This window comes from Chenopodium quinoa, unplaced genomic scaffold (assembly GCF_001683475.1).
Source record: "Chenopodium quinoa cultivar QQ74 unplaced genomic scaffold, ASM168347v1, whole genome shotgun sequence".
Lineage (NCBI taxonomy): Eukaryota > Viridiplantae > Streptophyta > Magnoliopsida > Caryophyllales > Amaranthaceae > Chenopodium > Chenopodium quinoa.
In genome coordinates, this window is record NW_018744616.1 from 1,273,789 (window position 1) to 1,345,877 (window position 72,089).

The 72,089-nt window shown below is 38.0% G+C and overlaps 1 protein-coding gene across 1 annotated transcript; it reads right to left on the minus strand.

Annotated features, from left to right (window-relative positions):
• Positions 1–17,877: 17,877 nt before the first annotated feature.
• Positions 17,878–38,873, minus strand: LOC110700030 (probable ADP-ribosylation factor GTPase-activating protein AGD14). Its single transcript, XM_021877523.1, has 14 exons — positions 38,736–38,873; positions 38,502–38,609; positions 34,857–34,918; positions 34,161–34,248; positions 33,974–34,035; positions 33,765–33,861; positions 33,158–33,613; positions 28,644–29,309; positions 28,211–28,342; positions 27,940–28,056; positions 27,757–27,837; positions 25,838–25,949; positions 25,714–25,759; positions 17,878–18,515 (listed from the first exon to the last, which is right to left on the minus strand). The coding sequence occupies exons 2-14, from the start codon at positions 38,595–38,597 to the stop codon at positions 18,461–18,463; spliced, it is 2,070 nt and encodes a 689-aa protein (XP_021733215.1). The 5' UTR covers positions 38,598–38,609; positions 38,736–38,873; the 3' UTR covers positions 17,878–18,460.
• Between the last annotated feature and the right edge of the window lie 33,216 nt (positions 38,874–72,089).

The following is a 72,089-nucleotide window of genomic DNA, read 5'->3' on the forward strand; positions in this document are numbered from 1 at the left end:
TTTTGCAAAGGATGCATCATGCATGTCATGGACTATAATCGTCTATTTAATTCACGTGTTTTAAGAAAAAATGATGATAGATTTCAATCGAAATCCAATGTAACGTTGGAATACAAATTAGAAATTTCTAAGTTCATTCCTTGCGAAAAAAACGAAGGAAGACTCTAGTGTATGGAGATGAATATTATTATAAAATTTAGAAGTTGCAAAATTCATGTTCATGAGAATGTATCATGAATTTTACTTATTAAATCCCTTCTATGATCAAGATATGAGAGTCATACTAAGTTCTTGGATTGAAGCATGTTATGTAATTTAAGTTGTATATGTTTTGAGAAAACATATCACATAAGTAATACATTAACTTGAAGAATTATGTTTATCAATCAATCTTATTTAATTATGGTTTTTGATATTAAATAATATGTCCAAAATAATTATGGATTTATAGGCTCATCAGGTTGATGACCTGGTGAATGAAACCCCACAGGTGAACTAAATCCATATATTATTTAAGTTCCTAGTTCAAAATCATTAAAGTGGACATAAATGATTTCAATTAATGGACTAGCTTGTAAGATTGATTGGATAGTGCAGTTTCATGGGCTATAGGAGCGTAGTGAAGCTCGATTAATCACATGGATATGCATGAATGATGCATGATCGAACTATAGACCTACTTTGAAGTTCAAGTATAGAGATTCCGGATATATTAGTGGATTCCTTTCACATGAGTGGAATATTGATACCATTCAATGATTGATTTAATTGTGTACACTCAAACGTCGACTCGTAACCGGAGATTATAAAGGGTGTTTCCTGGTTAATTCATGAGTTGAGTGGGAGCTATTGTTTCCACAAGATTGAATTGAGTCTGCTTATTTAGTTAGGAATGTGTCTTGGCCCTTAAAAGGGAGAATTCAGAAAATGCATGGACGTGCTCAAATGGATTACATAGTAATCATTTGTTTTGTGATTCTAACTCAGATTTCAAGAAAAGATTTGTAGATTAATATGAGTACGACATGAGATGCAATCATATTATCAAATCGACATACATTGACAACGAATTTGAATATTGCGCACTTGTCTCAGTCAAGTAGGAGATTGAAGGAATTATGTCTTCAATAAGTGAAATTACTAGATATATCAAGGATCACTATTATGGAGATAATAAGTTCATTCTTTTGGGTCGTCATTGTCTATTTCTAGATTATGATAAATGATCTTTGGGCTAGTCAAATAGTCCAAAGCCCACTAGAATGGATCCTATAAGGTCACACAACAAGGGTATTAGGTTAAACAAGTTAAGGGGCCCATTATTGGGCCTCATGAGGACATGACATACCAAATAGAGTTGGGTTAGAGTAGTAGGATTAGAGTTAGGTATTTGGGCTTGACATGTACTCTTATTTAGAGATATGATCTTTAAATAAGATCCATTCCTAGGGTTGCATAAAGTCACAATTCACGAGTCAGTAAGTTGTGAAACAAGCAACCAATTCCCAAAAACCCTAAGTTCTCTCTTTCCTCTCTCATTTACGGCCCTCCCCTCTCACCCCTCCGTACGGCCGGCCACCTCTAGGTGGCCCGTGGTGTTCGTGGTGGTGGTTCTTGGTTGGTTCGTTCCTCTCCTCTCTGTAGAAGGTTGATTGAAAGGTTCAATTACGACTAACTAGCATTAGTGGAGGTTTAATCTGTGCCCGTGGACCAAGTAGAGGAATCATGCTTGAGGTTCTTTATCTCTCATTGTTCTTGCTCTATCGCATGTGGAATCACGCTTCAAAGGTAAAATTACTTGTTCATTATGTGTTATGCAATGATCTTGGTTATTAAATGCTTATGAATATGATTCATGAAATTCCGCTTAGAGTATCTAAATCCCTACAGTGTGTACTTGGTGCTGAGTCTAGGAAGTTTCTCAGCTTTTTTAATTGATTAAAAAGGGGTAGAGGCCAACCTAGAGAAGATACATATGGTAATTGACAAGAAGTCACCCTGCACTGTCAAAGAAGTTCAAAAGCTAACAGGTTGTCTGGCGAAATTAGGGAGATTCCTCAGCTAGTCAAATGACAAGTGCCTCAATTTCTTCCAAGTGATCAGAAAGAATACTAGGTTCTAATGGGGGGATGATGTTGAGGCGGCCTTTCAGAAATTGAAAGAACATCTACACTCTTTGCAAAGGCTTGTAAGCCCTCTGCCTAAAGAGGCGCTCTACATGTACTTTGGTATTTCAAATCATGCCCTTAGTGTTGTTCTTCTTGCTGAGAGAGACGACATTCAGCTCCCAGTCTATTTCATTAGCCATGTTCTTTGAAATGCGAAACTACGGTACCCAATGGTTGAAAATTTTGGCCTAACTATTTTCAAGGAAGTCAAGAAGTTGAAACCTTACTTCCTAGCACATCCGGTTGTGGTCTACACAGACCAACCACTCAAGCAGCCAATGACAACTTTGGAGTCATCCGGTAGAATTCTTAAATGGGCTATTGAAAATGCAAAGTCTTGAAATCATTTTTGAACCAAGGAAGGCAGTAAAAGGCTAGGCGTTTGCTGACTTCATTGTCGAAATGATAAGTCTGACTGCCCTGGATAATATTGATCAGGTTTAGAAAGTGTATGTAGACGAGAACTTTATTATGATTGGCAATTGTGCAGGAATTATATATCAATCTTCTAAGGGGGACAAGTATGAATATGCACTACGGTTCAAGTTTCAGGCCTAAAATAATCAAGAAGAGTACGAAGCCCTACTAGCCGGCATCCGCATGTGCAAGGCGACAGGGGCAACTAAAATTGATGCCTGCTCTGATTCACATTTGGTCGTTAGCCAATACCATGGTGACTATGATGCCACCCATCCGGTTATGATTAAATATATGCAGGCGGTCAAAGCTGAAGCAGGACATTTCATGAATTTCATCTAAGTCAAGTGCCCATGTCTGAGAACAATCAGGCTGATGCTCTGTCAAAACTAGCATCATGCACCTCCTACGATACGCCTCGATTAGTCTTTTGGGAATTGATGGGAAAATGAAGTATTAAATAATATCCTATTGGAGTAATAGATCAAAGCTCAACCTGGATGGATGGCATTAAGGCCTATTTGCTAGACGGCACCCTGCCGGATATGTATCCATAAATGGTCGTAATGAAAAAACGTGAGGCCAACTTTGAAAGTAGAAATGGAGAACTCTTCAAGAAGGGCTTTGTGAAGCCTACATTGAAGTGCATCACCCCTTAAAAGGGGAAAGAGATTCTAGAGGACTTACATTTGGGATACTACGCCTCCCATATAGGCGGCAGGGCTCTAGCAGTTAGGGCCAAGGAGCAGGGCTACGTTTTCCTCACGCTTAAAGTAGACACCATAGAAATGGTAAGGAAGTGAGATAAGTGTCAAACATTTGGCAAGCTAATCCAACATCCGGCCACAGATTTGACGGCAATTCATATCTGATTCCATTCACCAAATGGGGCATGGATATCCTGGGCCCGTATACTCCTGCACCAGGCGGATGATAATACATTCCAGTTTCTATTGACAACTTTAGCAAATGTGTAGAGGCAGAGGCGGTCAAGAACTCAAGACAAAGGATGTCATCTCTTTCATATGGAAGAACATCATCACCCGTTTTTGGGTACCTATGTCTATGGTCATTGACATCGGCCCTCAGTTTCAGACGCCTATCCTCAAGAATTGGCTAGGAGATTAAGGGATCTTACATTGTTTTGCATTTGTCGGCCGACCCCAAGCAAACGGCCATGTTGAAGCTTTCAACAAGCTAATCTCAGACGGTATCAAAAAGTAAATTGAAAGAACTAGAGGCTTATGGGAAGAAGAGTTAACTCATTTCCTATAGGCCATCAGAACAACAGAAAAAGGGGCAACCGGTGAAACCCCATTTCTGGTGGTATATGGTGCGGAGGCCATCTTTCCTATTGAGCATTATTAATCAACCCTTCTAGTTATGTTATATGACGAATAATTAAAATGGGAGGCCATGCGGCTAGCACTGGACTCACTCCCATAACACAAGAGCAATGTCGCCTTACCTCATAAGATTACCGTCTGAGAATGACGAGAGCCTACAGCAGAAGAGTAAACAAGCGGCCCTTAAAAGTATGGGACTTTATGTTACGAAAAATGGAGGCTACCGGTAAGGCGAATAAGCAAGACAAGTTGACGCCCAACTGAGAAGGTCCCTACCGGATCCGAGAAGAAGTAAGAGGCGGAACCTACCAGCTGGAAACTCCAGACGGCAAGCAGTTTGCCCGAACTTGGAATGTAGACAACTTAAAAACGTACTACTTCCGAGACTTTGTAAATTTTTTGTAAATGAAAAGTCTATCAATGAAAAAGTTGCTATTTGTTTTCAATTTTATTTATTTATTGTAGACGTCTCCTAATGGGAACACCACCTGTACAAAGCTTAGGCGGCCAAATCTCACATAATAATATTAGGCCTGGCAAAAACTGGCCTAACCCGATAACACAACCCGAACCTGACCTGAAAAATAGCAGGTTAGGGTTGATTTTTTTGACTCGATTAATTAAATGGGCCGACACGAACTCGATCCGAAATTAAATGGGTTAGGTTCGAGTTGAGAATTCCAACCCGAAAAGGACCTGTGTAATCCGAAAAAATATTAATGGGTCAAAATACATGGTACATGTAACATTTTTGCATGAAACTAATGTACAAGCCAACTAGATTAGCCCAAAATTAAACCCTTTCCCAATAAAACCCTAACTATATAAACCATTTTCAATCTCAATTCCTGAAATTCTACTAGGCAGCCGTTTCATACTCACTATCTTTCTCTCTCTCTCTTATTACTCTTTCTAACCTTTATAGATCTCTTTTCTGCATACTCCTCAAGAGTCTAGAGTAGATCTCCATATCTCTTCAAATAGATCGAGCTCCATAGCTCCGAGTATCACAATCCGAAAAATAGATCGAGCACCATAACTCCTCAAATAAATCAAGCACCATAGATATGAGCGGAGTATCTCCTTAACTTCTCAAATAGATCGAGCACCATCGCCATTAGTTTTGATATTTTACTATTATTTATGCTTGTAATTTCAATTAAGTTCTAATTATTGTTGATTTTTAATCCGATTGTTATTTTCATGAAACGAGTATACAATTATAAACTATTGTTTTGTTTAATTGTTTTTTTTTTTTTGTATGTTTAACTCATTTTACATTAATACTTAGATAGTGGTTTATTGTACTATAGTTGAATGTTGTGTGTTTGAATCATATTTGGCTATTTGGAAAAAAAGGTTGTTCAAGTTGTTTTTCAGGTAACTTTTAGGTTAAAGAACTTGATTTAGACCACAAAAAAAAAGGTCATATCTGGTCATTTTCGAGTTGAACCGAATCTGAAAATATCAGGTTCGGGTTGGGATTTTCAACTCAAAAAGTTAAATGGATCAGGTTTGGGTTGGGAGGTTGTTGACCCGAAATTAGGTGACCCGATCACGAACCCGACCCCACCTGATCCGTTTGCCAGCTCTAAATTATATAATCTAAGTTCAAAATTTCATCGGCTAACTTCGTTTTTAACGACATAACGAGGCCAATGGACGAATAATGTTAAAATACCCAATAGTCTGCTCTAACACGAGTACGAAATTCAGCGACACCCTTTCGAGTAAATTTGTCGCAGAGAGCATCTCCTATCTGGGTGGTACATTGCTTTATGAACATATAACAAACAGCCCTACCGACAATCTGGATTAAGATAAGCTCACAGTTGTTTGACTTAATCTAATATGAAACCAAAAAAGCTAAATTATCGTATGTTATAAAACAAACGGTAAAAGGCTACTATTTCATTTAGAGGCTCCAACATATATATTAAAAACTGCCTGTTATTTCTCGAGGGCAGCAAAGGTTTCCAAATTCTATATAATGAGTATACGAAAAGTTAAAAAACTTAGCAGTTAAGAGTTCTTTTTAAACGACTTAAGGAGGCCAGTGGCCTGGTCAGATAATATTAGTACTTACCCGTCTACTCGATGGCAGACAATCCGCTTTGTTTGGGGCAATCACCATAGTGATTGATTGACTTAGAAACTAATCATACTCTTTTCAAGTATCAATAATTTCTAAGTCAATCAATTCACCCTTTAAGCCAAGCGGGCAACCGGCCAGGGGTAAAGGCATTTGGTATAGTAACAATCGCATAATATGCAGGCAAGTTAAATAACTTAGCTAAAATCTATGCATATCAAAAATCAAAAAACATTGAAGTCTACCAAATTGTTGAGTTACCAGACCCTTTGGTCGGTAAACATACATAATTACTCGACTTGCAGGCCGGAAAAGCATGATAAATGGCCATTCGGCCGCAAAAAATTAACAGAAAGCTCAAGTATCAGGAGAGGGCACATCAATAATAGTAGCCACATCATCCTTGTTTGCCTTGGGAGGCCGACTCTCTAGTGGAATCGGATGAATCATCCTCGGCCTCCGCCTCCTCTTGGGCTTGCTTTAAAGTCTTTCCATTGAATTCATCAAAGGCCAACTTAAACTTGTCCTTCCAGATACTATAGTTGGAACCTGGGTTGGGGGACTCCTAGGTCATCCTCATGATGGCATCATAATCGTCTACCATATACTTAACCAAGGCTGTCTCCTCCTCCTCGGCCTTTGAGTTAAACTTCTTCCCGAGTTGGACCTCCTAGTTTTCAACCGCCTCTTAAGTCTACTAACCTTCTCCCGAATCCCTTCAGCCATCTGATTTGCCTCCTTAAAGGGCTCGAGCTTGGCGTTGAGGCCCTTAACTTCACTCTCCAGCTCGGATATCCGCCTTTTTTCCGCATCCACATCGGTCTTGACCTGTAGATTGTCCGACGCTTGAGAGTACATCATTTCAATTGTTAGAAGTTCGTTTTGAGCAATCTCAAAATTGGTCGTATCTAAAGAAGAGGCGGCCCGAGCTTACTCAGGATTTACCTCTTTAGTCTTCTCGTTAAACGTCTTTTTAAGGTTGTTTACCCGCAGCATGTCCTACATGCGGCAAAATGGCATAGTGTTAGGAAAAAAAACTTTAAAAAATTAAAAATAAAAATAAAAATAAAAATAAAGAAGAAGAAGAAGAAGAAGAAGAAGAAGAAGAAGAAGAAGAAGAAGAAGAAGAAGAAGAAGAAGAAGAAGAAGAAGAAGAAGAAGAAGAAGAAGAAAAATTTACAAGTTATGGTACCTCTGCAAGAAGGACCAAGATAGCATCGAGGTTGAGGGTGCCGACTCCTCTGACTGAAGCCTTGTCCTCGGGGGCGATAGTTCTCAGCATCCTCTTTGCTAAATCTGGATATCCGACCTTTGGGGAACATCTGCACATTCAACACCTTGTAAGTAGTATACGTAAATCCGACCGAAGGACCAGATGTCTTCTGAAGTGCTGGACGACTGTTGATTGAACTTAACAGTACAAGGGTAGGGTAAGGGATTAAAGGCGATTATACCTGGAGCATCCATGTCCTCCCTAGGATTTCGCTCTTTCAATCTGTTGAGCCACCAGTAGCGCCAAGTGGACCTTTGACACTCTTTGACACCCCATGGGCATCGGGGGTGGGATCCATCTCTGACCTTGGTCTTCCATGGCTTGTATGTAATGTGTTTCTTGGCCTTTCCAGAAGTACTCACATCACCTCCTAACTGCTTCCTAAGCTTTGGGTTTGGCTGGGAAGAAGGAGAGGGTTTGGATGAACCGCCCTGCATTAACTTAAAGAGTTACACAGCATGCGAAAAATGAAATCTACCTTATCTAACCAAGATCAAAGTGCAGCTCACCTTGGGCGTTTTTCGTGCTTCGGGGTTATCATTCTTCCGTTCGCCTAAATTGGACGAACGATAGTATGCGGTGGAATGAGAAGCCAGCTTCTTGAAGGCCGCGAATTTTTCCATTGCTTTGTCTACACAACAAGTCAAGTGGTTATATATGAACAAATAAAGATCAAGTCTCAACAATTATTGAAAAGAATTTGGTTAACTACCTCTCGAACTCTTAGAATTAAGGCCGAAGCGGCCAAGAAATTCCCATTATACAGCCACTCATGGCGGGGAATATAACTTTGGGGGTTCACTTCTTTTTCCCCAGTCTCTTCATTTGACCGAACAGCCACTTTAAAGAGATCTCTATCTAGGATATTCTTATTGGCCCTCCTTGGGACATGCGGCATTACTACACCTCCAAAGAACAAAGGAGGGTTCTGGTTCTATCGATTGTATTTTTTGTTTCTCATCTGGTCGAGGGATATGAAAATGTAAAACTTTTTCCTCCAATCCTTCCACTTGGACTCTTTCTTAATAGCCATCATGTAACCCATGTGGCTTGTCAAGGTAAACCATGATCAAGCTTGCTTGTGGGGTCCGGCTGAGATAGTGCATTTGGGTAAAGGTGTCAAAGCTCGTCTCTACCTCAAGAATTTTGCAGGCGGCAACATACCCTAAGATATTAATCTAAGAATTGGGGGCAAGTTGCCAAATACCCAGCTGGTATGCACCCAAGATTCTCTCTATAGTCGGATGGAGAGGGAAGCAAATACTAGCTTGAGTGGTCGCCTTATAGTAGCAGAAACATTCATCCCTATAGCTGGACCCTGCTGGCCAGACTACAGTATCCTCAGAATCTGGGACACTGAGAATGATGCCTTGGCCCATGACATGATTAGCCTTGAAATCTCCTACCTTATCAATCATGTTCTCGGGCCTACCTACAACAACATGCTAATATTAAGCGGCATATTATTTTTGGCAAGTGGTCGAGGGCTCGGCCCTACCCTCGCACCGATCAATGGAAAGAAACTCCCTAATTATCTCCAGCTGGGAACCTACCTCCTTAGAGTCCATAGTGGCTCTACTAGAAGTAAACGACTCAAATTCTCCATTAGAACTGTCGGACTCTGCATCCGAATGAGGGGCCCGATGAGCATGGCTAGAGAAATCTTCCCTTAATTCCCTTTTCGAGGCCTGATCAACAAGGCTAAAAGCATCATTTCTCAATTTGTCCCCTAATTCTTCTAAAATTGAAGAACTAGGGGTGCTAAGAGTGATAGGGAGATGATAAGAAATCTCACTCACATGAGCTTTAAAAGAACCGTATGAATTCTGAAGCATATTAGCTCTTTTTTTTTATGGCCATAGTGTCTTGCATAGATACATAGACAATCAGATTCAAGGAAGTTCTCAAAGGGGAATCAAAGAAGGAGCAGTCGACACTCCTAGTTCTAGATTCAGCCATCCTTGGTGATGATATGTCTATTTTATATAGTGATTTACCTCCATCCCTTGGTCATAATTAGGAATATTTTTTGCTCTTTAGAGCCACTTTTATTACTAATATGTGCTTCTAGTGTTTTCCTTGTTTTGGTAGTGTTTTGTAAGAAATTGCATATTTGGAGCATTTTCTCGGGATCATTTGGAACATTTTCTCGGGATCATTTGGAACAACTACAAGCATTGGAGGAGCACAACCATCATTCATAGACCAAGGCCGGTTAGAGTCATCAAACTGATGATTAAGGGATCGTCATATGACAAGCCAAGGCATTAGACCGAGTTATCAAGCCCAAAAAGGAAATCCAGATTAGGCTAAGTATTGAAACCCAATCGAAGTCCAAGTGGTGCCCAAGTAGTCTGCCCGATCGGGCAAAGCCCTCGCCCTAAGGCACGTCCGACCAGGCGAGGCGAAAGAACAAAGAAGTAGCCCTTCGCCCTGTCTCGCGCCCGACCGGGCGCAAGAGATATTACACATGAAGAAAAGGAAGGCCCGTTTAGGCGAGATGGCGCCCAATCAGGCGCGTGTTTTAGAGGAGGATGACAACATTTTTTACTTAGATTTTAGTTAGGATATTTATATTTTTGTATAAATACGTTTTAGTTGTTTTGATACAATTACCTCTCTTTCATTAGTTTAATTCTATCTTAAGCTTATACTTTTCTCTTGTTTCTCTTTCTATAACTCTTAGTTTTAATTCAATTCATTATTTCCGTTAACTTTGGTAACGATTTCTTCCCTTTTAATTTAAGTAATTTATTTACTTTTGCTCATCTGTTTTGCTTAAAAGTTTTGATTAGTTTATATTTAATTATGTGTGAGTAGATTATTTTCTAGGGTTGTGGGGATCCATAAATAATATGAAGGGGTAATTTATTACTGTTGATTGCCAATGCTTGATTGATTTCCTATTGATTGATTTAATGATATGAAATTAGATTTGAACAGGTTTAATTGTATAAGTTACACTATATTGATTCGAGATTCAAAAGACAAGAATTGATGTTTAGGCTTAGTTTTAATAGGCAAGTTAATTTATAAGTGGTTAAGTTTATATTCGACAGATGCGATTTAATACCGATAAATTAATTAATTATGTGATTATAATGCGTAGAGAAAGCTTTTTATCATCTGATTAATTGATGCATTGATGATTGATTGTTGTGTTTTACCCTAGAATATTATTTATTAGTGAACCTATACCCTAGGCTTTCATTATTTGATTTCTCCCTATACTTTGATCTCCTTAGTTTAATTATTTTCATAACAATAAATTGGTTGCTTAATAATTTAAATTATTTAAATTAATTAGGAATATATTGACTTGTTTCCCTATGGTTCGACCCTACTTCCCTATCTACTTAGTTAGAGGACTTAGGTAATTACTTTTGATAAGGTAATAGGACTTTATCCTGTAAGTTAACCGGTTGACCGATAACCTAGGTCGTGCCGTGCGCATTTGGGAAACCATTGTCAAAAGAAAAGAAAAATAAGACAAAGAGAGAAGAGAGTAGGCGGTTACTTTACAATCGAAGGTGCAGAGGATGCTTGTAAAACTTGTTCGTTGTTAAGAGAAGGCGCATAGGATGCAGGCGGTCTACTAACTCTTCTTATAAAATGACATATTCTCTCAAGTCAAATATTCTCTCTCAAAGACTTTTCGTAAACGTGCAAAATGAGGGGGGGACAAGGCTATTTATAGAGGGTGAATTTTAGGGTAAAAACCCTGATTTTTACTCTAGATAAACGGTAAAAAATTGCACCACTACATGTGTTACACTTGTCATAAGCGCCACGTGGTACACCACGTCACCCTTGTGAGGGTAAAATGTTTATTTTTACCCTACCATGTGGACCACTCAGAGTGTGACACGTATCACTTTAGGAATTACATTGCAACTGTCGTTATTCTTAATATTTGTGAAAATAATAATAAATAAACAAGATTCGCCTTGACTTAGGTGATCAATCAATAAATAATTATTTAATTTTATTCTTTATTTAACACAAGATACTATGTGGAATTAATTAATTAAAAGTTCATTTAGAGTGATCAAATAACACTAATTAATTAATTAAAAGTTATTTAAACAAGAAAACAATGGTGATTGATCTAAGTGCTCGGGAATTTACCACTTCTCCTTGCTAGATTTTTGTTTAGAACACTTATGGACTCCTTCTTGTTCAGGAACCTCCACCGTAGTAACAAGTATTGAGGGGGTGAGTATTTCGAAAAAGAGGGTTAAGAGTACACAAGTTCACAAAGTTCTGCCAGAGTTTTAGGTTAATTTTCGTGTGTTTAAGCCTCTATTTATAGGGAATGGATGCATTTAGGGTTTCTAGTATTCTACCGTAGCAGGTGTCGCACGCTTCTGAATAGGTTGTGCATGACTGCCCAACGCAAGTGATTTAGATGCGCTGCTAAGGGCAACACAACTAGATAATTATGGTAAGATTCGATTTTATATTTTTGTGAAATTCCGAATCTTTCGTAAGCGCATCTCTAGACGTTGCGCAAGGTGTCACGCGCAACCTTTTGAGTTGTGCGCACCTGACCAGCACGACTCATTGAGATGCGCACGTATTTTTCTGTGGTAGCATTGGTTTTTAACCTAGGCGCCTATAAATCTGTCATTATTAGGTTTTAACCTCGGGCTTAAGCCTAATTATGATCGGGCTTAGTTAGTTTGGACCTTAATTCATTTTGTTTTGGGTTAGGCTAGTCATTTTGCATTCTTGTGGCTTAATCAATTGTCATTCCTCACATTGATCCAACACAAAGATGGTTTTCTTTATCGTCATAGCACTTCTTGTCAGGACATAAAGCCAAAAGTATATGTCTACAGTTAGCCCCCACTTTGATCGAGTCTATAATAGACAAGGATCAAAGTAGCCAAGGAAATAAATTTGAGACTCGTTCTGCAAAGTTCCCTAAGAACAGAGAATCTTTCAGTAGTGTTAAGGATGTCGAAATGATCCTTGATTCGCTAAGTGTTTGAGACAAGTAGCTATTTAAGGCTAGAAAAAGTATTTTCTAGTCTTAACGCGCTAAATAATCTAGATTGATCCTTTGCAAATGTAGAACGCTTTTACAAGTAAGGTTGTCCTTGGTGATGTCATGTCATGAGAAGGTATTGGTTTTTAAAAAGAGTAAAGAGGATGATATCCTCTCAATTATGGCATCGTTGATATAAAGTCCCTCAATATGTATTTGAAACTTTAGTCTATGATTTTAACAAGTTAAAAGATGAAAAAATGAGAAGTGTTTCGGCATTCGTAACCTAACACATGAATAAAGTTCTTGACAATCGCTTTCCAAAACGCAGTATTTGGGGTCCACAAGATAGAAATACATGTCTCGGGACTGGAGGCATATATCCAAATCTAGTGAGAGAGAAGAAAATTAGCAACTCTCTAGCAGTTTTTTCCACAAGATGAGAACACGTGTCTCAAGACTTGGGGCACGTGTCTAAACAGATGCAACATTGCAGGTCGCTCTTTATACAGGGGGTTGACGGACACCCTAACTGCTCGGTAAGCCAGTAAGCTCACTAACTACCGTATTTTCTTCCAATCGAGAATGTACCTTGTCCTCGATGGTTTAGCTTGCCAGTCGACTAGTTTAGCTAATGCCTAAAGACAGAAACTCTACCATTTTAATTACGAGAGGTAGATCATGTTGGCTGGGAAGAGGTGAAATTTTGCGCAACACCTACGCCATACAATTTTACGCTATACGATACGCCATGCAATTTTATGATGCATGATACACCATTCTTTTTGTTGTGGACACCAAAAAACAAAAAGAATGGACATTTGTAAAGTCAGTACAGTAAAATGACAAACTTGTCTATGGGAGCTTTTACGTAAAGCACCACTACGGAACATTTTATGACACGCTTACGAAAAACGTCCAAAACGTATGCTTAGGGAAGGCACAAAGCACGGTGTGCATGCAGGATGATGCAAAAAATTATCAAAAAAGAAAATAAACTACAAGATGCAAAGCAAGTAAAAGATTTCAATAATTTTGCACGCCATTAAGTCTAACAACGAGCAAAAACCGTTAGAAATAAACCAAACGGATCAAAATCAAAGTAACGGTCTTTTAGTGACCAGTATCAGCGCGCAACTCAGTGGATAGTTCTGGCCAAGCGTGCACATCGTTCTGAGTTGCGCTGGGCTATCACGTGCAATTGATTGTGTAGCGCGTGACATTTAAATCAACAAAAAGAAAATTGTTGAGCGCGATTTTTCATTTCACTCTCTCTTTCTCTCTGTATATATATATATATATATATATATATATATATATATATATATATATATATATATATATATATATATATAAAGTAAATAAATTTTCGGTCCTCTTAGAATTAAAATAAGTTAAATTAACTCCCTTTTAAAATTACTTTAATAAATAAGCACTTGTCCAAGTTTAAAAGAAAACACTTTAAAACACGTCTTTGGCTTTAGTGGTGATAAAAATCTCAACAAAAGCTCCCAAACACCGCTTTGTAACACCCTAGAAATTTCTTTCCTTTAAAATACCTGTTTTACCATTTTTAAAACGCGAGATAGAAAATTCTAAGGCATTACCGCCACCGTGATAACGGCTAAGGCATTTATCAAGACACACAGTGGAAGACTCTTTTTAAAACCATTCAAAACAAGTCAACTTAAAAGTCAAACCAAACAAAAGTAAAGTCAAACCAAAGTCAAATAAAATCAATTTACAACTTGGAACCATTGTAGGCCCTTCTTAAAACTGAACGAATACCTAAAAACTTTTGCATTAGTCTCACAAGCATAATATAATATAATAATTTAAGCAATAAATCACATCATAATCTTATGAAAACTAAGCATGATTTGCTCTTCACTCATACACATCATGAATATGATTCATCACCTGAAAAGCTACTCTCTACTTGTCCCCACTACTCACCATTAGAAATGGGTCATCGTAGGGCCAAGATAAAGACAAGGGAAACAAAACATGCAAACGCACAATCATCAATGGTGAGTACATAAGCGTAAATAAAACACACTAACATGCTTTCATCCTATCATCACACAACTTACCTTGTTGCACCTGTTTACAAGCATACAACATTCAACATGACCCTCAATAAATAACTAACTCATTTATTTAGCTTGATTACGAATCGGACGGGTTTCCCCCCTATCCTGCCCCAATAAAGGGATACTAACTCGGGAGCTAACCGTGCCATTATAAAAGAACCAATCGTAAGTGGCGGAATTCCTGCGCATAATAATAAAAAGGAATATACAACGTCTTGTACTCCCTGTAGAAGTTATGGTTAAATATAAAACCCCATATATCCCCCCATGTGTTCATACTCAAGGTATATACGTTCCAAGAGTTTTGATGCGTAATCTCTTTCACTTTACGTTGTTTTTACATATTTTGAGACTTGGTGATGACTCTCAAATCATAACACAACCAATTTTTATAATTATTCAAACAATTAAACATACCAATTTAATTCTTGAATAATTAGTAACCACATAATATTTAATGTTGAACCCTTTTTAATCTACCTCGATGTCAAAGACACCTTAAACGCATAATGCTCCAAAATTCCTATCCCTCAGTGTTAAAAACATCTTAAATATAATTCATAAATAAAGTATAATTAGGAACCAATAACTACAAACAAATGAAGTGATTTGTCTTAATAATTTTGTTTGTTTTTCATAAATAGAGTACGATTACATGGATTACAACTAAATGATACAAGATGCTCATAAATGAATTCCAAGTCATGGAGGACGAATATCACGTAGGCAACATGGATTAATTAAACAAGTACCTAACCAACTTGTGGTAAATTGACAAATGAAGAAATGGCATTGTCTATTTTTGGAATACTTAAACTTAACCTTTTCCATTTTTTCCATTTTTGTACTTGGACATGTGGGAATGAAAACTCGACGTATGCCTAACAATTCAAAACCCAAATCATCTCTTCACATGGAATCAACCAATAACATATCTTAAGAACCTTTTCTTTTTCTTAATTGATCTTATCTAAATGTTTGATGTTACTTGATTTTAAATTCCTTTTCAAAAAAATTACTAAATTAAAACTTGGGTGTGCAATATTATAAATTAAATAATAAAAATAAACGATTGTAATTTTATTTATTTATTTAACACGATTACTATATTGCAATGTATATATAAATGAGAATGTCTTATTTAAGACCTGTTCACTTCACTTTTAAAAAAATAATATTAAGTAATAATAACTTCATTTCAGTAAAAATTATTTCAGTTAAGTAAAAATGAATTCAGTTTAGTAAAAATAAGTTATGTTCAGTAAAAATAAGTTTTGTTCGGTAAAACTTAGTAACTTTAAAGAAGAAATATAATAGAAAATCTATAAAAACAATTTCAGTTCAGCAAAAATAATTTCAGTTCAGTAAAATTAATTTCAATTCAGTAAAATGAAATACAATTCATTAAAAATATTTAAGTTCAGCAAAAATAATTTAACTTCAGTTAAATTAGTTTCTGTTCAACAAAAATAAGGTGAAGAGAACAGGAGCCTTAACTAGGTTACTCTAAATTATAAACTCTAATTTTATTTTATTTTTTAACATATGCTTAAACAACCACTGTTACAAACTAAGAGGGTTCAACAATGAAATATAATGAGCTAAACTGCTAAACTAGCTTTTACAATAACACAAAACAAACATAAACACTGTAATGGATATGATGCAATATTTGTGAAACCTCCTTAAAAGGCAAGTGGTGCAATATTAAAAAAACGGAGGAAGTATAAGGATAAGATAGAATTTATTTCATGTACACGTAGAGCTCATTTGAATGTGCTTTATTATGTGAAGTGACTATCAATATGTGTAAAGTTCAATAGGAAGAAAGACATTATTCATGCACCACACTTCATCTTATATCATTTTCAACTATGATTGAATGAATTTAAAGGTACAATGAAGAGTTACATCTAGGATATGTAATGCAATAAAAGGACTTAATTATAAGTATAGACAAATAAGATATGGCGTTATGTTGGGATGGTGATTGCCAATTTGCCACATGAGTTTAAGGCATGTGTGTGGATGCAATTTATGTGGATAAAAAAATAAAAAAAAAATAATAAAAAAATAATAAAAAAATTAATAAGATATGAATCATATGGGCAATAGAAATGAAAATGTGCCTATTTGAATTAAATTTTCTACTATAATCAAATTGCTTGTCACGACTGGGATGATTTTATGGTAATGAATAACATTATACAAATTGTTTATTAGTTGATTTTAATTCATTTTTTAATGTCAAAATTAATTATAACTTCAGGAAAAAATAAATAAAAAATTATCTCGCCTCTTCCTCTCTCCCTCTCTAAAAAAAGCATTCTTTGGCAACCACAAGGGGCTACCATTGTCATCTCTTTGATGATGGTAAGCCCCAATTCTTTTTTTATTTCCTTTATTTTTTGTTTTTTAGTCATTAATAATCCTCCTTGCTCTCTCTCCTTATGAGAGTTTAATTTTCTACCCAATTTTTGGGTTTCTTCTCTCCTTGTGTTAGAGTTTGATATTTGTCTTTCTTCTCTTTCCTTACGGAAAATTGAATTTGTTTTTTGGGTTTTATCTGAAAGATTGGATTCATGAGTTGTTAGTCATACAATTTTACAGTTGGCGTTGGAATTGAGGATGAGATACATGGTAAGTAATGAATTTTCTTCCCAAAATTATGTCAAGAAGATGGGCTCCCTCACAAAAGGCTGCATAATTCAGCAAACAATTGGGGACTGTGCTTCGCCGTCAGATCTAGTTTCTCATCATCATAGTTTTGTTAAAGAAGATTTTTACTTGATTAATTTAGATTCCATTTTATTTTTATATATTGCTTACTGTAGATGCATGAAAACTTTCAATTAATGAAATTTTATCTTTCCCTTCAAAAACAAAAATTAATTATAAACCATCTATCAACTTTGTAAAATTTATAAAATTTTGAAATAATATTTGAATAAATTTTATAATTGTTTTTAATTAATTTACAAAATTCAGTTTATATTATCACTAAAATTAAAAAGTTATTCATAAATTAACTATAGATATATACAAAATAAAAATAAATTAAAAAAAAACATTTATTATTTATTTTGACATAAAAAATTAATTAAAAAATCAGCCAATAAAAAATTCATATGATGGTAGTCATTTTAAGGACAACTACTATACGCCCAATGGAGGCACATTTTCTCTCCGTTGTTTTAACACATGTATTAATGTTGTAACTTGAAATGCATGGAATTATTTCTCTTTTAATTGTACATATTCTCTCCATTCTAAAAGTTCAACACACTTATGGGGCGCTTGGTTAGGGAAATGGAAATGTCATGGAAAGGAAACAAATACGAGGGGGAAAGGAATCATTTAGCTCTTACCTTTTCATTTGTTTGGTTTAATCATGAAAAGGGTAATTGCTACCCCAAATTTTTAAAGGTTAACAAAAGAGAGGTAACCATTAACCAAAAATAATGGTAATCATTATCATGTCTTGAAACAAACACGCGATAACAGTGTCATTTAATTGATTCCATTTCCAATCCAAAATATACACAATTACAGTAACACAGGATCTGCTGCAAAAACAACTGAGATTAATCAAGAAATGGTATCTACTACACGTTTACAGTAACAATTCTGAGTACATTACAAGAAAGAAACTTCTATACCTCTATTACAATACTTCTGTCAACCTATCTTAAAGATTAGACCATAACAAACCACCTCTCAAACTTTCAGAAGGGATAAATAAATTAATACTTTGTGCAGCTATATCTAGAGAAACAAAATTATCTCAGTGCTTTACAAATGACGATATATACAGTTTACAGGGTAACACTTTAACCCTATAATTACCCATCAATAAAAATATATCTATCTTTTGCATAAATCAAATCCGTGCATAGCATCCTTGCAGAGTCGCAGCTGAATGAGCAATATGTAAATTATTTTGGTTTTGCACGCTGAATCCCTGCAAGCTCAATGCACAAAATGTAGCACAACTGATAGAGGCACCCTTCCTCAAGTAAACCTTTAGAGGAGAATATGATTGATACAAAAAGATCAAAGAGTCCTGCTGATTTAGTATGAATTATGCAAATGGGTTTCCCCCAACAGAAGCAACAGGTCCATGAGATGGAACATTCCTGCAGGAATAGTCAACAAATTATTGCTATAGGCACCAGAAATAAATAAATAATAACAATAACAATAACAATAATAATAATAATAATAATAATAATAATAATAATAATAATAATAATAATAAATAAATAAATAAATAAATGAAAAGAAATTCTACACAGCACGGGATTTGATTATATCCTAGTCAAATACATAATATAGCAAAAAACCTACAGCCATTGCCTGAATTATTTAGAATAACTGAATAATACACAAAATTCATGTATCTTATTCAGACAGCTTGAGTAAGTCATGTCAATTGTAACTTTATGATAATAGAGCTCAAGAACCTCACAGCAGCTCTCTTCCTCCAGTTAAAAGTTTAAATTACCAAAATGGATCAAAAGCAAATCTGATGACATCTGTTAATCTGTTATAGTACTTCAGACTGGCTATAAAAATGATAAAATGCATATTTGGGGACCAAAGGAAGTGAAATCATGTAGTGTCGTTTATCCTGCCAACGGAAAAACGGGAACCTAATTGTTCTTGCCTTGCAATTTGCAACGTAATTCCTAAGTTCTATTGTTGAGGTAGTTTTTCTCCGCTACCGTTGAAGCTTGTAGATTACATACATCATATGTGATCTTGTGAGAGGATGGGGCAGAAATTCCAATGGCAATGAAGCTTTGGATATCTTCTAGAATGGCTCCTTTCCAAGTATCATTGTTAAATAGAGTAACTTTTTTCCTCTCTCTTTGAGTTCATGCCTCCAATAAATTACCAGGCATACCTTCGCCCAATGTCTATACCACAGCTTTGTTATGTTATCCCTATCTTATCAACAAGGTCATTTTCTCCTAGATCCCAAACTTCATAAACCGCAGGAACCAAAAATGAAAAGAAAAAGTACCAAGTAATTAAGCACAGCTGTTTATCCTTATAACCTATAAAATGGATCTACCTCAATAATTCCATTTATAAAAATATTTCCGCTTTTTATCCTAATAAGATATCTGGAGCTCAAACTAACCCCCTGACCAACAAATTTCTGACCCATAAAAACCCACCCACCCAATCACTCCACTCCTTCACCACCCTTTCACTAGCCCTCTTTATCGCCTTTCTTTTATCCTGCGCTGAAAATCTACCTCGCTCCCACCACCAAACCACCTCCATTATCAACTTCGTCACTCCCCAGAAAACTACTCTTCTCCCACTTTACACACCTTTTTTCAAACTCTTTCAATTGATTATCTTGTTATGTCCCTTATTCTATATCGGACGATTCCTCATGATGATTCATGTTAGTTGACCCCAAATCATTTTGGGACTAAGGCTTTGTTGTTGTATAATTATCACTATTTTTTTTTTTTTGGGAAATAAGGAAACTAATAATCCCACCTTTGACATTTCTACCCAAAACAATCCCACCTTTACGAAATCTAAAAACAGTCCCACCTTTGACCCCCATTTGCTCAAAATGATCCTTCTTACCTCCAACTTGTTCAACAGGTAAATTTTTTTTTTTTCCCTTTTTTCTTCAATCTCTCCATCTGCTAACTAGACCACCTGAAAAACTCCATAACTACCACTTCCTCCATAACCACAACATTCTATATAACCACCTCCTCACAAACACCACCACACCATGACACTACCACCTGACCCCACCCAGAACCTTAATCCTGTATTCCCGTATGTCTAACAGGACCCACCCACCCATCCAACCCCAAACCCCCCACGTGTGGTCAGGCAGCCTAGAATCCAGCTGACTCCTAACCCGAAATGCAGCCCCTCACCCAACACACGTGGCCCGGCTGCCCAGAATCCAGCTTACCCTAACTCGAGACGCCAGCCCCTACCCAACCCACGTGGTCCGACAGTGGATACTAACTCTGGCAGGGGGTAAAGATTGGGAAAATTAGGGATATTGAGATTTTTTAGGTTATAACAAAGAACATAATTAATTAAAAAAATAGAAGATTGTTACTTTAATTTAATACTATTAGAAAACAGTAGATTGATAAATGAAATTAAATTTCAGGATTCATCTTTAATTGTTCTGTCAATTAAAAATGATTTGTAGATGGTTTCGGACTTAAAATGCATGTATTATCCATATTGCTCATAGCCTCAGAGTCTTCAATACAGCTCGAAGGGTATGGTTTTACAAAAGTTGTGTACATGTAGGACGATAAGATTTGAAATGGTTAAACAGGACGAGTTTGTGCTTACTTCAGTATATTTGTTTGTTATCATACGATGGATTAAGTTTAAGTATATGTGTTTGAGACGGAGGTAGAGGCAGGGTAAGGAAAGGGAAGAGGCAAGTTGAGGAAGGGGAGTACTCTGGCAATGGGTGCTCCCGCAGGGGATGGTGGTGCTGGTTCAGACAGATCGGGAAGAGGGAAGGGCAACAGGAAAGGGAAAAGGGTAGGGCCTATTTTATTTTTTTTTTAAATTATTTTTGTTTATTTATTATTTTGTTTTATAATTATTACAAAAAATTAAAATAGGACCAATCAATAGGAGACACGTGGCATTTAACCTTCATCAACAGGTTACCAATTTGATAATCCGGTAAAAGGCTCGTTTTGAGAATATGGGGTTAAAGGTTGGATTGTTTCCAGATTTCGAAAAGGTGGGATAGTTTCAAGATTTCGAAAAGGTGGGATTATTTTAAGCAGAATTGACAAAGGTGGGATTATTAATTTCCATTTTTCCTTTTTTTATTTAACTTTTTTCTTAAAATAATTATCTAAATATTTTTCCGACACTCTTGACCATATCCCCATATCCTCTAGATTTTTGAAGTAGTGTATCAGATCCTTTGATCACTATTTGGATACGACACCCTCCGAGTTTGTGCAACATAGAAGAAGAGTATGTTCTTAAGATAGGTAACTATATAAATATCTTTAGATAAAAAAATGAACAGGAATAATAAAAATTCAATTAATTCTTCCCTTACTTGAGTGAATATTAGATAATCAAATTAAACCCCTCTAGAAATAAAGCATAGGAAATTGTAGAACCTAAGTATTACAATTGTATTGGAAGTTTGGAACCCTAACAATTTTCTTAGCTTAGTTTAGGTATTTGAAATTTTAAATTACCTGTGTTATATAATTATCACCAACAATCTGTTATACCCCTTGCAAAGTTCAAAAGACAAGGAAATAATACAAAGAAGGAAGAGAGTTTGTGAGGGAGAAAGAAACAGAGAGATTCTTCTAGGATGGATAATTCTTGGCACCCATGTGTTACGAAAACTTTGGTGTAAAAAAAAATTAATAATAAAAAAAATTAAAAAATAAAAAACATTGGACTAACATGATTGCAAGCAATACTTCAGCAGATCAAAGGCTTATAAACAAAGGAAACTGTGTTTGTTCTGTTGCCTACAATATCTAGAATGTCATTCTACCACCCTTTTACGAATTATTCAACAGCATTGCCAACAGCCACAGCCAACTCACTACATGGAATAGGAAACAAAATCTCTCTAAAATAGTAGGATGATATGCCATTGAAAATCAGTTCCACATAAGAGGAGGATTTACAGCTGCAACTCTGTCTTCAAATCTACTCCAGACAGAGGGACTAAAAAAAAAAAAAAAGCAAGACGCCTGGGGATCGGGATTACATATTAGGAACAAAAACTTAGAAATGGCTTAATATTTGCCATCGAGTTTCTTAAACTATATTGTTCTTTGTTCATTATATACATCTTATCCTTGGTTTTGTTTTTTCTTCATCTCTGTCTAACAAATATATCATTCCTTCTTTAGCAAGATAAGATAAGAATTTTACTAATAGATAAAGGAGCTACACCGAACATACTGCAACCACTCATTTTGCATCAGCTAGTCAATTTCATAGTTTGACTTAAGGCAAACACACTAAGCTCAGAGTCATTAAATATTGCAGCTAATCCCAAGGAAGCAGTTTGTCTTAAAAAATCCTTAGTATTTAATCCAAAGTTTGATTCCTAATAGACCGAAATCACGAGCCAATTCCAATTTTCAAGTAAATCTCAAAAAAGCCTAACCACTGCCCAATCCCAATAAGCGGGCAGAATTCACTCTTTTTATATCATTAGTAGGCCTTTCAGAAACATTAAATAGAATAACAATATTAATCTACTCATGAGTCCTAACCACCAAAATTGATTTGTAATCCCCCGTATTTTTAAATATTTTATAAATGAAATTTTATTTTATTTATAATATTTAATTGTATTTTTCCGGAATTTTATTTCAAGTTTCAAATTATTTTTGGGTTGATAAACGATTTTATTACAAAGAAATTTTTATAAACCATCATTCTACAATTTATGTCCAAACAAACAAAGCCTAGTCCATTTCATTTATTTAATTGACCCATTATTTTCATGAGGCCCAATATTCCTACTTACCCTACAACTCTCTCTCCTATAAATACCCTATTAATCCCCAAAATTTTCCCCACACAAAAGGTTAGTCTTCATTTCTTTCCCCTTTATTTTCTTTATTTTATTTTCCCTTTATTTTTTTTCTTTTCTTTTTCTTTCTTTCTTTCCTCCTTCACGTGAGAAAGACCTCACTGCTGCCCACCTACTGCTTGCTGCCGCCACTTGCCTTGGCCGAATTCCGGTGCTTCCGCCCCCTGCTCGCCCGGCGAACCACCAACCCAGCCACCGTGGCTATCTCTTCTCCTTCCCCCTTTGTTTTATCCACCTTGTATGAATTTTAATGTATTAGTTTTGGGTTTTGATTTTGTGGTATAAAGATTATATTTTTAGTATCAAATTCATGTTTTTGATAGCTTAAACTTATAATTTCAGATTTTATTTCTGTTATAAATTTTCAGATTTTAATTGTGTATATTTTAAGGTTTAAACTGTGAAGTTTGAAGGTTTGATTAAGTTCTTATGAAACTAATTGAATTCCAATTATATATTTCAAGTTTAATTTGTTATATTTATAAATTCTATTACTTAATCAATTTTTCAGATTTTAGGTTATTGTTTTTGAAGCCTCTAAATGCATTGAATTGGTGAATTGTTGGGTTTAAAGCAAACTAACTTAACATACAATGTAAGTAGTTTCAAAGATTACTATAATTTTGAGGTTTCATGTATAAAATAAATTTTCAGATTTTATTAAACTTTAAACTTGCTGTAATTTCATGTATAATAGTGTATTTTAAGGTATTTTGAAGAAAATTTAAAGAACTATATATAAGCTTTTGATTTTAATTAAAGGGAAAGTTTTAAAATGTTGTTTGATTTGGATTTTGAAGGTTTTAAAGTAAGTTAATATTGCTGTAAATTTAATTGATTGGGTATTGATTGAGATGTAATTGTTTGGTTTAGGAGAGGACTTTATTAAAGATGATTTCTAGTTAGTAAAGTGGCCAACCAATTTGTTTACACAAGGTACGTACGAGCTACGAAACCTTGCCTTTAGATGCATGTTTATGGATGTATCGAGAACTTAGTATCATGTATAGAGAAGAGTAGGCTAAATTGTTTGGTTATACATTGTGATTTCCGTATATTGTGTATGAGGCATGTTTGAGATATAAGTATATGACTACGGTTGTGGGTGATGTATACGTTATTGTCTTATCAATTGGATATGTTATGATTAATTAAAGGTTATGGATTCTTGTTTGTCTATAAGTGGAATTAATTTTGATAATGGTTCCATGAGGTTAATTTAATACTCTTTCATTAATTAATTATGATTTGAGTAGAGGGGGTTTATTAAAGTCTTTTAAGACGAGGTTCGGGATTTGAACTGCCCTATGCACTTAAGGTGTTTATACACCGAGGTAGTTAAAGGATTCAATACTAAATATTGTTTGCCACTTATAAATCAAGAATTGAATTGGAAATTTGGATTGCTTGGAATGATGTGATATTTGATTTATTATATTGTTTTGCATATAAGTCATCACCAATTCTAAACTTGTAAATCACGTAAAGTGCAACATGGATGAGCAATAAAACTCTGAATTTATGCACATTGGGGTACACGGGGTATTAGTCGTCTGATCTACGAGTCTCTTATTTCAAATACTTTTCAAAAACTAGGAGTTAGATGAGATCTCATACTAGCTACAGTCACGGAGCCGCGCCCGTGGTCGTTGGATTTTTTATTGTTGTTTCCGGGAAGGAAACATGGGGTTTTTCTTTTATTGATGTTCCAAATGAAGCATGGGATGAACAACCTTGTCTATTGCTTAATCCAATGATTATAATGAAATTAATAAATTGTCATTAAATAAAGGAGTCTTAGTACGCAGTGTTTGAGTCGTTAATTAAATTGTATGTCATGATTGATTATTAGTAGCATGTTAGGGATTTCTTATTATATTTCGCAGCTTGTATATACTCAGCTTTGCTGATTGCGTACCTTTATGTACTTTTCTTTGGTCATGGCCTTCGCCTTTCAATAACCCTGTTATGATCCAATTTTTACACTTGTAATATTAGGGAGCAAAATAGCAGATTAATCACATGTATTTGCATAAAGTGGGACTTGCATCAAGGGTGGGTAATTGAGTGGAGAGTTGGTTCTACTTATGATTTATTTCTCGCAAAACATTAAGCTTTCTTAAACTCTGCTTTGATTGAAATGCTACTTTGTTAATTGGGTTTTGATTAAGGGCCTTAATGGTTCCAACTTGCAAGATTTAGTTTGGTTTTTTAATTATTTGTTTGAAACTTTATCTTAGTTGAACTTGTTTTCCGCTGCTAAATTCTATAATAGCCTAACGTTTGAACATGTGACGATAGCACGTCAGTAATTCTTTTGGATATTGTTCAGGGTACTCACAGGTTTAAAGGGAGAATTATTGGGGTGTTACATGATTAGAATGAAACGTATAATGTGTTAACAGGCAGAATATCAGGTCAATACATGCTATGAATTTGAGATGATAAGTTTCTCCTAGGAAAATATTACTGAACCAAACTACTAAATCACACAATACAAGCATGACAACTCTTAAATTAGTGTTTATACTAAGGTGGGAGAGGGGGTAAATCATCACTCATCAACTGAACACTAAGGTCAGCAACACAGAAAAGAGCACCAAATTCTATAAAATACGGAGTATAACATAAACAACGATGTTATATTTGCAATTTAATTCTACAATTATCTGAAAAGACAAGAAGTGTTGGGAGTAATGAAATGTGTAACGACAGATAATATAGGAGATTCTTACGGCAATTGAGAGCTTGGAGCTTGTGTTACCATGTATGACATCCCACCTGTTAAAAAATTGTGAATATTCCCAAAAATATCAATAAGTCATATATAAAGTAGTAAAAGACAAGACAAAGAGTTACCAGGAGAAACCACAGGATTCCCAGGAAACCATGGCTCATCTACGCCACCCATAAAAGAGGATGGTAGTTGCGTACTGGGAAGTGCAGCTTGCAATGTACTCATGTCCAAGAACTACATACATATAAGACATATAATACCAAATTAACGACATAATCAAATAAGACCTATTAGCTTATCCTATAACACCTAATATTTTGTAAAAATTAATGCACAATCGAATAGGAATTTAATCTTAGAGATCATAAATGATGAATATTACAAGAAAGGAATGAAGATATATTCAAAATAACTAAAAAGAAAATATTGTGTGAAAACGGACGGTGGGTAGAAGTTAGGAAAAAGGTGCAGACATAATATCGAGAAAAAGGCAAGCTGCTATCAAGCCTATCATAAGAAGAAGAAAAATACTACTGAAAACACTTCCCCAAAAAAATTAAAAAAGAGTAAACTTAAACACTAGCAAGTTTTCCAATTTTCTTCTACATGTATCCAATTTGTCGAGAAAATACAAGTTTATCAATATGATAAACAACATTTGTTCATCAAATGGCAAAATTATAAATAAATCAACAACTTTTTATTAGATATGGGTCCCATTGTTGTTGATATATTTAAGAAAATGCCATGATGACTAGGCATTTATGTTGTTTTATTTACCATTTCGCCTTTTGATAAACAAATTTTGTTTATCAAATTGATTAACTAGGACTTCCTCCTATTTGTCTTAGCAATGCATGAAGAATCAGCAACCAATAGATATCTTTCTTCACCATGAGCCAATTGATGAGAGGAGATGCCACTATATCATTAATGTACAGTTAAGCATTGAAAACTTGTTAGAATAGAAACTTTATTCCAGAATTACACAGGAAAAGTTCACATATGTACACAAGGCTTAAAGTCTATATATAACTAAGGCAAAATTACACTTAGCGACACCAACTCTAGTCCAAGACTCTAAGTGATACCATTGACACAAACCTTTTGGACTAATTAAATTGGCATGAACACATCTTTGGGCTAAAGTTGGTGCCACTGAGTGTAATTTTGTCAATAATTAACTATAATTAGAAGTAAATATTAAATTCTTTTGAAATTTAATGGAATCTCATTATTTGTTCTTTTTCCAAAAATAGAAGTTTCACGGGAAATGAGTTCAAATATAGTTCCAATAAGTTCTGAAACATTCCAGCAAGTTTAAACATTCCAATAAGTTCCAATAAGGCTACTGAAGGTAAGTAGTCTAAAACAAGTTCCAAGAAGATAAACTCCAATATATACTTCTATGTCACCACTTATTTAGTTGACACACTTCTCTTTCTTTTTAAATAGCATGGACCCATTCATTTTTTTTTTATCATTATTTCTCTCATCTCAAGTATTACCGATCATTCACTAACTAGTATTAAAATAATGCCACACTACATAATATAAAATAATGCCCCGCTACCCCCACAAACTATAATTAAGAAATAATCCACTATCAACTACCACAAAATAAATAAAAATAAATAAATAAATAAATTTGCCTGAAACTTTGTGTCAATCACACTATGTCAGCTAAATAGGGATGGAAGGAGTAAATGTTTTTCAAGTGAAATACATGAAGCCTAAGTCTAGGTAGAATGAAAATATGATGCACCTAAATGATTAATAGCTACTCATAAGTCATAATACTCACTCCGTTTCAAATTAGTTACTATGTTTCGACTTTTGATACTATTCACAATCCCTACTTTGACTAACTTTGTTAAATTCCTCTCAATGCGTATTTTTGAGTATCATTTCATAATTTTAACTTGTTGATAATTAAAGGTATTCCTGATTGCATTTATGCACTGAAAAATATGATAAAAGAAACATGACAACTAATTTAAATGGGGGAAACAGTAATTAAAATCAATAGAATGCTACCTACCGTATTGTGTGCTTCCAATTCAGAATCAAATGGCACATCAAATGGATTGCCAACTTTCTGCTCACTATTTGTTACATTATTCTGTGACAATGAGAAAAACTCAAACACTGGTTAAAAAAACAAAAAAAATAAAAAAAATTCAAGCAATAACTGTAAGGCTGGGAAGGAAAGGACAACACCTACCATGAAAGGATGAATTGGTTCAACAAATGATGATCCAAAAGCACCATGAGATGGTAAAGTTGGAAATGAGAATCCTTCAGTAGATGAAATTTGCTGAAGCTCATCTACAACAGAATCCTGCAAAAATGAATTTCCAGAAATGCTTTCAAGAAAAGAAATAGTAGTCTTATTATGCAATTTTTATGAAAACCATGCATGATATCAACAAGTAATATAGATATCTAGGCAGACAATTAAGAATAGAGATGATAAACCCCTTTAAAGAGATCACCTGTGGAGTTTTCAAGCCAAAAAACAGATCAGTGCTAGAGGAATTATTGTCGGCTGAAGCATGCAAATTTATGCCTTCCACGTCTGTACATGGATGCTGTTGTTTGTTGGCTTCTTCAAAGGCTTTCCAATTCTGCCGAATAGAGTATCAAATAAATGAAAACCAAATCATTCACTCTTGTTTACCAAGACTGGTAATCCCTCCTATAGCAAATGAAACAACTTAGGAAAAAGCAGCAGAATAATATTTTTTTGACTAATGCCAAGCACAGTCAATCAGAGAGGGGGGAAGTCGATCAAAGTAGAAGTTAGAGAAGATTTCCTATATCCATGGACCCCATTAAGTACATCATATCTCCAGGCCCCCACAGTCAGGCAAAGGAATGACTTTCTTTTCACAAAAATCCAAAAACTTCATATATAAGATAAAATACCTGAGTATTTGGCATGTCAGTTGGAATATGAACATTTGTTAGGCCCTCATTCCATAGATTAGACACCAAGTGGGGAGGTGAATGAATAGTAGAACTTGGGAATTCTAGCCACTGCATGGTGACATTCGAGGGAACAGCAGAACTTAAATTTTTCGCAGAAACTCCATCTTCGGGTCCAGCTTTAAAACCACCAGTATCTGAGGTATTTGTACAAGGAGAACTGGGCTGAGGTGAATCAAATGTTGCCCACCCCTCATTACTGGGTTCTGTTGGCTCGGACAGCTTATGGTTTAGATTTGAAACAGGAGGATTTTGAGAAAAGAAACTTGAAGATGACGAACTAGTTTGAGGAAATTTTTGAGACAAATCTGGAGAATCCGCAGATGGTTGAAACAAATCTATTGATGAAACAGGTCCAGCACTTGGTGCTTGTAACAGGTCAACACCCAGAATCGGATTGATGGCCGCTGGCCTTGGAAATGCATCCTCAAATAGATTCAGTCCACCAACTGGAAACTGTGAAGGAGTGGAAGAGACTTTATTTTGAGTGGCAGCATATGAGTGATTGGGCTTAAACTTGACATCAGTTAAGCTACCAGAATCAGTTGACTGAAGAGATACAGAGTTCTTTTCAAATGAACCAACACTCCCTAAAGATACAGTTCTCTGCAGAAAAAACATTGCTGTCAATTGTAAACATAAAAACAGTAAAACTGAATGATTTTACTGTACACACATGCTTACACACAAAATTAATACTCTGCCAAGAATAATTGCATTATTGCATAATTAAGCATGCCACACAAGGGCCTATTATTAGAAATTTTAGTAAAATCTCATGAGATGTACCAAACGGAAACCTAAGCGATGAATTCATAAATTTATTAAAAATAACATAGTTGCAAAATCAACCATTCTACAACAGGGCATTATTTTAGAAAGTATACTTTTTCAAACAGCCAAATCAGATATCCCCTTCCACCCCCTTTAGCCCTTTGCAACAATTAGCTTATTTTTCAGAGGCATTAATATCCTTTGTAGTTTCTAAATGACATCATAATAGTGTTGATCATACATGAAGGTAAAGGATCTCAGAGCATAGATATAAGCACAGATGCATGTTTGTGAGTAAAGAATAATATTTCACCAAGCCATGAATAGGTCATAACTAAAACATTTCCTTTTGTATGAAACTAAGATATTGATACTCTTGATTTCGAAATCAGACTTTGCCTTAAGAAGATGATCAAACATCCTGAATTTGCAAGCTTTCAAGAATCAATAAACCTACACAAATTTTATATGTTTTTCTTCTTTTTTTTCGAAAAATGATCCATACAAGAAGTAAATTATGTAAATGCATGAGACTGAAACCATTAGCCTCTGCAGCCTGAAGGCCAATAGCATCTACACTTGTTCCTAAATGCAGGATTGATTTTCTCCACAAAATTAGGCTAACTACATTCAACAAAACTTCTGAAATGCCATCTTTTAGAGTCAACCAACCAGGAGAAAATTTTATTTTGTTTTCCCAAATTTTTATTTTCATTTTTAAAATTACTTCCATTACCAAGATCAGGACTAGGGACTTGGGGAGCCTGGATGAACTTCATCCTCTTTCATAGATATTAATTCACGTACCAAGGTATACCACCAAAACTCTTTATCTTTTGAGAAGTAAATCAAACAGGATTAACTAAGAAGAGTAAGAACCACATTTTTCTTTTCAAGAATCACAATTTTTTTAGGACCTCTGCTTATAGAAAGCATGAATCACCCACAAAAAGGTATATTCAAATAACTCTTAGGTCGCAAATTTCTCAACAATCAATGTATCATCAATTTTACTGTAGCCCGTGCATTATTTATCTATTAAGGAGCACAAAGGAAAATTCATATTTCCATTTTGCACCCTTGACAATGCTACAGACAACTCTGTATCCCCTAACGAAATTAAATAAAAAGCAGTTAAAAATTGATACTTAGTCGTCAGCAACTTTTGCATCTGAAACTCTGTACACGTATTATCAAGAGGAAACTTCAACGTCTAAGATAAATAATTCCCATACAACTCCACCTGATTCCGTACCTTATCGCACTAATGTCAAGACTCACCAAACAAGTGGCAGACTAAATATATTAGATAGTTCAGCAATCAATTGCACTACTTACCTAGGATTTGTCCAGGCATTTCCACATGGCCCTAGTCACCTTACCCAACTCAGCTTATGAAAGATTTTAAATGCCATGCTTACTTCCCCCATCATTCAGCTCCTGTATATGACCCCAACTCTTACAGGCTATGTAAGCTTCTTATAGATAATTGCCCAGAAATCAACACTGCCCTACCTTTTCCAGCATTTAAGGTATTTCTTTCCAGGTTTCTCAATCTGTTAATTTATTTATCTGAACATGAAGATGTATCAGCAGCTTGTGGTGGAGGGAGGGGGGTTGAATGTGAGAAGTAATGAATTTTTGAGATTGATTTGTAAGCTGACAATGTAGGGTGGGTATGCCATAGGAACATATTCTGCGATACTTCACTGGTTGGTAAGAATTCCAAACTATAAGCTTAGGATGGAAAGCAAGTTAATTACCAATATCACAAAACTTAGACATCCACACCTGTATCTAATACTCGTATACATACCCCCAAGGCCTCAAGCATAAGTACCTTATATCCTCATTTCCATTAATGTCATTTGGTTTCATATCAAAACATCATATATCATAATTAAGAATCTGAGAGAGACATTGAAAGGCTAATTATCTAATTTCAAATATCTTCTTCAAGTCTCACTCAAGCGAAAATCCAGATTGTAAAGGGCGCAAGGTGCACCAAGGCGCAAAAAGACCTTGAAGCCTAGGCGCAAGGCGAAGGCGCTCGCCTTTTGCAGGTGAGGCGCACTTTATTCATATAGAAAAGAAATAATAATTTCTATTAAATAAGTGTAAAAATGAAATTATGAGAAAAGGTGAAAGGGCCATGTGATCAATAACAAGGGTTCTTCAAATCGAATGATAGGATATGGGATTTCTCTCTTCGCTAGAATTGAAGAAAACCTGCTCATAACAAAGTCTCATGGTATACTTTAGGAAAAACAAACTTACACAATAGCAATTGATGCTTTAAAACATAAAGCGTAAAATAAGGCACAAAGGTGCAAGAAGCATCCTAGAAAAAAGCGCAAAGGTGCGAGCCTTTTGTAGATCTTTGAGCCTCAAAGAGGTAAGGCGACAACTCTTGAGCCTCACTGTACCTCGCTTTTTAAAACTAAGCATCAATCACTTCACAATGTGTACCATGCAACCTATAGGCTTCACCAGCCAACAAGCAGCATGCCTACTTGATTTAATGATCGGGATGTATGATATGCTTGGTGGCAGAGATGGAAATTTTTTTATATAGGAGAGAATGCAAGGAAGTAGACAAGAGGTAAACAAAAGCGAAAGTAAAATACTCCCTATGTCATACACTCTCTTAAGTTTGAAATATAAGCAAAACATGACAGTTAATTTTTTCCATAATGAACCAAAAAAAACATATAATAAACATATTTCACTGAAGTAACCTTTTCCAAACAGAATTTCTATTGCCTAACTAGAAAAAATTGATTAAAAACTAGCATAAATCATACCATGTCATATAATAATTGAGCGATTTCTCAGGACCAAAATTAGCTTCCCATCAGACCATCACAAGGTTTTGTTTGAAAAATATTTTTTCATTCCTAAATTAGATAAAGAAAATGAACCTTAACTATCATAAAAAGCCTATAACTCTCCAATGGAGGAGTGGGCAAGCTCATACTCCTGTAAGGCAAGTGAAGCCTAAGAGGGCTGCCTCCACATGCACAATCCAGCATTATGGTATACTGCTCACCAAGAACTAATTAAGGAGGGACAACCCTGTTATAGCACTATTTCATATCCATGAAACCTTCAAAAATCAACAGTGTCCCTCCCAACCCATCTTTTCAGGATACATGAAAGCACCCCCCATCACATTACTGGATTATGTCAACTGCACATAGCTAAAATGGCAGTCCCTTGACGCCTAGTGGACTGTGGGCATCACATCCCATGAAAAATTCAGAAGTGTAAGCCTTATAAAGAGTCGAAGCTTTGTTTTGGCAAGCATGTCTGCCACTCACAAATAACACCATGCTTGCCTACATTAGATGTCCTTCACAATGATAGGGACCCCAATAGGATCAGCTTGAGTCAATATGTGGTAACATATCATGTGTTATTTTCAACAGAATAATCAACTATAGTGCCAACAAAGTGAGACATCCATACAGCAAGGGTTTGCTAATAAATAAGTGGTAATGTAACTACCACTTAGCTTATTGTTCCTATAGCTAGTCACACACTTAAATGACACAATGGATTCAACATAACATCCCCCAAACACGTATTCCAGTCCCTCCCATCTACAAGAGGCAGCATGAAAAGGTAATCTCAAACTGTATGCTCTTAGAAGTATTAACCAGTAGAGTAAGATATACAACCTGTGGGCGTGGTAAGGGAGCTTTGTCAGTATCTCTCTTTGCATAGAATTCTGAATGTGTGCTTGAAGTCTGGCGATGAAGACCATCAATTATTTCCCTTGATGAATCAGAGGCAGGGCTTGAAAATCCATCATCTTTCTGAAAATTCGGTGAATGAGGATTAGACCTATTACATGGATCGCCACCACTTGAATAAGAGTAGTCTGAAACTCGTGAGCTGGATCCATCATTTGCAAATTTGTCCTCATAATGATGCTCACTTAATCGACCAGGACTATATATAAAACTCGCAGTCTTCCTCTCATAAAGGTTATGATCCGAGCCAGGCTTTCTTGAAAGTGAACCTATGTTCTTTCTGTTCAGCCGATCCTCATACTGAAAATCATAAGGTGGACTTTGAGAGAAAGAGTGATACGAACTGGCTCGCCTGGTTTCATCTCCAGCGTTTCTTTGAATCTGACAAACCAAAGAGATTAGTGATACTTAGCATAGGTTCACACATTCCTAATTAACATCAGAAACATGAAGACAGCAAGCAAGAATTGAATATCCCAACAAACTACTGCTTATGCAACATAATTACAGAAAACATTACAGAAAAACTCACCTGTGTATCCCCAGGAGACTTCTCAGAATTGTTTCCTCCGGCATATTTACGATTTATATAGACAGACTTGATAAACTCTCGGACCTTGTCAACATCACTGAAGGAAAAACAACAAAAACTCTATAATTCTTCAATAAGATCTGTAACAATTTTTTTTTTTTTGAAAGGGTATGATATGTAATATTATAAAGTAACAAATTACTCTTTACCTATTGTTTGGCTGTCTCTGTCTATGCAGATCCCAATCCTTCAAATATATTTCCCTTGCTCGCTAAAAACAGTAACACCTTTTGTAAGAGCATGCACACAGGTAAATGTAATATATATGGAGAGAGAGAGAGAGAGAGAGAGAGGGGGGGAGCGAAGGTAATTATCGAGACCAATGCCAATATCTACCTGATTACCACCATTTTGAAGAGCCTCAACTTCTTGTGACGTGAATTTGGACATTGACACGGACTTCACACGATGTGTAAACTCACGACTGCAATAAAAAAAAATAATAAATAAATAAAATAAAAAATAAGAATAAAAATAAAAATAAAAATAAACTTTGTGAACGGACAAGCATAGTGGAAGCAAATATGCAACATAACAAACATGACATGGTCAATGTTACTTCAATGTCACCAAACAGGCTATATTATTCGGATACATATATAAAAATGCTCCAGCCTACACAAGGCACTTCACAGGGAGCATAGGCAGTATTTTATACGAATCTTACTACCAGAGGTTTGTATGAATAATAAAAGAAAATTGAGCAGTGTCAAGACAGAGTGCAACGTTTCTTGGCTTCATATACTCCATGAGTAAATATAATTTAGTTATTCAGATCCTTAGTTTAGTATAGGAAACAGAAATGACCTTGCCACTAAATGCTACACTGGGAGCTATGCAAAACCAGTATCACTGCTGATATAATTTTGCATAGGTGCCAATCACCTATTTAACCAACATGCATTCATTTTTGTGGATTATTTTTTAGAGTTGCAGCCACCTCAATGATAATATATTTATTGTTGTTACAGAAAATGTACAAGTCCACAATGGTCAAGCTCAATCATTCTAAAAGCATAACAAGAATCTTACTGTATCCCGCTACAAATCATGCAAACAAATGTCCAAAAATTGGTGCAAACATATTGAGGACCCTGCAACAAAAAATTTGAAGCATGTTAAACAAATATGAATCAGGGAAAGTAGACATAATTGAAGACTAAAAGAAAGATTTAATTTCTGAGAAAACAGGACAAGCACTAGATATGATCATCAACTCTTCTCTAATATCAGAAAATCTACTTACACACACAACATAAATACTCACAAAAGTCACAATCTAGAGAGAAAAGTCCAAAAGGAAACAGAAGTACATAAGCCATGCGAATACACAACATAGACCCAACAGTCCATAAAACAGCAATCAGAGGATAAGGACAGTAATAATGATGGCATATAGGACTGAGCAAAACATATGAACAACAAATCAACAATCAAGAGAAAAGGGAAAAGATCAGATATTACAGATGAAAAATGGTCAGGAAGTACACAGCACAGCTCAGCCCCGCCCAGAAAAAGGAGATTTCAGACATCATTTCAGAAAATCCTTAACAGTTAAATTTCTGAGAACAAAGACTAGTGCAAGAGAAAGAATTATGATAGTAACAAACTCAGTAGCCACCATATTAAAAATAGAGCAATTAACATAATTATTTTTTTAAAAATATGATAAAATAAGGTGTAAAAAATAATACTCCCTCGTCCCATAATATAATTCTTGTTTTTGTTTTTTCACGGTAATTAAGAAATAGGAGGAAAAACCGGATGAAGTACATTAATAAAAGTGAATAGTACAATTATAAACAAAAGTTAGAGAGAGAAAGTGGAAAAAGGTACAAGACATGTGCAAAATTCAAGGGTAATTTAGGAAGCACAATGAATAAAGTTAAAAAAAGTAAGAGTGTAATGGTCTTTACATACTATCCAAAAATAGAAATAGGAACAACATTTTGGATCTCCAAAATAGGAAAACAGGAACTATATTATGGGACGGAGGGAGTAAGTGCATATATTAAATACATCAAATTATTAATTACAAAATAGCAAGAATATAGAAAGTAAAAATAGAAAATAGGAAGAGTCACACAGAATGAATAATCAAAGCACAAGCGTGACAACCAAAAGGTTACGAACCCTATATTCCTATAACTTAATCAAAAGAAAATATAGAATGTGATTATGTGAACCCCTCTTTAAATCCTATTGCATCTCTAAATGCTATTAAAATAAGAAAATGTTTACTCTTGTAAATCTTATCTAGTCCTATAATCTCCATCCACATGTCCTATGCCTTAATCTACAACTCTTGGATTCCGATTGCGGACACTTTTTGCATTGGGCATCTGAGTTCCTTAGCTTATAGGACCCTCGGATGTTTAACTTATTAGACCTACTTTGAGTAGGTCGGGTGCAGGTCGATAGAAGTCAATAACAAGTCAAAAGAGGGTCACCTTTTATCGTTCCAAAGCAGGTCGGGCCAATTCGAGGTCGCAGGTTAATGGTGGGTTGATAATGAACGAGCAAGAAAAAATTTTGGAGAAGAGAGACAAAAGTACACGTGAATACAAAACTATACATATACAAAATATAAAGATAATGTTATCTACTATCTTTTTCTATTAAATTGGCCCTGTGTTAATCATGTCCATTAAAGGCCTTATGGGCCCTTATCCAATAAAAACCCTTTTAACTTTGACCCAAACCCTATACCCTTTAGGCTACCCGCTACCCCTCACCTATTTTCTAACAAAAAACATGTTAATATGAGTGGACTGCAAAATTTAAAGCATTAGACAAAATACTCCATTTGATTATCTTATATTCTCCTAAGAATGAAAGGATCATAATCAAAAGAAATTAACCATATTAGGGAGTGGATGCCCATAGATTGCCATAATATTAGCACCTAATTTAGCTCTGAGAGGATATTAAATTAAAAAACAATGGTTGGCTGAATGCCTTTCATGGCTTCTCAGGTACTAAGGTTCTTCATGCATCTTATATTGGCTACTTCGATGACATTTCTCTTTGCCAATGGTTCACCAATTACGATAGCTAAAATTTGGATATTTCCATATTTTACTCTAATGAAGTCCAATTGCTAATTGCCTATCATAAGTTCTAAAACCATCAACATTTAGGGTCATGTTTAATTAACTTTCCACCTTCAGTTTTTTAATCATTCAAATATACCACAAGATCTTCACAAGGACATCTGATATGAAATTTGGGCTGAATTTGCAATAGTCTGCAATTATAGCTGTGTAAGCTATGCTGACTTGTGAATTTTTTTCATGATATATTTTCCTCTTCTCATCATACCATAAGGTGTCTGTTGCTCTACTCTTATTCAAACATACCAAAGAATCCTATATTGCTGTCTTAATCTTGAATTTTTGTTGGATTTCCAATCTTGAAGTGTTATTCCAGATGTGTTAATTATGCTTGAGAATAGCTAGCTCCTTTAAAGCTTTATTCTCCCCGACTAATTCTCCCTTGTTTAAGGGCTCATAAGTTCAAATTAGATAATTTCAGGGCTAATAAGTTCAGATAAGATAAGTTCATGGCCAATGAAGGTTACCCAAGTTCAATTCACAAGAATCACAACTACAAATCTACAATAATATGTTCAAAAAAGATAAGTTCAGCCCTTGAAGTCTTTCTCTCTTTAGAAGTTCATCATCATATAGTTTCCACTACAATTCTTTAACTTTGCTGAGAACACCCAAGTTCTAATTCCACTTAGCCTTAAATCATTTTTTAGTCATCAATACAAAAATTCTTATACTAGCCAAGTAGTTAATGACCCATTTAAAGAAAGGCCTCAAAAATTTTATGTTGGACATAGGTTTGACCATTTGAGCATATCTGCTGACTTCGTATAATCAAATAATCCAATTGTCTTCAATGATTGCTTGTTTTAGCATATCTAATTTTCCAATTGTCTTCAATGATTGCTTGTTTTAGCATATCTAATTTGCCAACTATGATCTTGTGTTTTCCTAAAGGTCAATACTCAAGGAAATTTTTCCATTATCAAGAATTATTGCTTGGACAAACATATGCTCAAATGGAGACAAGAAGTATCCTATTTCAGATTTTCCTTTTCTCATCGCCAACTAAGCCCTAAATAACTTGTAACTAATGAGACTTTCTTGGTCTAATACAGCAAGTAATATTCACAAAAAATTCTACCCATTTTTGGTTACTTATCACGCATTTTCTTCAACCAAAAGGCATTCCTTACAAGACAAATAGTGCTTTCTTTTACCACTTTCATTTTCGTTAGGTGAGTAAGGTACTTGATAGCTACAAACAGTTCAGACATTAACTTCGATTCAAAATGAAATACAACCATTTTCCTGGACCCAAAATCCCATCATAAACAACCTTTACAAAAGTCATAAATTTATACTTCAAACTATATCAAAGGCTCTTACTCATCAACATTAGTAAAACTACCATATAATTTCAGCATCATTATTACCCAAAAAAACCATAATTTTTGCAACTACATAGCCAAAAAAAAAAAAATGGAATCGACCAACTACATCAAATACAACAAACACAACTAATTTTAGTTCAAACAAATCATAGAATAAAATTAATTTAAAATATTAGAAGCGTATATTATAAAGTTTATAAAAGGGAAAATGACAATCAAGAAGAAATAATTACCAAACTATTGCAATTGATGCAACGTCTATTAGGTGGAAGCTTCATGAGACCTCTAATGATCTTCTCATTCCTTTCCTCTTCCCTTTTGCTGGACATATTTTCAGCAATCTTAAGATAAATCAAATTTAAAATTCCCAATCAAAAATCGGTATAAACCCTAAACTGAACCTAAATTAGCAAAAATTACAAATAATTTTTGGATAAGTATGAAGAGAAACTGTTCAGGAAATTCACCGAATTTGATAATCAAATTGAAAGAAAAATCGAAAATTAGGGGTTTATGATTCTGTCACTCGAATGAGTCCAAACAAAAACGTTGTGTGGTCTTTGCTTGTAAAAGTTTCAATGATTTGAAATTTTTTTTAATTATTGTTAATGTTTATATTTATTGATTATAAGTTTTAAATATTATAAGTTTTAAATTTTTTTGAGTTAATTAGCTAGCTATGAGTTGGAGCACAGCAAAAGAGCAAACCCAGTATATTAAAAATTCAAATTTTATCATTTTTTTTTTTTTGAAACATAACCATCATTTAAATATTGTATGCTTGTCATGTTTTTTATTAATGGCTTTATGATCATTCATAATTAAATTATTTATGGCATTTAGTAATAGAAAAGTACAAAAAAACTAAACTAAAATCTATAATCTATCTGTAATCTATAACTAACAACTGCTGACATTATCAATCTCCAATATTATACACATGTCAAACTCTCACATAAATTTTCCCGCTTAAATCAATTGTTGACATCATTTTCTTAACTCAATTTTTTTTTCCTTGAAAATTGACTAATTGTTTGAGTGACTATTTAGCTTTTAAAAATAATTACTCCTTATTAAGGAATTAAAGAGTATTATACAAGTTTTCACCTTCCCAAATAAAATTTTCAATGCCCCTTCTTTCTTCCTCCATTGTCAAAACACCGTCTACAGTATTTGTATAGCGTCCTCTACATTCTGTTTTGATTCTTCTTTTTATCAATTTAGTAAATCGTGCATAGCACAAGATAATCTAGTTGTTAGTATTATTTTCCTTCAAAGATTTACACGTGTCATTTTCTCATACAATATTATTTCCGCCATGGTATAACCTAATGAAACAGAATGAATTACCCTTATGGGTAATATAAACTAAATCTAACACTAGAATAATAAATTATTATGATTGTGCGATTTCCAAAATTATCTTAGCTACATTGAATTAAGATAAGGAATATTACCTACATAAATGAATGATAGATTGATATCCTTATAATAATCTGATTCCCTTTCATTTTTATTCCCTTATAACGCCATGGATTCCTCGGTTTCTCTTTTATATTTTTTAATTTAAACAATTTAAAAATTGAATATTAAACAAGTAGGATGCACTAATGCAAAGTACAAAACATGATCCACATATTATTTATACAATGAAAGCAAAATATCAATGTGTGATCTTCTCTTTTTTTTTTTTTTTTTTTGACAAAGATAACAGAAAACACAAGGTAGATAATATTGGCCCTAAGCTTTTCGTTCTGCAGTAGCCAGCAGATGAGCTGCTCGGACCATATCTCTTTGAACTTTGATGCACACCACAAGGTCGAAGTTCCTACACATGCATAGAATGTCTTGTGCTATATTTTGGATGTCCACCGGAGCTTGAGTTGGGTTGTGAAGAGCCTTTACTACAGTCTCGCAGTCAGTTTTAATGATCACATTCCTACACTTTGCCTCTTGCTCTTTTATCGCCCACCAGACTGCATATGCTTCAGCTTGCCTAGGGCTCGTAGCAAAGAATTTCCTAGCGGTCACCATGCTTTGTCCTCTTGTATTGTCTTCAATCCAAGCCACAGTAGTTGTTTCGGGGTTTTTTGTCCCTCGGGAGAGTTACAACACTAAGACTAGATCCAACAAGAGGCGCATGTACCTGCAAAGCAAACGGACCGCCGGATGGTCGGTGGTCCGCCTCCGAAGATTAAGTTAGTAAAGTATTCGGAGTAAAACGTGCGAAAATAAAGTTATCTGCTCGGATTCCAAGCTCGGGTAAGGTGTTGTCTGTCTCCTGAGAACGACAACTCTGTAATAAATGTGGATGTGACGTATTGTCTCATGTTCCGTATTCTGTCCTCAAATGAGGGAGTTGTCCATATTTATAGGGTCTTTTGGGAAATTGTGCCCTCCCTAGGGTCTGGTGACCTAGGGATTAGGGCACGCCGCAAAACGGCGCCTCAAGGTTTGGGCCCTTGAAAGCCGCCATTTCAGAGGTGATATCTGAGTGACACGTGTCACTGATCCTAAAAGGCCATTTACGCGTCTCTTAGGGTGACACGTGTCGCCCTCCTAATGGTCCATATTGGATCATCAAACATCCCAAATCAAGGGGATATCTGCCTACCACGTGTCACCATCTTGAAGGTCCGAGGTGGCGCTTCTTCCAACGACACGTGGCGGGCTCTGATTGGGCCACTTGGTCGGGTATAAAAATACCCAAATCATTTGCCCCTCACAGGGGTCACGTGCATCGCACATGACGCTTGTGACAAGTATTGGCCTCTGATTGGCCGAGTCATTACTTTTTACTGTTGGGAGAATTTAGGGTTTTAACCGTACCCCAAGGTTTTCACCCCCCTATAAATAGAAAGGTTTGACTTCCTCTTGGATTCACATTTACGTGAATATTCAAAGGAATCTTGAATCTTCTGACTTTCAAGGACTTTGACCTTCCAGAGCATCCAGCAGCCGACCCCCTTAGTTCGCCTGCTTCAACAAGCGCCCAAGACCGATGACTTTCGTTACCTTCTCCTAAGGTAACTGCCTGATCTCTTTTTACTTATTATTTTGCATTTTTCTTTATCGAAATGGTTTCCCAAACTCACCCGGCACGGCCTAGGTTAGCGATCAGCCGGTCACCGGGGACGACTGAATCTAGAACTAGGAGTGCCGAATGCTCGTTTGAGAACTTTGCTTTAAGTACATCTCCAAATCCGACAGTGTATGTGCCTCTACAGGACACGATGGCCAGAACAAAGCAAACAACAAGGAGATATAGAGCGGATGGTTCCTTTTACCATTCGGACAAGCTGCCAATTCTGATGGCTCCATTAGGGTGCCTGTTTCTGAGGTCCGTGAGGACCCGCCTAGCACCGTCAGCACTCCAAATGACTCATTTTTGGAGGAGTGCGACGAGGAATTTGAGAACCCTGGGCCAAGTGGATCGGTGCCGGATGATGAGCTGGGGGAGGACACTACAGGCAACAACCGGCAGTCCCTTAGCTCCAAAGAGAATTCTGATGCTGCGTCATCATCTTCCAACTGCGTTCCCCTTGACTTAGAGGAGGCGCAGTTAAACCTAAAAGCTTCCAGAGAGTCCCTCTCCATTGAGAAGGGAGAGGGCTGGGCGAAACCGTCTGCTTCCAGGTGGCATGAACGTGCGCCCTACTATCTGCACGTTCCAAAAGGCAGGCGGAAGATCATGACGGATGATCTTCCCAAATTTCTTTCTGCCCATGTCATGGGACATGGCTTTCTTCTGTCCATGCCGGATGCTGTAGACACGGTCACCTGGCTTGAGATGGCTGTTTATGGTGACTAGTGCTTTGGCTGCTATGAGGCAGCCATCCAGGCAAGACTTTGCTTTCCTCTCCATCCGGTTGTGGAGAGGATCTTGGATGGATACCAACTGGGTATCTGGCAACTAGCCCCTAACTCTTGGGTAAATATCTTGGGCTACGTTGCCGCCTGCGAAATTATGGAGGTGGATCCCAGCTTCGAGGCGTTTGCTCACATGCACTATCTGAGCAGAATGCCCAATCCAAGTGGGATCGGCTGGTTTACTTTGACCAGCCATCCCCGGTACATGATGACGCTGGGGAAAGAGAACAGGTGGAAGGACTGGCGAACCAAGTTTTACATAGTCTCTTCCCCAAACGCCCAAAGGAACAGGCGGTACAACCGCTGGACTCAGTATCCTTGCCTCTTGGCTGGGATTAAGGCTCTTCCGCCTGTTCCCAGGCGGGCCCAAGAGGAGATCTTTGACCGGGGCCTCTTTACTGTGGTCGTCCGAACAAACAAAGAGACAGGGGTTAAGGAGGTCACCCCCCAGAGCTATATTCCCCGATTCGAGTGGCTCTCGGATGGGACGTACTTGGCCGCCTGCGGGCTTAGTATTGAGATGCCGAGAGGTAGTTGGCCGCATGATATTATTACCTTTGCTTGTTTTTTATTATTTGTTTCTTTGCTAACTCTTGGTTTCTTGTTGAAGATAAGGCAAAGGCAAAGCTCCCTGCCCACAAGAAACCAACCCTCTCAGCCGCCTTCTAACGCTCAAACCTAAAGCAGGCGGATGAGCAGCCACCAGGCGGCACTCCTAAGGTAACGAGCTTGCAGAGATTTAGCTTAATGAAATGTGTTAACATATTCTATTTATGAGACTCAGACTTAGAATTCTTTTCAGAGTGTCTCATCAAAGCCTGCCCCCTCGTCTCAGCCGGACCCCAAGCTGCGAAAGCAGTCGGCTGGCGACGTTTCCCAGAGCCGGAGGAAATACGTCGCCACAAAGCCTGTTAAGAAAGGGACAGGCGCCTCCTCCCCCACCAAGACTCCATCAAAGCCGGACGCTCTACAACGAGCGTCAAAGAGTGGCAAGACACCACTCACCACTGCTGGCAGCACAACAGGCAGCAGCAAAGCTGCCGAGGGAGAAGGAGGTAAGCCATCCGACCATTCGAACATGCACTTTATAAAGGCCATTCTATTCAGTCTTGACTTAGCTGTATTTGTTTGATAGATGCTCCAGCGAGGCCAACTGTCCTCCAGATGGCCAGACGGATGCTCAGGACGCTTGATCCTGAGGACAAGGCGGCCGTCAGAGGGGTCGGCACCCTGGACCTGGATGGCATTCTGGCGCTTCTTTGCGAAGTACAATTTCTTACAACTTGATTAATGTACATATTTTTGTCGAATGGTTACTGACAAGTTTCCTTGGTTTGGACGCCTGCAGGCTATGCTGCGCGTGAGTGGTCTCAAAGGGCCCCTTAATGAGAAGACCAGGCAGGTAAAGGCAACGAATGCTCGGGCCGCCTCTACTCTAGACAAAGCTCAGTTTGAGATTGCTCAAAATGAGATTCTGACACTTGATATGTTGTATTCCCAAACGTCTACCAACCTGTAAGTTCAGCAGAACTTGGACGCAACCAAGCAGCGAGTGAAGGAGCTCCAAGACCAGGTCAAGGGCCTTAACGAGAAGCTGGACAACCTCAAGGAGGCGGAGTCCAAAGCGGCTAGCCTGGAGACGACGGTCAAGAGACTCAGAGGGCGGCTGACCAACCAGGAGAACCTACTCTTGACCAAGTATAGGTCCTTGATAGAGGAGGAGAAACAAGCCCTGGTCAACAAATGATGGACGATAATGAGGTCATCATGCGTGCGGCCTAGGCGGCTGCTCAGCCGTCTGCCGATTATCAAACCTGGAAGGTCCAGTTTGATAAGGCTAATGACGAGTTCAATGCTCGTCTCCTTAGAGAAGCTCAAGAGGCGGCCGAGAAGGAGGCGGCTGCGAAGAGTGCCTCTGAGGAGTCCAGCTCGTCTGGTGGCTCGTCGTCTGGGGACGAGGAGGAGGATGATCACGAGGAGGATGAGGAAACTAAAGAGCATGCGCCGGAGGACAAGGCAAATGCCGATGCTGAGAAGCTCCCCTGATCTTTAAGCTTTATGTCTGTTTTTTTCTGCGGCCAAATGGCCATGTGTTTGATCTTCCGTCCTGTGTGCCGAGTAAAAAATGTATCTTTACCGACCAAGGGGTCGAGTAATTCAACAATTCTCCTGGCCTAGCCAGTTAACACTTTTCAGTCGTCAATTTTGACGGCTGTTAATTTTTATGAAGCATCCGGTCATTTGGCCGGTTTTATTTATATTGGTGTTTATTCTTTAAAAAATTTCAAAGCTTATTTTTATGCATAGAATTTCAGCTAAGTATTTTAGCCCGTATAGTATGCGAATGTTCTTGCCCCTGGACGGATGTCGATTGGTTTCGGTTGATTGGATTGATTGACTTGGAAATTATTGATACTTAGAAGAGTATGCATGGTTTCTAAGTCAATCAATAACTATGGTGATTTCCCAAACCAAGCGACAGACGGCCATGCAGATCAGTCGATCCTTTGGTTTCATTCGGCCATAAGCCTCGTTAAAATAAGATGCTAAGTTTTAACTTAGCTCATTTGTTAAGAAAAAGTATTCCGCCTGGTTTGCCACAAAGCAAAGCAGGCGCAATCGGCCATAAGCCTTGTGTACGTATAATGCTGAGTTTTTGCACTACTAAAAATTATGTTTTTTGCGACCGCCTTTATTGGTCGCAAAACATAGCAAAAACGGTCGCAATTCATAATTGCGACCGTCAACGGTCGTAAAGGGGTGGTCGTTATTTCCTTGGTCGCAAAAAAAATTATTACGACTTTTGACGGTCGCAGATTTATTGCGACCGTTTTTGTTATTTTCAACGACCACAAGGGAAACGGTCGCAAATATTAATAATTGCGACCGGTAAAATAAACGGTCGCAATTTTGGAAATTAGGGACCGCTTTTGGCAGTCGCTAAAAGTTGAAAAAAAAAAGAAATTACGCACCACCCCTGCTCTTCACAGCCACGCCCCCCACCACTTCTCACACCCAACTCCACCCACTGTCCCTTCCCAACTAACCACCTTTACCCACCACACTGCACACCTTAAAACACCACCCAATCACCACGAAAACCCCAGCCAGCCACCACGGAAACCCCAGCCACCATGAAAACCCCAACCACCACGAAAACTAGCAAAAATCAACCCAAAACAAAGATAAAATCAAACCCAAAAAAGCCAAAAAATCCAAACAAAAATTCAAACGAAAAAAAAAGACAAAATTCCAATGAATAAAACATGGAAATTCGAATTAAAACATGGAATTTCGAATTAATAAAAAAAACAGAGAAAATTCAAAGTAATTAACCACAAAATCGAAAATAAAACAATTATCAAACCATAATCAACCAAAAAAATCAAGTTCGAAATAAAATTAACAAAAATCAACCCAAAAATCGAAACGAAAATCAAACATTCGTAGTAACATTAACAAAAATAACAAAAATCAAACCCAAACATTAACCAAAAAATGAAAACGAAAATGAATCCCAAAATGAACAAAAATTTGCGACCGTTGTCAAAGCAGTCGTAATATTGCGACTGCATAAAAAACGGTCGCAAAATATGTTTGCGACCGTTTTTCAGACGGTCGTAGAAAAACGGTCTCAATTTAGCCGAATTTTAGTAGTGTTGGACTTAGCTTTTTGATTGAAAAAGAATTTTCCGCCTGCCTTGCCCCAGTGCAAAAACAGGCGCATCCGGCCTTATGCTTCAATAGCCTCTAATCATGAAACAGTGACCTCTTTACAATTGTACTAGAACAATTTGAAAGACTTTCGGTCTTTTAGATTTCACTTTCGATTTATTCAAACAACTGCGGATGCTTCCTTAGCATTCGGTAGGGCCGTTTGATGTATTAGTAGAGCAATGTGCCACCCAAATGGAAGATGCTTCTCCTCGACGAATTCGCCCGGATGGACGTCGTCGGTTATCTGACTCATGTTGGAGCAAACGGTCATACTCATGTTGGAGCAGACTGTGGCCGTCGGCCTCTATTGTTTTATTAATATCCGGCCATTGACCTCTTTAAAAATGGTAAATAGCCGTTAAGTGTTGGACTTAACTTTTAAAATAAATTAGTAGGGTCGACTGCTTTGGTGCAGTCGGCTCCTTCGGATGGAATGGGGCGTCTGCTGTTGGGACATACGTTTTAAAAATAGGGTGGATGTCTGTACTTTGTACAGGCGACGCTAGCATAATTTACAAAAATTAGCAAAAAGACAAGTTTGGGAAATGAAGACATATTCTCATTAATCAAAACTTTGAAACATTTACAAAAATTCTTAGAAGTAGTACTTTTTAAAGTTGTTTACATTCCAAGTTCTAGGCAGCCGCCTACCGTTTGGTTCTTCCAGTCGGTAGGTGCCGTCTCTTACTTCATCATTGATTCGGTAAGGGCCTTTCCAATTTGGGCTTAGCTTTCCCTGCTCATTCGCCCTACCGACTGCCTCCATTTTCCGTAGCACAAAGTCCCCCACTTTGAGAGGACGCTTGTGTACTTTTTTGTTATAGGCCCGAGTCATTCTCAAACGGTAAATCTCATGGCGCAAGGCAGCATTGCCCCTGCGCTCTGGAAGTGATTCCAATGCCAGCCGCATGGCCTCCCAGTTTGCCTCTTCGTTATATAACATGATTCGAAGAGTCGGCTCATATTGTTCGATGGGCAGGACAACTTCTGCACCATACACCATGAGGAATGGGGTTTCTCCAGTTGCCCCTTTGGCGGTTGTTCTGATGGCCTAGAGGACGTGTGGTAATTCATCCGCCCAAAGGCCACCAGCTCTCTCTATTTTCTTTTTGATCCCGTCTGAGATTAACTTGTTGAAGGCTTCGACCTAGCCGTTTACTTGGAGCCGGCCGACTGATGCAAAGAAGCTTGAGACCCCCTGGTCTCCCAACCAAGTCTTGAGCTGAGGCGTCTCAAACTGAGGACCGTTGTCAAAAACCATAGACATAGGCACCCCGAAACGAGTGATAATATTCCTCCATATGAAGGAAATGACATCTTTAGTCTTGATGTTTTTGACCGCTGACAAGGTAAAGTCGTATCCCCTAATCAAAAGTAATACCTAAATCCTCTAACTAATGTAGATAGGGAAGTAGGGTCGAATCCACAGAGAAACGGATCTTTCTATTCCTAATAAACTAATATAATCTAGATTATGAAGTAACCAAAAAATAAATTTGAATAATAAACTAAACTACGAAGATCAAGAATAAGGAGGAAATAATATATAAAAGGATCTAGGGCATAAGTTCACCAATAAATAATATTCCAGGGTAGAATATAATAATCATTCATCAACGCATATATTAATCAGATTATAAAGGGCTTTCGCTACGTATTATAATCACACAATTAATTTACCGGTATTAAATCTCATCCTTCAAATCTCGACCTAACCATTTATAAATTAACCTGCCTATTGAAACTAGACCTAAACATCAATTCTCATCTGTCGAATCTCGAATCAATATTGTCAAACTCATGCATAAAATATCAGGCCTAATCTAGTCACAGAGCATTAAATCAATCAATAGGAAATTAATCTAGCATTGATAATTAACAACAATAAATTACCCCTTCATATTATTTATGGATCCCCATAAACCCATGAAAGAAAACTACTCACACATAATAGAAACTAAACTAATCAAAGCAATAAAGCAAGACATGATTAAAGGAATAAAATAAACAACTAAGATTAAGAGAAGAGAAATCGTTACCAAAATAAATTTGGAATTAAGAGTAGATTAAGAACAAAGGTTTAAGAGAAAGAAATCTAAGAAAACAATTAAGAGAGTAAAGAGAGAGAGAGAGAGAGAGAGATCCTAAAATCGTATTACGGAGGAGTATTTATACTCCGTACAAATCCTAAACTAAAACAACCTTAAACGACGCTAATCGTCTCCTAATAATTACACGCGCCCGGCCGGGCGCGTCATCGGGCGCCGACCTTTGCTTCTCCCGCCCGGCCGGGCGCCAGCCTCTTTGGTCGGGCGTCTCTCTTGGGCCACTATTTGGACTACGATTGGGCTCCAATTCTTCGAGCCAATCTGGGTTTCCTCTTTCGGTCTTGAATACTCGGTCCAAATGCCCTGGTATCACCTATCCCGAGCCCTTAATCACCGGTTCGATGGCTCTAACCGGCCCTGGGGTATAAAATCTGGTCTTGCTTCTCCAGTGCTCGTAATTGCTATATAATATCTCAGGAAAATACTCTAAAAGTGTAAATCCCTGCAAAAGTCAACCAACTCTACGAAAACACTAGATTACACCAATTAGTAATAAAAGTGGCTCTAAAGAGCCAAAAACACTACTAATTATGACCAAGGGACGGGGGTAAAATACTATATAAAATAGACACATCAAACTCCCCCAAGCCAAACCTTTTCTTAGCTTATCCCTAAGCAAAGATCTCATCAATGAATCAATATACATGCTTCACCCCAAAAGTAAAAATCAAGCACAAGCGATCCAAGGTAAATAAAATAAACATGCTTCAAAATCAACCAATCAAATCCATCTAACTACCAATCTCCCCTAACAATTGTCAAATAGAGCAAACCACAAGAGCATATAGAAATCAAGACTAGTGCTCACACACTCAACTCTTATTTGTGTGGCGAGAAAAAGATGTACCCGATCGCTCACCAACCAACCCTTTATGTGAACAATGCCTTCCCAACTCACACTCTCGTGTGTATAAAACAATGAACGCTCAACCTAATAGTCGACTCGAAATATGTCAACTCATAACTTGCATTGATAAACAACATTTTCACATTCATACAATTCTATGCACAAAGGTCGGAAGGTCTTTGAAGCTTGTAACGTAAGGCTAGGGTAAAGGGCAGGATAAATTTGGGAATAAGTGAGAGAAAAGTTATGCTTAAGGGAGCAAATACTAATAAAGCCCATGATCAAAATAAATAATGATCAACATCTCCTACATAACCAACTCCAACAAAAACCAAACATACTCCAATCATAATAAACAATCCCAACACTTACAATTTCACTCATAAGAATATGATAATGAAGAAGTGGAGTGAATAAACAAACTTTATTTCTAAACTTGAATTTTTCATTGAAGCTCTCTTTTTTTTTTTTGATCAACCTCCAACTAGAACATTTGAACACCTTTTTTTTTCTCTTTTTTTTTCTATTGAAGTTCACTTATTTTTTTCACATTTTTTTCTTGAACTTCTCTTTTTTTCATAACATCATGCTTTATTTTTTCAAGAAAATATAACCCTCAAAATCATCAAAAATAAACATGATAAAAAACAAAACAACTTCTCAAAAACCCACCCAAATTGTGCAAATAATAAGCACACTACAAACTCCTCACCTCACTCACTAATAGCTCCCCCAAGCCAAGCTTGGGACTAGTAACCAATGGGGCATAATAGGCTTGTAATGTGGCTAATAAAACAACAAAAAGTCAAGGCAACAACATAGGTAGCAAGAAGGGAACAAATGTATCTACAATCATCTGGAGGCTACCTAAAATAACAAATGCCTTCGTCCTCCACAATGTGCATAATAATGAATCATACAAACATTACTTATAGTTGCAAACCAATTCTCAAATTCATTGACATACCAGGAACTAACACACATTCCTAATCAAATCAACTAGTCAAGCACTATATTCACAAGCATTTGGGCAAAATTGACGCATGTTAAGATTTCAAGGCAATCAAACATCAAATCATGATCAATTAATCCACAATGCTTATCATCAAATACCAAGAATCAAAACAATTTTCTCAAGTAAGGGGCACAGGGAAGCATGATTTACAATTCATTGGAACGTATTTTTGGATTTTTTTATTTTTCAATTTTTTTTTTGTTTGTATATTTCATATATAAGAAAGAAATAAAACTAACCTAGAAAGCAATAAATCTACCCTAAGAAAACACACCAAAAATAAAATAAAAGAGAAAAAGAAAGATACCAAATTCAAAATCTCCCCCAAGCCAGGATCAGACAATGTCCTCATTGGCTCGGGAACTAGCCCAGCATAGCTAGTCCTGATCATCGTCATCCATGGAGCCAAAACCTGCACCTCCACTGCCACCTGCACCACCTGCACCAGAAGAGATACCACCAAAATAATCAGCATGAAAACTCCCCCCCGCCGGTCCCTCGAAAGGAATGTCCTGGCCGTACCCGTGGAAGGAAGAATAGTCACTATAAATACCATGGGCAGTGGGATCCCTATTGTATCCCTGGGGTGGAGGCTGAAACCAGTCAGGGTGAATAGCGTCGTCAGGAATGTTGCCCCGACGAGCATAATCATCGTACATAGGGTAGAGAGCTCTACCCTGGTTCCTCTCTAGGTACCCTAACCTCTGGTCTATGGAGCCTACCATCCTTCTAAGGTCAGTATGGGGAATGCTCGATACGTCCTAAGGCCTGACCTATACTCTGAAGGTCCCAAACCGGGTCAGAGTCAACATGAGGGACGGAGTGAGACATGCGAGGTGGAGAGAAAGCCACCTCGGCTGAGGCTGAGGCTGGGGTGGTGGAACTGGTGGTGGTGGTGCTTGCCCCCTAGCGTTGGCAGCTAGAAGATCATATGTATAGGATGGTTTCCATGGGGGAAAGGCGGTCAAGTTAGGACTGGGTAGGGGAAAGATGGGCAAAGGTTGCTCGCTCCTAGTCCTAATACACCAGAAGGGTGTCTGCTCGCTATCCGGTCGTACCCACCCCAACTCCTCAAAATACCTAGCAGTCATATAGGTATCTGGTCCACAGTTGGTCAGTTGGTGGGGTCCATCCACTACAAAACCGGCCTTTTTCACTATTATTCGAGTGATAAGGCCTCCTAAACGGATGGGGTTTTTTGATGTGGTGCTGGTCGTGGCATGCCTACTCAGATGGTGAATAATAAACCTACCTATGTTCAATTTCCCAAACCCATACACATAGTGTCCTATGACAGCTAGTTTGTTAGTTTGGGCATTGTGGGGCTCGTTCCTACCTAAAAAACACAAACCCGCAAATCTTTGCCAGATTTTGGGACAGGGTGATGAATAGGTTTGGTACTAGCATGTTGGGGGTCAGGAGTAGGCAAACCAGTCAAAGCATGATATATGTCACCCATTTTATAGTCCACATGCCATTGGTGAGGTAATTTAGAATTTAATTCAAATAATTTACAAAATTCTACATAAGTTAAACTAATATTCCTATTGTTCAACCTAAAAATTAAATTCGGCCCATTTCTACTACTAACAACTTGTAAAGAAGACAAGAATTCACAAGTAAGTTCTCGGAATGTAGGATAGTGCATATCAACAAATTTTCTCATGCCAATGTCATTTAAAAATCGTTTTACAAAATCATACAAACCAAATGATTCTAAAGTAGGGTGGTGTAACCACCGAAAAGGAATTACCTCACGCCCGATTAAGTGTTCTAGCCGCTCCTTTTGCTCTCGGCTAGCAATACGGATCGTCGGCTAGTACGGGAGTTGCAAATCCGGGTCGTATTCCTCCCTCGAACTGGAGCTCCTACCGAAAATAGACCGAGCCCTCTTTGAAGCCATGGTAGAAATGGGTATGAAAATTTATTTGAACAAAATCTGAAATTTTTTATATGGGAATGTAGAGGATGAAGAGGGGATTACAAATATGTAAAAAGTTTTGAATTTGGGTGAGAAATGGAGAAGAAATCTTAGAGAGAAGGTAGAGAGAATTTGAGTTTTAGAGAGAGAAAGTAATGGAGGAAAGAAGAAATTAAGGAAGAAAGAATAAAAGAGAGAAGAAAAGGAAGCGGACGACCTCGCGCCCGGACGGGCGGTATGTCGCCCGGTCGGGCGATCTGGAAATTTTGATTCAATTAGTTCTTGCGCCCGGTCAGGCGATCTGATGCCCCGTATTGCCTTCAACTCTCGCACCCGATCGGGCGCCCTTCACCCGGTCGGGCGATCTAATGCTCAAAATCTGATGGTCTCTCGCGCCAGGTCGGGCGACATTCTTCCAGTCGGCCGGCATTCGCTCGGTCGGGCGGCATTCGCTCGGTCGGGCGATCTGATGAGATAATTTTTGCCTCTTCTCGCGTCCGGTCGGGTGAGATTCGCCTGATCGGGTGGACAATTTAGTCCGTATACGACGAGTTTCGCGCCCGGTCGGGCGAAATCACTTGATTTTGAAGCCTTGCTCTCGCGCCCGATCGGGCAAGCTTCGCCCGGTCGGGCCCGAGGCTAAATTGTCGAATTTTTATTTTCTTCTTTTCTCCAAAATTTGGCTAACTCTTTTCCTTCAAACCTGTACAAACACTCATAAAACTCATTAAATTCTCTCATCTATCCTCTCATAAGAAAAAAAGGAAAGAAAAACTAGTCTAAAAGCATCAAAAATACGGGTTGCCTCCTGCAAAGCGCTGGTTTATCTACGTCCCGCACGACCTTCTTACCAAGTATAATAACTAGGACCCTTGGCCTAACGCTTGATCGGGTGGTTTCTCACCCGGTCTAGCGGTGTTTCGGCTGCGACGCAGCTTCCTGACATGCCCTGTGGGACGCCAAATCTTTAGTCTTGATGTTTTTGACCGCTGACAAGGTAAAGTCGTATCCCCTAATTAAAAGTAATACCTAAATCCTCTAAGTAATGTAGATAGGGAAGTAGGGTCGAATCCATAGAGAAACGGATCTTTTGATTCCTAATTAACTAATATAATCTAGATTATGAAGTAACCAAAATATAAATTTGAATAATAAACTAAACTACGAAGATCAAGAATAAGGAGGAAATAATATATAAAAGGATCTAGGGCATAGGTTCACCAATAAATAATATTCCAGGGTAGAATATAATAATCATTCATCAATGCATATATTAATAAGATTATAAAGGGCTTTCGCTACGTATTATAATCACACAATTAATTTACCGGTATTAAATCTCATCCTTCAAATCTCGACCTAACCATTTATAAATTAACCTGCCAATAGAAACTAGACCTAAACATCAATTCTCATGTGTCGAATCTCGAATCAATATTGTCAAACTCATGCATCAAAGATCAGGCCTAATTTAGTCACAGAGAATTAAATTAATCAATAGGAAAATAATCTAGCATTGATAATTAACAACAATAAATTACCCCTTCATATTATTTATGGATCCCCATAAACCCTAGAAAGAAAACTACTCACACATAATAGAAACTAAACTAATCAAAGCAATAAAGCATGACATGATTAAAGGAATAAAATAAACAACTAAGATTAAGAGAAGAGAAATCGTTACCAAAATAAATTTGGAATTAAGAGTAGATTAAGAACAAAGGTTTGAGAGAAAGAAATCTGAGAAAACAATTAAGAGAGTAAAGAGAGAGAGAGAGAGAGAGAGAGATCCTAAAATCGTATTACGGAGGAGTATTTATACTCCGTACAAATCCTAAACTAAAAAAACCTTAAACGACGCTAATCGTCTCTTAATAATTACACGCGCCCAATCGGGCTAGGCACCGCCCGATCGGGCGCGCCTTTTTGCTCGTCAGTATAAATCTCGCACCCGGCCGGGCGCGTCATCGGGCGCCGACCTTTGCTTCTCACGCCCGGCCGGGCGCCAGCCTCTTTGGTCGGGCGTCTCTCTTGGGCCACTATTTGGACTACGATTGGGCTCCAATTCTCCGGGCCAATCTGGGTTTCCTCTTCCGGTCTTGAGTACTCGGTCCAAATGCCCCGGTATCACCTATACCGAGCCCTTAATCACCGGTTCGATGGCTTTAACCGGCCCTGGGGTATAAAATCTTGTCTTGCTTCTCCAGTGCTCGTAATTGCTATATAATATCTCGGGAAAATACTCCAAAAGTGTAAATCCCTGCAAAAGTCAACCAACTCTACGAAAACACTAGAAAACACCAATTAGTAATAAAAGTGGCTCTAAAGAGCCAAAAACACTACTAATTATGACCAAGGGACGGGGGTAAAATACTATATAAAATAGACACATCAACCGCCTTCGCCTCTACCCACTTGGTAAAGTAATCCACAGCTACCAATATATAGTGCTTGTCGCCTGGGGCGGCTGTGTAAGGCCCAAGTATGTCCATGCCCCATTTAGCAAAGGGTATTGGGCTATGGATGGCCGTTAGGTATGTGGCTGGACGATGGATAAGCTTGCCAAACGTTTGGCACTTGTCACATTTTTTGACCATTTCCATTGAATCCGACTCCAGAGTCGGCTAGAAATAGAGCCGCCTGGCCTTGGCAGCTAAGGACCTGCCGCCTATACGGGAGGCGCAAAAACCCGCATGCAAATCTTCGAGAACTTCTTTACCCTTCTCTGGGGTAACTGACAAGGTAAAGTCGTATCCCCTAATAAAAAATAATTACCTAAGTCCTCTAACTAAAGTAGATAGGGAAGTAGGGTCGAACTCCACAGGGAAACAAGTCTTTTTATTCCTAATTAACTAATATAATCTAGATTATGAAGTAACCAATATTTACATTTGAATAATAAACTAAACTACGGAGATTAAGAATAAACAAAAAATAATATAAAAGGATCTAGGGTATAGGTTCACCAATAAATAATGCTCCAGGGTAAAAAATAATAATCAATCATTGACATTGCATAAATAACATGATTAACAGGCTCTCGCAATTTATTAATCAACATAGATCTAACAGGCTCTCGCAATTTACTAGATCTAAGTTCCTATTAAAAATAGCCTTTAATATCAAATTAACATCAGCTCGATTCATCAATTCAATATCGCTATACTTTTACAAGCCATAATTGTAAAGCGTTAAAACAATTCAATAAGAAATTATCATGCAATATCAAAAATAATTAATAGTCAATTATCAATGCATCAATTAACCAGATCGTAAAGGGATTTCGCTACGTATTACAATCACAGAATTAATCTACCGGTATTGAATCTCATCTCTCGAATCTCGACTTAACCATTTATAAATTAATCTGCCTATTGAAACTAGACCTAAACATCAATTCTCATCTGTCGAATCTCGAATCAATATTGTCAAACTCATGCATAAAAGATCAGGCCTAATCTAGTCACAGTGCATTAAATCAATCAATAGGAAACTAAACTAGCATTGATAATTAACAACAATAAATTACCTGTTCATATTATTTAAGGATCCCCATAAACCCTAGAAAGGAAACTACTCACACATGATAAAAACTAAACTAATGAAAGCAATAAAGTAAGACATAATCAAAGGAATAAAAATAAACAACTAAGATTAAGAGAAGAGAAATAGTTACAAACGAATATGGAATTAATAAAGTAATTAAGAACAAAAGTTGAGAGAGAATTTAAGAGAGAGAAATATTCTAAGTAGAGAGAGAAAATCTAAGAAAGAAGGTAACTCAAATTACGTACATAATTCCGTACTTAAACAACCAACTAAACAACTCCGAATTAGAAACTAAGTGCTCGTCTAACAAAGCCTTCCAGAAACACGACCTTTTTACCTTGCCCGCTGCTGATGTGCCGTGCCCGATCGAGCTTATGCTCACCCGATCGGGTGCGCCTTTACCTTGAGGGTCTTTATACGCGCAGCTGCCCGATCGGGCGTATGCTTTCCCGATCGGGCCCGGTCTTCTTCTTCGAGGCTTGGATTTCCATTGGGCCGAATTCCTCGACCCAATCTAAGTTTCCTCATCGGGTCTTGATTAAATGATCCAATAGCCTCGGTATCTCATACCGAGCCCTTAATCATCGGCTCTCACCGATCCTGGGCTTCAAAATTGGTCGTGTCCTTCTAGCTTCCGTAGTTGATTCATAAAACCCGGAAAAATGCTCCAAAAGTGTAATTTCCTGTAAAATAAAACTAAAACTATGAAAACACTAGAAAACACAAATTAGTAATAAAAGTGGCTCGAAAGAGCCAAAAACACTACTAATTATGACCAAGGGACGAGGGTAAATTACTACATAAAATGGACATATCAGTATTACACTTCAAGAGAGGTTTCAAAAAACCAGTCTTGAAGAGTTCTCCTTGTCTCAGCTCGAAGTTTGCCACTTTCTTTTTCAGAACAGCCGCCTCCTGGGGTGAATCAGGGAGCGAGCCGTCTTCAAGGTAGGTCCGGATGGTGTCCATCCAGGTTGAGCTTCGGTCAAGAATTCCAATGGGGTCTTCATTAGATATACTTCTCTTTTCCATGACCTCCCAGAAAACTGACCGGGGTGTTTCACAGGAGGCGGATGATGCCAGTTTTGACAGAGCATCCGCCTGATTGTTTGAAGACCTAGGCACTTGATTTAGATGAAACTTCTCAAGTGTCCCGACTTCATTTTTGACCGCCTGCAGATATTTTATCATGGCCGGATGAGTGGCCTCGTATGTTCCATTGACTTGGAGTACGACCAGTTGGGAATCAGAGCAGGCGTCAATTTTCTTTGCCCCTGCCGCCTTGCATTACCGAATGCCGGCTAGCAGGGCTTCATATTCGGCCTCATTGTTAGAGACCTGAAACTTGAACCTTAATGCATATTCATACTTATCTCCCTCAGGAGATTGATAGATAATCCCTGCACCATAGCAGTTCGTAGTGGAGCTCCCATCCACATACACTTTCCAAACCTGGCTAGTATTGTCCGGTGCAACCGGCCTTGTCATTTCAACAATAAAGTCGGCGAATGCTTGCCCCTTAATTGCCTTCCTTGGTTCGTAAGTGATTTCCAATCCTTGCATTTCAATCGCCCATTTAAGCATTCGTCAGTGAGTGGCCGCTTGATCGGTTGGTCAGTATAGACTACTACCGCATGCGCCAAGTAGTAAGGTTTTAGCTTCTTGATGGCCATGTAAAGGGCAAGGCCAAATTTTTCAACCATGGGGTACCGAAACTCTGCATTCCTAAGAACATGGCTAATGAAATACACCGAGAGCTGGATGCCGTCTCTTTCGGCTAAGAGAACGGCACTGAGGGCATGATCGGAGACGGCCAAATACATGAAGAGCTTCTGTTGTTTTAAAGAATACTACAAGAAGGGGGGGTTGAATTATAGTATGAGAATTTAGCCAAACTTTTTGCGGAATTAAAATTAAGTTAGCTAAAGGAACTGAAAGATTAACTAAAGGAACTAAAGAATGCAAGAGAGATTTTACGTGGAAAACTCCTTGGCCCTAACAAGGAGAAAAACCACGACCACTTGGGATTTTGGGAAAAGAATCTTCACTATAATAGGGCAAATGATCCTATTACAAGCTAACGACTCAAACTCAAGTTCCTCTACGAACTTGAGACCCTGATGAACAAGTCACCCAACTTGTTACTCTTCTCTTCTCTTTCTCTCTTCTCACTTCTCTGTTCTCTGTTCTCTTTCTTTTCTCTTTCTCATACACAAACGTTCACTCGAACTTCCCCATTCCCCAAATTACAACTCGAAAAGTAAACAAACTCTAATATAAGAACATTAAGAACACTCTAATGAACTTGTGTGGAATTGACACTTGACTCGATTTGAAGCTTGAAAACTTATGTGAGAAAGGGTGAGTTTTTCCATCAGATTTCAAAGACTATTTATAGAGCAATAAACATATTGGAAAAACCTCTTTGTGCAGCAAATCCATCATGCCACTACTCATACCCACTAAGAAGATCATGTCCCTTGAATTAAGGAACCATGAACTCCTCAATGTGCAAAACCATGACTGAAGAAGAACATGGGAGAGTAGGCCGCAAGTTTTGGAAAACATGGTGATTTTATTTTTCCAAAAGATATTTTCAAAAATAAGAAAATAAAATAAAATATTTTTGCATAAGATATTTTATAAATTCAGAATAAAATAAAAATTCCTTTCAAAAAGATAAATGTTTTAGAAAGCAACAGTTTTCCTAAAAACTAGCATGCACATATTTTATCTTTTAGACCAATTCCACACAGATTTTTCGAGTGCCAATTAATCTCTTATACTTACATAAATCCTAGAATATAAAATATATTTTAGTCTTCATGTTCTCTGATGAAGCTTCTACTCCGAGGCTTCTGTTCCTTGGGAGGAACTTCTCTTCTCTAGTCTTCATTTCTGAAGCGCCAGTTCTTGTGAGGGAACTCTTCCATATGGATAGCTCTGCTTCTGGCCTTCTTGTTCCTCATGGTATTTTTACAAGACACTTTATTCTTCTAGTCTTTGTAACTGAGTACACACTTAAACAATCAAGCACTTATTAGTTTGTAAGTAAGTGAGGTTGTGTCATCGTCAAAATCATTAAATCCAACAATATTCCCCCTTTTTGATGATGACAAACAAACCAAACTTACTTACAAGGAAACAGAGATAATCCATTTTATTCCTAAAGAAGGGAAATGCAGAAAGAAAATACAATGCAGAATGGAAACTAATGTTTAAGGAAATAAAAACAATTCATAAATAAATAACTTAAGGAAAAACTGAAAAACTTGAAAAAACTTGTATATACATTATACCTGCTTGTAGAGATTAGGCAGCTTGTGAAGATTTCGAACAGAGACCATAGAATGATTAAGTTTCCTTGATAGTTTGCATCCTTTTCCCCCTTTTGGCATTATCAAAAACTAACACACACATGTATAGTATACCATAACACAGCACCATCTAGTGGTTTAGTGTGAAGACAAGAAGCATGCATAGAGAGAAAACATTCACAAAGCATATAGGCAAAAGAAACATAGATTATAATCATCCAAAACCGATTTAAAACATCGGCCAATGTACCAAATTTGCAAGTTTACCAAAAGAAATTTAAAAAGTGCCTAAAATATTACAGACCAAATTAAAAATTGTTCCCAAAAGAAGATATCAATGCAAATGGGTGCAGAGGGATCCTTTTTCTTCATCAACCTCAAGCTCTTCCTTTTCTTCCTTCCCCCTGTTTCTGTGACCTCCTCAAATACCTTTTCCTCATCCTCCTCCCGAATATCCTGCACTACTCCCTCTATTATCCCTGCAGCCCTCTCTTCTTCCCCCTCAGCTAGTCCACCTACTTCCCTAGGCCTTTTATCCTTTTCCTCCAGCACAACTTCAAAACATCCATCCACAACCTTCATCTTATGGTTTTCAAGGAAAATAGGTTGCATGTATTCGGTGTTTTTGAAGGGCAGAGGTTCTTTATCAGTAAAGGAAATGCCAAAGCTTTCAAAGATATAGATGAGAAGGTTACCATATCCCACCTTCTAACCTTTTGGAACACAGTGAGAGAGGTGTTGGACCATGATAGAGGGAAAGTTGATTTGGATTTTTTTGGCTAGGCAGTAAATGAGAACAGAGTCAAGCTTGTTGGCACCGTCTCTCTTTTGGGTGCGAGGGATAATATCATTGAAAACAAACTTTAACATAATTTTGTCAAGAGGGGTTAGGTCATTGTGATTTATGTAGGTTTCCTCCGGGTCTCCACCTAAAAACTCTACTATCTCATCAATATTTGCATCAGGAAGAGGGTTCCTTATCACATTACTTTTAAAATATAAGTCATATCCAGTATTAGGAACATCAAACAACTCAGCCAAGTACATCGCATCAAACTCAATTTCTTTTTCATACACACAACAACGAATAACACCTTTAGAGTATTTGAAACTTTTTCAAAAATCCCTCATAGCATCAACATACATACTCCGATTAAAGCATTCACTCAAAAAATTCACCCAATTTTGAGCCTCAATTAAATCAAGCAGTTCATACAACTTAACAGACTTACACCAAGGAAGATTAATAGCCAAACCTGTCACAAAATGATCACTAATCTTTTCTTGCCTTTTCATGGCTGCTGGCTTGTCCCAGTAATTGACCCCTAGTTCCGGAGTGCTTTCTTCTTCTTCTTGCATGTCATCAGACTTCCTTTTTCGAGAAGACTGAGATTCGGTGGTTAAATCCACTTTTGGAGGCTCTTGGTCTTCAATAGGGGTAATTTCCGGTGGGATTTCCATGGTAATGTCTGGAATTTGGTTTGTGTTTAAGTCGGCTTCAATTTGGGTTTTTGGAGAGGTAGACATTAGAGAGTAATTTTGGTCGGAGTGATGAGAGAGAAGGTAATTTTTGTGTGGTGTAAATTTGTGTGAGGCTGACATCTTTTATGGTGGAGGTAAATTGGTGAAGTGAGGTGTCGCTTGGGAGGTGAGGTGAATTTAGTTGATTTGACACTCTTATTTATTGCTTAGGGAAACGCAAACCGTGTTTTATGAGAGTATTGCACTTGGGCTACTTTTGAACAAAGGATAATGATGAATATTAGATGTATTCATCTGAATTTTGTGTTTAGATAAAAAATTGGAATTTTGAGAATTGGATAAGCACAAAAACTTTATCTCTTGAATTTTATCAATAAAGAACACTTGCAAATACAACTTGATACACGGAACAAATCAACAAGGCTCATGCAACCAATTATCTATGACTTTCAAATTTACATGCCCTTAGTAAATATTACTCCTGCTCACAACCTGTCTTAACTATGTAGTTAAACATATAACACTTGTGCACAATATACAACAGATTAAGCACGTCAGTTTGAGCTTCATACCTGAGGGAACTTGATGCATTTTTCTCAGTATAACTTAATCATCCCAAGTTCCATTCTCATCTTCTCATGCCTTTCTCTATTAAAGGGTTTAGTCAATATATCTGCAATTTGATTGTCAGTTTGGCAGAAATCTAATTTAATTAAACCCTTTTCAACATTATCCTTAAGGAAATGATGCCTGATATGAATATGCTTAACTCTTGAATGATGGACTGGATCTTTAGATATGCAAATTGCACTAGTGTTATCACAGTAGATAGTAATGCAATTAAATTTAATACCAAAGTCACGCAACTGTTGTTTAATCCAGAGGACTTGAGAGCAACAAGCAACTGCTGCTACATACTCAGCCTCTGCAGTAGACAATGCAACAGTATTTTGTTTCTTGGAACCCCAAGAAACTAGACAAGAGCCAAGGAACTGAACCATACCTGAGGTGCTTTTCCTATTGACTAGGTCACCTGCATAGTCAGCATCTGTGAATCCTCTAAGCATAAAGTCATCACTTCTAGGATAGAACAAACACAGGTCATCTGTTCCTTTGAGGTATCTCATAATTCTCTTAACAGCCGTTAGATGTGATTCTTTAGGATTAGACTGAAATCTAGCACACAATCCAACACTAAAAGAAATGTCAGGCCTACTGGTTGTTAGATATAGCAATGAACCAATCATACCTCTGTAAGTGGTTTGATCCACACTTGTTCCTTGTGGATCCTCATCAAGTCTTGTTGCTGTTCCCATAGGTGTATGATTTGTCTTGGCATTCTCCATGTTGTACTTCTTCAGAAGTTCCTTGACATACTTCTGTTGGTGAATCATTATTCCTTCAGCTGTTTGCTTTATTTGAAGTCCAAGGAAGAAATTTAATTCACCCATCATGCTCATCTCAAATTCACCACCCATTAGCTCAGCAAAGTACTTGCACAAACCATTGTTAGTAGCACCAAATATAATATCATCTACATAGATCTGTACAACTAACAAATCAGTTCCTCGAGATTTAAGAAAAAGAGTTTTGTCTACTTTTCCTCTTTTGAAATCATTTTTCAGTAGGAACTTTGAAAGCCTTTCATACCAGGCTCTTGGAGCTTGTTTAAGCCCGTAAAGAGCTTTATCAAGCTTAAAAACATGATTTGGAAATTTAGGATTTTCGAAACCTGGAGGTTGTTCAACAAACACCTCCTCATTTAAGAAACCATTAAGAAAAGCACATTTCACATCCATTTGATAGAGTTTGAAACCCATAAAAGAAGCAAAAGCTACTAGGATTCTAATAGCTTCTAATCTAGCTACAGGAGCAAAGGTTTCATTGAAATCAATACCTTCCTATTGGTTGTAGCCTTTCACAACCAATCTAGCCTTGTTCCTTACTATGGTGCCATGTTCATCAACTTGTTACTGAACACCCATTTGAGCCCAATAACTTTCTTTCCCTTAAGCTTTGGCTCAAGGTGCCAGACTTTGTTCCTTTCGAACTCATTGAGTTCCTCTTGCATGGACACTATCCAATCAACATCTCCCAAGGCTTCTTGATGATTTCTAGGCTCTAGAATGGATAGAAATACATGGAATGCGCAGTAGTTCCTCATTTGTGATCTTGTTTGAGTTCCTTTTACTATATCACTGATAATTAGATCAGTTGGATGGGAACCTTGATACTTGAATGGCCTGGGTTGAAATTCCCTTGTTGGAACTCCAATTTGAGGAGCTTCTGGTTCTGTTCCTTCTGCTTCTTCTGCTTGTTCCTCATTCACCTGTTCATCTGGTTGAGGAACCTCTCCATTTTCTTGATGTTCCTCTTCTAGAGCAGGCTGCTTTTCCTTGGTTTGCTTTTGAGTCTCTTCTTCATCCCTGTCTCTTATCAATCCAATTTCAAAATCATTATCATCTTCTTGTTCCTGCACACTCACAAATTGGTTAACTTCATCAAAGATTATATGAATGCTTTCCTCAACACACATTGAGCTTTTATTGTAAACTCTATAAGCTTTGCTATCAGAGGCATATCCTAGAAATATGGCCTCTTCACTTCTTTCATCAAATTTCCCTAGGTTTTTCTTACCATTGTTATGCACAAAGCACTTACAACCAAAGGCTCTAAGATAAGATATGTTTAGCTTCCTTCCCCTGAATAGTTCCTAGGGAGTCTTGTTGATGATACTTCTGATTGTTACCCGGTTAAGGATGTAACATGCTGTATTCACAGCTTCAGCCCAGAAGTTCCTTGGTAATCCACTTGCAATCAGCATCGTTCTAGCCATTTCCCCAAGGGTTCGATTCTTCCTTTCTACAACTCCATTATGTTGTGGAGTCCTTGGAGCTGAGAAGTTATGATTCATGCCATTTTCCCTGCAAAACTCATCGAATCTTGAGTTCTCAAATTCAGTTCCGTGATCTGATCTGAGATGGACTATAGAGTGATCACTGATTTTCTGTATTTTCTTGGCAAAAGCAACAAACTTGTTAAAAGTTTCATCTTTACTAGCAAGAAAAATAACCCAAGTGAATCTAGAATAATCATCAACAATAACCAAAAAATATTTCTTGCCACTCCTGCTTTGAATTCTCATGGGACCACACAAATCCATATGGATTAATTCCAAAGGCTTTGTAGTTCTTACCATTTTCTTCAATTTAAAAGATTAGCGAACATGCTTGCCTTTCACACATGCATCACAAACTTTGTTCTGTATGAACTTGATAATAGGAAGTCCTACAACCAAGTTCCTTGACCTCAGCTTGTCCAGTAGTGAAAAGCTAGCATGTCCAAAACGTTTATGCCATAGCAGGGGATTATCTTCAACAACACTCAGACATGTAAGGTTGTTCCTTGGGATTAAGTTGAGGTCAACTGTATAAGTGTTCCCTCTTCTTGTACCTTATAGAACAACCTTTCCTGGCTTGTTGTCAATGATGTTGCAAGAATCAGAAGTAAAACTTACATAGTTTCCTTTATCACAGTATTGTGATATACTGAGCAAATTGTGCATTAAGCCCTCGACCAGGAACACATTATCAATGGAATGAGATTTAGATCTTCCAATTTTTCCTTTTCCAATGATCTCGCCCTTCTTATTATCCCCAAAGGTTACTGTTCCTCCAGGGTAGTCTTCTAGTGAGAGGAATTTTGATTTATCACCTGTCATGTGCTTTGAACAACCGCTGTCGAGATACCACGAGTTGTTCCCCCTCACTAGGACCTGTAAGAAAACTAAGAATTAGGATCAGGAACCCAGGTTTCCTTGGGTTCCTTAGACGTGGATGCAATATCAATTTTCTTGACCCACACTTGTTTTACATTTCTTTTATCAGCTACTTCTCTTATCCTACAATGTCCATAGAGATGTCTAGTCTTACCACAAAAAGTGCATACCTTCATGCTAGGAAGCTCAACATATTTCTTTTGCTTACCTTTCCTCTTTTTCCTTCAGCTTCAGCTATCAACTTAGGTATGACTTTTGGGTCAATACTTCTATCCTTTCTAGCATTCAGTTCCAATTCAAGTTGATCCTTTTGGGTTTTTAACGTAGAAAGCTCATTTTTCAAATTTTCAAAATCAACATTGAATTTAAGCAACTGATCGCTTGAGGAACTGCTAGAACTGATATCAAAATTTATGAGCTTATACTGAGTTAGTTCAACATTTAGAAGAATACTTTCATTCTTAATTCTATCAGCTATCTCAGTTATGTGTTTGTATTTAAAATCAAGTTCTTCTTAGTTTGCTTTGAGACTTGGCATAGGCTGTTTCCAACCAAGCACCATGTTCTTTGCAAACCTTAAGAGCTTTTTCACATTTATTCAAATTCACACATGTATCTCTAAAGAATTCTTCTTCTTCTAGACATATCTATCAAAACATCTTTAGAGAGAGTTTTAAGCTGTTTAGGATCAAGAAATACCTCTTTCTGGAGTTCCTCAAGGTAAGCCTTTTCATCATCTGATTTGGCCATCAAACAAAGATTGGTCGTCTCCTATTCAGGTTGGTCATCATCTTCTTCTTCACTTTCTAAGTCTCCCCAGGCTGCTATCATGGCCTTCCTCATGTCTGACTTTTGATAGTTTGCTTTGGTGAATTTTTCTCTTCCCTGTTCCTTAGCCTTTCCTTTCCCTTTATCATTTTCCCAAAGGGGACAGTCTCTGATAAAGTGATCTGGAGATCCACACTTGTGGCAGCTGTAGTCAGGCTTTGGATTTGAGGTCTTTTTCCCGAAGTTCCTTAAGGTTTGACCTTTCTTGAACATCTTTTTGAATCTTCGCACAATTAGGGCAGCCTCATCCTCGTCCACTTCTGAGTCTTCCTCCTCACCAGCCTTAAGAGCCAATCCCTTGTTCCTCATGGGTTCATTGTTGACTCCAAGGTGTAGCTCATGAGTCATGAGAGAACCTGCTAGTTGTCAATATTGAACTTTGTAAAGTCCTTCGTTTCCTGAAGGGCTGTCACCTTAGATCTCCATCTCTCGTCTTGTGGAAGACTTCTAAGAACCTTCCTAACCTGCTCATCTGTAGAAATCTGTCTACCAAGGGAAACCAGCTCATTTATGATGTTAGTAAAGCGTGTTAGTATCTCTTGAATGGTTTCCTTAGGCTGCATTTCAAATCTTTCATACTTAGACATAAGTAGATCGATTTTTGAGCGTTTAACCTCATTAGTTCCTTCATGAGTAATCTGCAGCAAATCCCAGATTTCCTTAGCGTTCTTGCACCCCATAACAAGATTGTGTTCGTGAGGTCCAAGTCCATAGTGGAGCAATTTCACAGCCATAGCATTTATTTCCATTTTATCAAAGTCCTCTTTTTCATATTCAGACATAGGCTTAGGGATTACCTCGTTCTGAGCATTTGTTTTGGTGACTTCGAAATCACCAACCTCGATGACCCTCCAGACTTGGTAGTTCTCTGCCTTGATTAAGATCTCCATGCGGTTCTTCCAGTAAGTATAGAACTTGCCGTTGAACATAGGAAGCCTCTGAGTTGAGTATCCTTCCTCAAGCTTTTCATGAGTATTCATTTTCTCCAAGACCTTTCTTCTTCACGGTTTCCTGATTTTCCTAGAAGTAAGGCTCTGATACAAATTGTTGTTTTAAAGAATACTACAAGAAGGGGGGGTTGAATTGTAGTATGAGAATTTAGCCAAACTTTTTTGCGGAATTCAAATTAAGTTAGCTAAAGGAACTGAAAGATTAACTAAAGGAACTAAAGAATGCAAGAGAGATTTTACGTGGAAAACTCCTTGGCCCTAACAAGGAGAAAAACCACGACCACTTGGGATTTTGGGAAAAGAATCTTCACTATAATAGGGCAAATGATCCTATTACAAGCTAACGACTCAAACTCAAGTTCCTCTACGAACTTGAGACCCTGAGGAACAAGTCACCCAACTTGTTACTCTTCTCTTCTCTTTCTCTCTTCTCACTTCTCTGTTCTCTGTTCTCTTTCTTTTCTCTTTCTCTTCTCTTTCTAACTTCTCTTTCTCATACACAAACGTTCACTCGAACTTCCCCATTCCCCAAATTACAACTCGAAAAGTAAACAAACTCTAATATAAGAACATTAAGAACACTCTAATGAACTTATGTGGAATTGACACTTGACTCGATTTGAAGCTTGAAAACTTAAGTGAGAAAGGGTGAGTTTTTCCATCAGATTTCAAAGACTATTTATAGAGCAATAAACATATTGGAAAAACCTCTTTGTGCAGCAAATCCATCATGCCACTACTCATACCCACTAAGAAGATCATATCCCTTGAATTAAGGAACTATGAACTCCTCAATGTGCAAAACCATGACTGAAGAAGAACATGGGAGAGTAGGCCGCAAGTTTTGGAAAACATGGTGATTTTATTTTTCCAAAAGATATTTTCAAAAATAAGAAAATAAAATAAAATATTTTTGCATAAGATATTTTCTAAATTCAGAATAAAATAAAAATTCCTTTCAAAAAGATAAATGTTTTAGAAAGCAACAATTTTCCTAAAAACTAGCATGCACATATTTTATCTTTTAGACCAATTCCACACAGATTTTTCGAGTGCCAATTAATCTCTTATACTTACATAAATCCTAGAATATAAAATATATTTTAGTCTTCATGTTCTCTGATGAAGCTTCTACTCCGAGGCTTCTGTTCCTTGGGAGGAACTTCTCTTCTCTAGTCTTCATTTCTGAAGCGCTAGTTCCTGTGAGGGAACTCTTCTATATGGATAGCTCTGCTTCTGGCCTTCTTGTTCCTCATGGTATTTTTACAAGACACTTTATTCTCCTAGTCTTTGTAACTGAGTACACACTTAAACAATCAAGCACTTATTAGTTTGTAAGTAAGTGAGGTTATGTCATCATCAAAATCATTAAGTCCATCAGCTTCTCTTTGGGCAAAGGGCTAACAAGACTTGGCAAAGAGTGTAGATGAGTTTTTAGCTTTTGAAAGGCCGCCTCTGCATCATCCCCCCATTCAAAGTTGGTCTTCTTTTTTATTGCCTGGAAGAAGTAGAGACACTTGTCACCTGACCGACTGAGGAATCTCCCCAAGGCCGCCAGACAACCTGTTAACTTTTGCAATTCCTTCAAAGTACGGGGCGACTGCATGTCGATTACTGCCTGTATTTTTTCAAGGTTGGCCTCTATTCCCCTTTGGTCAATAAAAAATCTGAGAAACTTCCTAGACTCAACACCAAAGACACATTTTTTTGGGTTCAGCATGACCTTGTGCCATCTGAGTGTGACGAATGTTTCTCGGAGATCAGCAAGATGATCTGCCTGTTGTTTGGATTTGACTATCATGTCGTCAATGTACGCCTCTACATTTCTTCTGATTTGATTAATGAAGACCGTATTAATCATTCGTTGGAAAGTAGCAGGCGCATTCTTTTAACCAAACGGCATCACCGTATAACTGAACAACCCCCGATCAGTGACGAATGCCGTCTTTTCTTGATCTTTTTTCCACAAAGAGATCTGGTGGAAACCTGAATAGGCGTCCATAAAACTCATCAGAGCATGCCCAGCTGTTGAATTGACCAGACTATCGATCTTAGGCAGTGGATAGCTATCCTTTGGACATGCCTTGTTGAGGTCTGTGTAGTCAACACACATGCACCAAGTTCCATTCGGCTTCTTTACTAACACAACGTTAGCTACCCACTTAGGGAAATTGCATGGCCGAATGAACTTGGTGTCCAGCAGCTTTTTTACTTCGGCGGCTGCCGCCTGACTTCTTTCCTCGCTGTAGTTTCTTTTCTTTTGCCGAATGTCTTCTTTTTGGGATCCACGGCGAGTTTGTGGACAGCGAGATCCAGGCTGATGCCTGGCATCTCTTCCACTTCAAAGGCAAAGATGTATTTGAATTCTCTCAGCAGCTGGTGCAGGCTCTCACCCAGCTTAGCAAATACAACCGTCCCCACCTTAACCGTTCGCTCTGGGAAACTGTCGTCCAGAGGGATATCAATGTGTTCGCCAGCAGGCTGGGGACGAAGATCATCTGACCGTTCCCTGGTCAGTGATTGCTATTGCTTTTCTTTTTTGACCACCACCAGCTGATCAGTCTTTCTTTTCTTACTAGCTGGTGGGGCCGACTGTTCTTCCTTGACATCATCAAGGTCGATTGTCTGTTTGTCCCTGCCGGCTGCTGCGGCCGCGGGCTTGACGTCCGAGAGATAACACTCTCAAGCCGTCTTCTGGTCCCCATTGAGGGAACCGACTGTTCCATCATCCTTCTCATACTTGAGCAGCATGAGAGCAGGAATGATGACGGCCTTGCACTCGTTCAGAGTGGGTCGGCCAAAGACGAGGTTGTAAGTTGTGAGCTTTTCAAACACTAGGAAACGAATGGTCATGTGCCGACCGTCTCCCTTATTCTCTAGGCGGACGGGCAAGTCAATTCGTCCGGCTAGGTGCACAAGTCCTCCCCCAAACCCAACAAGGGTGTGAGAGACCTCCATCATGCTATCCGGTTTGTATTTGAGATTGGATAAGCATTTAAGGCTGATGAGGTCAGAGGAGCTGCCTGTGTCAATCAGAATTCGACCAACCAGTTGGTTGGCCATTTTGCATTCAATGACCACAGGGTCATCATGCGGCCGACGGACTTTGCCTCAAATTTGCCTTGAAAGTCACTTTGGAATTCACATAGGACTTCTGTTGTCCCTTGTCGGCCAGACGGTCAAGCTCTCTCTTGAGATTAAAGCAGCCGTTCGTGTCATGGCCGACATCCTCATGGAAATGGCAGTATTTGCTTTTGTTCCGATTTTCAGCGGAACCTTTCATAGGGGTCGGCTTCTTAAGAGTCAGTCGATCCTTGATTTCCAAGAGGATGAAGCAGCAGTCCTTGTGGAACTTGTACCTGGGAACGTACGGTTTCCACTATTTTTTCTTCTTCTGGGCCGGTTGATCAGAGTTATCAACGACCCAGATTTTTTTTTTTCTTTTTGCTCTCTTCTGGCTTAGAAGCCGGCTGAGCAAGCCGATTCTCTTTATGTCGGTCGGACTTCTTAGTGTTCGACTGCTTGTTGGAGGAGCAGAGTTCGGTCGCTTGTATATAGGCTTCCACCTCTCGTAATGCTCCCTGTAGAGTGAAAATTTGTTTGCGGACGAGTTCGTACTTAAAAGTAGACCCGTCCTTCAGAACCTTAAAGAAGTCTGTGAAGGTGACCTCATCAGACAGCCCATAAATCTAGATTCGCACCAGATTGAACTTCCTAACATAGGAACACATGCCTTCTCTATCTCCCTGTTGCACATTGCCCAAATTGAGGCTTGTCTTTTTGGCAGGGATGTTCATAGAGAAGTTTGAAGCAAACAAGAACGTAAGCGTCTTGAAGCTATTAATGTAACCAGCCGGAAGATTGCCAAACCACTGTTGGGCTATGCCCTTCAGGGTGGCTGGAAAACAGTGACACCATGCGGCATCATCCAACCCTTGTAAATACATGAGGTGGGTGTATGCTAGCAGGTGATTTTTCGGGTTGGAGGTCCCATCATAGGTTCCAACCAAAACATTTTTAACCTTGGCCGGATGTTCGGCTTCGGTTATTCCCTGAAGAAAGGAGAGGGTTGATCTCCAAGGTGTTGCAGCCTAAGCTGCCAATCCATCGGCTGATAGTTGTATGCCGCCTGGCCTCCAAAGAGGGCAGGTTGCATGTAAGGTAAAGCAGGCGACTGGTACAATGGCGGTGCCATGTACTGGGCCGACCGTATTATATGAGGGCCAGACTGAACCCGAGGGCTTCTTGCTGGGTTCTCATGTACAGATTGGGAATACCTTGCAGAGGTATTCCGAAAGCTATCATGGTAGGTCGACGTAGAAGCCGACTCTGATAGCTGGGTTCTCTTCCGCTCAATGTAATGTCGAGCATCAGAGAATGTTTTCTTGCTACCATCCGGCTGTATGTGCCGAATGGCTTTTCTTGTACCCGTTTATGGGAAACGGAGTCTAGTGAGGTCGAATTGGGGTCGAGCCTTCTCCTTGGGGGCAGGATGAGGAGTCGGCTGGTGGTCCCTGACTGACTTTTTTTTACCAGGCTGGGCTGGCTTCTTGGCCGACTGCTCCTTTCTAGGAGTAGGCGACCTCTTAGTGGAAAGTTGTTTGATTTCACCCCTGAGACTGCTTAGGAGTTTCATGAGTTCGTCTCGGGTGACGGGGGTTGATCATGCCGCTTGGGAAGGATCACCCGGTCGCCCTGAGGGCTTCTTTGGCTGACCAACAGTTTTGCTTGGACCCGCCTGATCATGGTGGCGCTTTCGCTTTTCTTTATTGCGGATGCGTCTAGAGATGAGGGACCTGTCAGGATCCACATACGTTTCGACATCAGCGTCTTCCCCTGAGTCATGGTCCGTCTGGACCACTATTTCTTTCGGAGGCCGATTGGTCTCAGGATTTGGTACAGGTTCTTGTGAAGCCATCTTAGAGGTACTCTCCCCACAGACGGCGCCAAATGTTTCGGGGTTTTTGTCCCTCGGGAGAGTTACAACACTAAGACTGGATCCAGCAAGGGGCACCTGTACCTGCAAAGCAAACGGATCGCCGGATGGTTGGTGGTCCGCCTCCGAAGATTAAGTTAGTAAAGTATTTGGAGTAAAACGTGCGGAAATAAAGTTATCTGCTCGGATTCCAAGCTCGGGTAAGGTGTTGTCTGTTTCCTGAGAACGACAGCTCTATAATAACGATGTGACGTGTTGTCTTGTGTTCCATATTCTGTCCTCAAATAAGGGAGTTGTCCCTATTTATAGGGTCTTTTAGGAAAGTGTTCCCTCCCTAGGGTCTGGTGACCTAGGGATTAGGGCACGTCGCAAAACAGCGCCTCAAGGTTTGGGCCCTTGAAAGTCGCCATTTCAGAGGTGATATCTGAGTGACACGTGTCACTAATCCTAAAAGGCCATTTGGGCGTCTCTTAGGGTGACACGTGTCTCCCTCCTAATGGTCCATTTTGGATCTTCAAACATCCCAAATCAAGGGGATATCTGCCTACCACGTGTCACCATCTTGAAGGTCTGAGGTGGCGCTTCTTCCAGCGATACGTGGCGGGCTCCGATTAGGCCACTTGGCCGGGTATAAAAATACCCAAATCAGTAGCTACCCACCCTGATTTATCCTTTCCTCTATTCTTCTTCCAAGCTGCATCCACTAGAATTGATCGAGTGTGTTGCGTTCTGACCTTCCCTAAAAGGAACACTTTAGGCACCCTATAGCTATTGTTGCTGCTTTTCTTCTGCAATTTCCACTCCTTATCTCTGATTCTCTTTGCACATAACCATCTCTTAATGTGTACCTGCACCAGATCCATAATAGCCAATGGACTGACACTCAAATTATTAAAAATAACATCATTTCTATGGGTTCAAATTGCCCACAAAACTGCTAGAAAATATTGTTGTATCATTTCCTCCTTTCCATCTCGTTTCCTAGCATATTGGAGTAGGTCTTGAATCCACTTAGTCAAGGAGACACCTTGATTTGCCAAAGTATTCAATCCCAAATCACTTGCCCTCCAGATTCTTTGTGTAATGGAAGAGTCTCTAAACAGATGACATGCCGTTTCCTTTTCTACACCACATAGAGCGCAATGCCGCTGGACTACCAGACCCCTCTTTCTCAAATTATCTCTAGTCGCCACCCTATTACGCATGATCTTCCAAGCCAGGATGATGCACTTTGGCCAACTTCTAATTTTCCACAATTCCTCCCAACCGTTATTAGCCTCTCCTGATCATAGCTCTTTGTCATGCCTCCAATATCCAGACTTGAACCTGTATTCTCCACTCTCCTCGGGTATCCACTGGAATCGATCCTCACCTTGTTCAGGGATGCATATGGAAAGGATATTTCATGCATCCTCTTGCTCAAATGTGTTCCAAATAAGTGATGCATTCCAGCACCTTCCATTAGTCCTTAGGTCCGAGACTTTGTTAATACCCATCTCA

Bases quoted from the DNA above. Each gene is read 5' to 3' on its own strand.
- LOC110700030 (XM_021877523.1), bottom strand. From the start codon at position 38,597: ATGTCCAGCAAAAGGGAAGAGGAAAGGAATGAGAAGATCATTAGAGGT. The intron at 27,838-27,939 runs GTAGGTGTTGTC...TCATTGTCACAG, and splicing joins AACCAATTCATCCTTTCATG to AATAATGTAACAAATAGTGA. The intron at 25,950-27,756 runs GTAGGTAGCATT...ATATGTATGTAG, and splicing joins AATTGGAAGCACACAATACG to TTCTTGGACATGAGTACATT.